This window comes from Triticum urartu, chromosome 3A (assembly GCF_056163025.1).
Source record: "Triticum urartu cultivar PI428250 chromosome 3A, HENAU_Tu73, whole genome shotgun sequence".
In the NCBI taxonomy this organism is placed as follows: domain Eukaryota; kingdom Viridiplantae; phylum Streptophyta; class Magnoliopsida; order Poales; family Poaceae; genus Triticum; species Triticum urartu.
This window is the reverse complement of record NC_141875.1, coordinates 360,706,868-360,778,956: the sequence shown is the minus strand read 5'-3', so window position 1 is coordinate 360,778,956 and position 72,089 is coordinate 360,706,868.

The window sequence follows — 72,089 nt, the reverse complement described above, 5'->3', positions numbered from 1 at the left end:
GCTATTGAACCATTTGATGTTTGGGGTTTTGATTACATGGGACCTTTTCCTTCCTCTAATGGGTATACTCATATTTTGGTTGCTGTTGATTATGTTACTAAGTGGGTAGAAGCTATTCCAACTAGTAATGTTGATCACAACACCTCTATTAAAATGCTGAATGAAGTTATTTTCCCAAGGTTTGGAGTCCCTAGATATTTAATAACTGATGGTGGTTTACACTTTATTCATGGCACTTTCCGTAAAATGCTTGCCAAGTATGATGTTAACCATAGAATTGCATCACCCTATCATCCTCGGTCTAGTGGTCAAGTTGAACTTAGCAATAGAGAAATAAAATTAATTTTACAAAAGACCGTCAATAGGCCCTGGAAGAATTGGTCTAAGAAATAGATGATGCACTTTGGGCTTATAGAACAACATATAAATATCCTATGGGTATGTCTCCTTATAAAATGGTTTATGGAAAAGCTTATCATTTGCCTCTTGAGTTAGAACATAAAACATATTGGGCAATTAAAGAACTCAACTATGATTTCAAACTTGCAGGTGAAAAGAGGTTATTTGATATTAGCTCACTAGATGAATGGAGAACCCAAGCTTATGAAAATGCCAAGTTATTCAAAGAAAAAAAATTAAAAGATGGCACGACAAAAGAATCCAAAAGCGTGAGTTCAAAGTCGGAGAATATGTTCTTTTGTACAACTCTCGTTTCAGATTCTTTGTAGGAAAAATCCTCTCCAAATAGGAAGGACCCTATGTTATCGAGGAGGTTTATCGATCTGGAGCCATCAAAATAAATAATGTTGAAGGTACTAATCCGAAGGTTGTTAATGGGCAATGAATAAAACATTATATCTTAGGTACGCCCATTAATGTTGAAAGCAATGCTATCTAGACTATGACACTGGAAGAACACATAAAAGAAACCTTCCGGGACACTCCAGAATCGTGAAAAAGAGGAGGTACGTGATACAGTAAGTAAACGGACTTTGAAAAATCCGCAAAAATATTTTTTCTCAGTTTTGGAATATTTAAAAAATTAGGAAAATAAGACACTACCAGGAAGGTGGCCCTGGTGGGCACAAGACACCAGGGCGCGTCTGGCCCCAGGTAGGTTGTGCCAAGCTCGGGTACCTTCCAGACTCCCTCTTTCTCCCGTTTGCTTGTTTCCCAAGATAAAATTTTTTATATACCCCCGAACCTATTGACCATCGTATCACGGAGAAATCTTCTGTTTTCTTTCTCACTATTTTCCTGACAGATCTGAAAATATGTCGTCCTGAGACTCGGAGGGTGAGAGCTATGTTGCTGATTATATCGCAAACCCTAAGGTTTACGGGGATGTGGAGCACTATAGCTGGTTCGGAGGAAGAGGAAGACTATGAGCCTAAAAGGGAGGAGGAGATGAGCTCAGACGAGGATGAAGCCCCATTGCCTCAACCTGGGGATATGCACGTTGAATTTAAGAAGTCAAGTATCCCCAACAAAGCAAAGAAGCCTAAGATCCAGTTTATCCCATTTCATCTTTTGCAGGAAAACAAGCAAGATTTATGAAAAAAGGTATTGGAGCTTGAGAAGGAGACTGGTGATTTAAAGGAGGAGAATTCCATCCTCAAGCATAAGCTAAGGAAGAAAGACAAACCCTCCACTTCATCACCACCACCTCCTTCTTCATGACCAAAAGAAAATTGAGTATTAGGTATGGGCACTCCCCTTGGCTTTCGCCAAGATTGAGGGAGGTTCCCCGGTATCGTATCACCTCCACTATCTTTTGACTTTACTTATCTTAGTCCGATCCATAGTTATCTTTTTCTTTAGATGAATAAAAGTTTAGTTTGATCCTTTCTCTTAGAGAGTTTGCTTAGTGATCTATCTTTGTAATCGTGTGCGAGATATATAATAAAGTTTAATTTGACTTTTGCTTTCTTTACTTTCATGTTTCAATAAAAGGAAAGGAAATAAATGAAAAAGATCATATGCTAATCTTATGGTAAGTAATGACACCACATAAGGAAAAGTATAAGTAGAAAAATTTATTGGAGATTGACAAACATAGCATTGTTCAATGATGCAATTCATGAAAAAACTAATAAGGGAAGAGAAGATTCACATGCAAATATACTATCTTGGAAACCTTTTGTGATTGTGAGCCCCCATCAAAATATTATATGCCAAAATTGTTGACGTTGGACAAGGAAGATAACGTAATGATTTATGTTTGTTCATATTCACATAGAAGTTATATTGTCATAAATCCTTCAACATGTGGTGCTTGCCCCCCATCTTTGCTAGCCAAAAATTTCGCACCAAGTAGAAATACTACTTGTGCATCCAAAACCCTTAAACCCAAATCTTATTTTCAAGAGTCCACCATACCTCCCTAAGGATTGAGTAATATCCTTCAAGTAAGTTGTCATCGGTGCAATAAGGCAATAAAAATTGCTTCTAAAGGTGTTAGATCATTTAGTGTAAGAGAAAATTGAGCATTGTACGAACTTGTGATGGCAAAGAATAAAAGCGACAGACTGCATAATAAAGGTTGCTATCAGAAGGGGCAATATAATGTGACGTTCTTTTGCACTAAGGGATTGAGCGTACAAACAAAAAGCGCATGGTAACCTCTGCTTCCCTCTGCGAAGGGCCTTTTTCTTTTACTTTTATGCAAGAGTCAAGGTTCTTCTCTCTATTCCTTTTTATTTTCTCTTTTGGCAAGAATCATGTGGCGAGGAAAGATCTAGGCACATATATCCAGTTGGATATGGATAGCATGAGTTATTATTGTTGACATCACCCTTGAGGTGAATACGTTGGGAGGCGAAACTATAAGCCCCTATCTTTCTATGTGTCCGGTTGAAACATTTTGCTCATGTGTATGCGGTGAGTGTTAGCAATCATAGAAGACTATATGATGGTTGAGTATGTGGACTTGCCTAAAGGCTTCGATACATGACCCTTCCTGAAAAGATGATGAATTGTAGTTGCAAAGTTGACTGAGAACATAGTTTATTGGTTTCCAATAGAGTTTATGCTTTATACTTCGATGTTGTGATGAATTGTTACTTATTCATGAGAAGTCTATGATAAAAGTTTTATGTGAAAGTTTGTTACTGTTATAATAATTTACATGATGCTTCTATATCCGTATTTTGTTTTTATCGACACCTCTCTCTCTAAGCATGTGGACATGTTTTTCGATTTTGGTTTTTGCTTAAGGATAAACGAGGTCTAAGCTTGGGGGAGTTGATACGTCCATTTTGCATCATGTTTACCTACTGTTATTTATAATGTTTTTATGCATAATAATGCTTTTTGGAGTAATTCTAATGCCTTTTTTCTCATAATATGCAAGGTTCACACAAAGAGGGAGAATTCCGGCAACTGGAAATCTGGACCTAAAAAAGCTACGCCAGGCCACCTATTCTGCACAACTCCAAATGAGCTGAAACTTCACGAAGAAATTTTATGGAATAAATAAGAAATATTGGAGCAAATAACTACCGAAGGGGGTCCACCTGGTGAGCACAAGACACCAGGGCACGCCAATTAGTGAGGAAGCTAATGATGATGATCATGTAACTTCAAATCAAGTTACTACCAAACCTCGTAGGTAAACCAAAGTGAGATCCGAATCAGAGTGGTACAGTAATCCTGTTCTGGAAGTCATGTTACTAGACCATGACGAACCTGTGAACTATGAGGAAGCGATGATGAGCCCAGATTCCGTGAAATGGCTTGAGGCCATGAAACTGAGATGGGATCCATGTATGAGAACAAAGTGTGGACTTTGGTTGACTTGCCCGATGATCGGCAAGCCATAGAAAATAAATGGATCTTCAAGAGGAAGACAGACGCTGATAGTAGTGTTACTATCTACAAAGCTAGACTTGTTGAAAAGGGTTTTTTGACAAAGTTCAAGATGTTGACTACGATGAGATTTTCTCACTTGTAGTGATGCTTAAGTCTGTCCGAATCATGTTAGCAAATTGCCACATTTTATGAAATCTGGCAAATGGATGTCAAAACTACATTCCTTAATGGATTTCTTAAAGAAGAGTTGTATATGATGCAACCAGAAGGTTTTGTCGATCCTAAAGGTGCTACCAAAATGTGCAAGCTCCGGCGATCCATCTATGGACTGGTGCAAGCATCTCGGAGTTGGAATATACGCTTTGATGAGTTGATCAAAGCATATAGTTTTACACAGACTTGCGGTGAAGCCTGTATTTACAAGAAAGTGAGTGGGAGCACTACAGCATTTTCTGATAAATATATGTGAATGACATATTGTTTATTGGAAATAATGTAGAATTTTCTGGAAAGCATAAAGGAGTATTTGAAAGGAGTTTTTCAAAGAAAGACCTCGGTGAAGCTGCGTACATATTGAGCATCAAGATCTATAGAGATAGATCAAGACGCTTGATAAGTTTTTTTCAATGAGTACATAGCTTGACAAGATTTTGAAGTAGTTCAAAATGGAACAATCAAAGAAAGAGTTCTTGCCTATGTTACAAGGTGTGAAATTGAGTAAGACTCAAAGCCCGACCACGGCAGAAGATAGAAAGAGAATGAAAGTCATTCCCTATGCCTCAGCCATAGGTTCTATAAAGTATGCCATGCTGTGTACCAAATCTATTGTATACCCTACACTGAGTTTGGCAAGGGAGTATAATAGTGATCTAGGAGTAGATCACTAGACAGCAGTCAAAATTATCCTTAGTGGAATAAGGATTTGTTTCTCGATTATGGAGGTGACAAAAGGTTCGTCGTAAAAGGGTTACTTCGATGCAAGTTTTGACACTGATCCAGATGACTCTAAGTCTCAATCTGGATACATATTGAAAGTGGGAGCTATTAACTAGAGTAGCTCCGTGCAGAGCATTGTAGACATAGAAATTTGCAAAATACTTACGAATCTGAATGTGACAGACCCGTTGACTAAAATTATCTCACAAGCAAAACATGATCACACCTTAGTACTCTTTGGGTGTTAATCACATAGCGATGTGAACTAGATTACTGACTCTAGTAAACCCTTTGGGTGTTGGTCACATATCGATGTGAACTATGGGTGTTAACCACATAAAAATGTGAACTATTGATGTTAAATCACATGGCGATGTGAACTAGATTATTGACTCTAGTGCAAGTGGGAGACTGAAGGAAATATGCCCTAGAGGTAATAATAAAGTTGTTATTTATATTTCCTTATATCATGATAAATGTTTATTATTCATGCTAGAATTGTATTAACCGGAAACTTAGTACATGTGTGAATACATAGACAAACATAGTGTCACTAGTATGCCTCTACTTGACTAGCTCGTTGAATCAAAGATGGTTAAGTTTCCTAGCCATAGACATGAGTTTTCATTTGATTAACGGGATCACATCATTGGAGAATGATGTGATTGACTTGACCCATTCCGTTAGCTTAGCACTTGATCGTTTAGTATTCTGCTATTGCTTTCTTCATGACTTATACATGTTCCTATGACTATGAGATTATGCAACTCCCGTTTACCGGAGGAACACTTTATGTGCTACCAAACGTCACAACGTAACTGGGTGATTATAAAGGTGCTCTACAGGTGTCTCCAAAGGTTCTTGTTGGGTTGGCGTATTTCGAGATTAGGATTTGTCACTCCGATTGTCGGAGAGGTATCTTTGGGCCCACTCGGTAATGCACATCACTATAAGCCTTGCAAGCATTGTAACTAATGAGTTAGTTGCAGGATGATGTATTACGTAACGAGTAAAGAGACTTGCCGGTAACGAGATTGAACTAGGTATTGAGATACCGACGATCGAATCTCGGGCAAGTAACATACCGATGACAAAGGGAACAAACGTATGTTGTTATGCGGTTTGACTGATAAAGATCTTCGTAGAATATGTAGGAGCCAATATGGGCATCTAGGTTCCGCTATTGGTTATTGACCAGAGAAGTGTCTCGGTCATGTCTACATAGTTCTCAAACCCGTAGGGTCCGCACGCTTAACGTTCGTTGACGATATAGTAATATATGAGTTATGTATGTTGGTGACCGAATGTTGTTCGGAGTCACGGATGAGATCACGGACATGACGAGGAGCTCCGGAATGGTCCGGAGGTAAAGATTCATATATTGGATGATATGGTTAGGCCAAGGGGCCAGGCCCACGGGGCTATTAGTCGGTGCAAAAGAAGTTTTGCAGAGGCCAGGGGGCCAAGCGCTGGAGACCCTGGCGTCTGGGCCAGACGCCAAGGATTGTGGCGTTTGGTCCTAGAGTCCAAGTGGGACTCTTGCCTTTCGGGCAAAACCGACTTTGAGGAGGCTTTTGCTCCAAGTTTCGACCCCAGGGCTCAACGTATAAATAGAAGGGCAGGGCTAGCACCAAAGACACGTCAAAAACACCAAGCCGTGTGCCAGCAACCCCGTCCTCTCTAGTTTATCCTCTGTCATAGTTCTTGTAGTGCTTAGGCGAAGCCCTGTGGAGATTGTTCTTCACCAACACCGTCACCACGCCGTCGTGCTGCCAGAACTCATCTACTACTTCGCCCCTCTTGCTGGATCGAGAAGGCATGGACGTCATCGAGCTGAACGTGTTCTGAACGCGGAGGTGCCGTACGTCCGGTACTTGATCGGGACGGATCGTGAAGGTGTACGACTACATCAACCGCGTTTATAAACGCTTCCGCTTACGGTCTACGAGGGTACGTAGACAACACTCTCCCCTCTCATTGCTACGCATCACCATGATCATTGCGTGTGCATAGGAATTTTTTTGAAATTACTACGTTCCCCAACATCATGATCTTCATCACCATGGTATTGGGACAAGTCCTTGACGTTGAAGATGTTAGTGTCGCACATCATATACGCGTTCACATGACCAAGTTGTCTCATGATGGTATCGCCTTGTGAATCCTTCAAAATCAAAGAACATGACAAACACTCGGAAAAACAAATGGGATTAGCAGAATTGCAAAACTTATTCGCGTGGTGAAATAGCCAACAAGTGTTTTCATCATTCTTATCATAATAGAGGACAAGGAGACATGTCATTGTATGTAAGCATAAGATGCGAGAACAACCAAAGAGATGAAGCTCAATCAAACAAGCGTGCTTCACAAGTAAGATGTCCAAGTCTCCAATATCAACAAACATAGCATGGTTGCACTCACTACATGTGAATATGAGAGATTCAACTATTGGAGGCAAGGGATAATGATCAAGATAAATCATGTGTGAGGCATGAATATATATGCTATCAACCCAATGAAATGAGCAATTATGGATCATGGGTGATGTAACCAAGCAAGTGATCGTCGTAAATAAGTCATGCAAGCTAGTAGTGCAAAGATGCAACATACTAGGAGGAATCATGGCAATCATGTCATGTGTGCAAATAGCGATCATATATAATGCACATGACATATCACAAGCATGAAAATATATGAGCAAAGTAGGTTCATTGTATTGGCAAGAAGTCTTATGTTGATAGCATTGGAACATCATGACTCTCCCAACACAATAAGCAATGATAGAATGGAGCATGTATAGAATATGGAAATAGCAACAAGTATCTCCACCAAGCATGCAAATACACATAGAAGTAGTATAATGGTGACTCATGGGTAAATGCAAGCAAGTGTCACAATTGCATGGCAAAGGCATGGAAAGAGGTATAACATGCAAAGTGAACATGATACAATGGGCATAAAGTAACAAGTGATATATAGCCCATAGCCATGTGAGAGCTAAGTAAAAGAGATGCGCGTAGCCCTTGCGCAAAGGGAATGGTGGTAAGTATAATCCACAAGATCCCTAATCGTCATTGCTCTCAAGAGCTCGTTTCGTCAACTCATGGGATTGTGAGGTTGACGAGTTTGCATAAGTACCTACACAAAACAAAAGCAAAGGGAAAATTGTGTGTGCGTGGTATATGTACACATCATCCATTATGATGTGCGCGTGCTTGTGTTGGTTAGCACAAAATATCCAATGCTCAAATAAATGAGATGCATGATATAGAAACATGTGATCCATCATGAAAGGTGTGTGGTTATGTATAGCATAATGGAGACTCAAATTGTGTAATGCATCACTAGTAATATCTAGAGCATTGTTATGAATGGTATTCATATGGTGCACACAAGATATGGAATCATGCGATACACCATAATTTTCATGGAAGGGCATATGAGATGAATTGCCCAAATTTTGCAAAGGTAGCATATCAATATCATCATAAGAGAAACACATACCAATAACCATGATCTCGTCATCTATGCCATAAGTGCAAATGGGATTTATTTTAATGGGGCATGCATAGTTAGTAGGTTGAGATTGGAATGATGCAACATGGGAGATCTCACTCATAGCATATGACAAGTTTAATGGATTGTCAAACGTAATGTGGCCAATAGAATTTTCACATGATATTCTATGATTATAGCATCACAACTAGGTAATTTGACATGCTCAACATCATATTCATCATAAATAGTTGGCATATCAAAACAAGTAGAGGATGTATTATGTGATGGATCCCTATGGTGATCAACATCATGCAAGTAGTCATTTTCAAGATAGTTCACTAGTGGGACAAGTGAAGTACCATCACCAATGTTACCATTCTCATTCCACTCGTGTGGTGTAGGCGAGGTGTCAAAGACCAAATCGTGGTCAATGTCATCATCGTGATGGAACCATGTGGGGGTGCATCATAGTCCACCATGGCCATCGTCTTGTCCAAAGGAAGGACGAAGTTGTCGAGGATCGGCGCGTCATCATATATGGGACCTAGCACCAAATGAGAAGACACAATAGAGTAGAGGTTAAGTTGTTAGAAATCGAAATGGCCTCACATGCCCTATCAACTACCTCACTCTCTCTATGTGGTGCTGGCTCACTCCCTCCCTCAAGGTAGGTGCAATCAATGTCACATATTGTGGATTCACTCAAATCACTCAAGTGGTGGTGGTGGTGGCTCTCCACACATGGGAATTGGGGCAACTCGTCATATATGAGGCTAGTGGTGAAGTCACTCTCACTCTCAATATGGTGGCATATGTCACTCAATTCATCACCATACGCCTCCTCAGTCGAAGGGAAAGTTTCATGCTCAACCATGTCATAGTCGTCGCCATGGATGAACGTCGAAGATGGCACATCATCACTCTCCTCCGAGACCAAAGATAAGGTCTCACGTGTGGTGTCGTGGGTTGACTCAGAGTAAGAGTCCCAATGGGGCACCGTATTCATGTTGTTGAAGAGGTTTGTGCTCATCTCTATGGTCGAAGGGGATGGCCCTTGATCGACCATCTTGTCGTCGTCTTGTATGAGACCCATATCATGTGGCACCTCGTAGCTCTTCTCCATGACCGAAGGGAATTTACCATGCTTGGCCATCCTCCTTGAGGAGCTTTCGAAGATGGAAGTGTCGTGCTCGCTTGTAGGTGGTCTCCTTGGACTTGTTGATGTCAATGTAGGCATACTCGTGGGAAGTAGGCAAAGATGTCGTACGTCCAAAGGCGAAGATGCCTTTATAACACTTGGTGAAGATGCGGAAGTGGTGGTGGTGGCCGTAGCTTCCTCTTGGTGGTGGCGTTGTTGTGCTTGATGTCGATGGCGCTCTTCGTCGTCGTTCGCATTTGCCTTGCGGGCGTCTTGGCGGTCGTCTCGAAGATGACGACGGTGCCGCGTGGTACTTTCATCGGATGGTCGTGTTGAAGATTTGTGACTTGAGCGTCTCTGCCTTGAAGATGATGAAGGGGGAGAAGACTTGAAGTTTTCCCACACATGTCGGATGTCATCCATGTGTGGGCACAACTTGACATTGATGTAGTCCCTTTTCCTTGCTTCGGATTGTCGTATGTTCATGGCGAGTCGCTTGATGCGGTCAAAGACCGAAGATGATGTGCCTTGCCTATCCATCACAAGCAAGTGGTGGTGAGTAGGAAAGCAAGAGATCAATACCAAAGTTACCTTTTCCAAAGATTGAGAATGTATCGAGTATCACTCAATGTAATGCTACAATAGTAGAATTGGTACCAGGTTTGTTTCTCACACCTACACAAGTAAAGCTTATGGAGGAGCTTGGTTAGGATAGGTGGCACACAATTTCAAGCAAATGTTAGTCAAGATTTCGATAATGTTGAGAAGGTTCACAAAATTGCAAGTAAAGCAAGTAGACCAATAGCAAAGAATGACACACGGAAACACACACACACACAAATAGATAATCAGGGTCGTGCAACCAAGGAATGAGCTCAAAATTGCAAGTAAACACTTGGGTTGCAAAACTCTAGATAGACGCTAGCATGATTGCACAATAGGCGGATACGACACTTGTGCACAACCTATGAGATGCAAATGTATCAACTTTCTATCCCAAGCATGCTATATATGTATGATGTTCCGGTGTTTCGCACATGATGATCAAGATGGTAGTATGATATGCAATGTGGCGATGCTATGGCTATTGCTTACAAGATCTTTGTTTTTCTCTTTAGCTTAAAAGCTTGTTCTCTTTTTTTCTTTAGCCACTTTTGCAAAATGCTCGAACCAAGATAGCAATTCTGTATGCGGGAACAATCTTGTGACACAATAGATGATATGATGATACCAAGATGAGGTATGTAAGCAATGGTAGGTTCGCATCGATAATCACTAAAGTGCACAAGTAGCATGGCTCGACAATACTCAAATGTCTAGTCTCGATAGGAAAGTGATGCAAAATGGGTGAGGGGTTAACAAACCGATGGCAAGAAAGAATGTACAAAGATGGGATACCACGATACCAAGATTATATAGAGGTTACCCTTCTTGCTTACGGTTAGGGTGTCAAAAAGGTGAAGGTGGCCGATGTCGAATCCTTGACGAAGTTGAGCGGCGGTGTTGACGACATTGAACCATTCCTAGTTAGCTGAAACACCCTAGGAAAGGGAAAACCGCAAACTCAAAATCTCAAACGGAAAATGTCAAATGGTGATAGCGGAATGCGTTGGTGGTTCCGGAGTTGGCAACACGGAAGTGGTGGTGGTGGTTGATGAAGAAGCAACCATCCCTAAGTAGCCGAAACACCTTAGGTGACTCAAGTCACCACTCAAGCAACCACAAATGCTATTTGGATCAAAATGGGTTAGGTTGCGAAAAGCTCTGGTGGTTTTGCGGATGATATGGTGGAGGGCCTAGTAAAAGATGCCAAAAACATTATGGAGTCAAATGATTTTGGAACCTATAAGGATGGGTGAGGGAGTCCTGGATTAGGGGGTCTCCGGACAGCCGGACTATATCCTTTGGCCGGACTAATGTACTATGAAGATACAAGATTGAAGACTTCGTCCCGTGTCCGGATGGGACTCTACTTGGCGTGGAAGGCAAGCTAGGCAATACGGATATGCATGTCTCCTCCTTTGTAACCGACCTTGTGTAACCCTAGCCCTTTGCGGTGTCTATATAAACCGGAGGGTTTTAGCCCGTAGGACAACATACAATCATACCATAGGCTAGCTTCTAGGGTTTAGCCTCTCTGATCTTGTGGTAGATCTACTCTTGTACTACCCATATCATCAATATTAATCAAGCAGGACGTAGGGTTTTACCTCCATCAAGAGGGCCCGAACCTGGGTAAAACATCGTGTCCCCTGCCTCCTGTTACCATCCGCCTTAGACGCACAGTTCGGGACCCCCTACCCGAGATCCGCCGGTTTTGACACCGACATTGGTGCTTTCATTGAGAGTTCCTTTGTGTCGTCGCCATTAGGCTTGATGGCTCCTACGATCATCGATAGCGATGCAGTCCAGGGTGAGACTTTTCTCCCCGGACATATTTTTGTATTCAGCGGCTTCGCACTGCGGGCCAACTCGCTTGGCCATCTGGAGCAGATCGAAAGTTACGCCCCTGGCCACCAGGTCAGGTTTGGAAGCTTAAACTACACGGCCGATATCCGTAGAGACTTGATCTTCGACGGATTCGAGCCCCTGCCTTGTGCGCCACACGGTCACGATGAGTACGATTTAGCTCTACCATCGGACAGTGTTCAGGAGATCGCACCGGCAGCCGCTCCGACCCTCAATTCGGAGCCAGTTGCGCCGTCCATGGACGGGTGGATGGACCCCGCCACGGAGGCCTTATCTTCAGCGGCGATCGAGCCGAACATCGACCTTACCCTGCACGAGAGCCGTGTTGTCAAACTGCCGGATCCTTCTCCAGCCACGGACTCCGAACCGCCTGCGCCCATTCCTGGTGAATCCAATTGAGCGCCGATCATGGAGTTTACCTCCGTGGATATTTTTCAGCACTCGCCCTTTGGCGACATACTGAACTCATTAAGGTCTCTCTCCTTGTCAGGAGGATCCTGGCCGAACTATGACCGGCAGGATTGGGATGCGGACGACGAAGAAATTCGACGCCCACCCACCACCCACTTAGTAGCCATTGTCGACGACTTAACCGACATGCTTGACTTCGACTCCAAAGACATCGACGGTATGGACGATGATGCAGGAGACCAACAGGAACCACTGCCCACAGGGCACTGGACGCCCACTTCATCACATGACGTATACATGGTGGACACACCAAAAGAAAACAACGACGAGGAACGAAAGGATGCAACGAAGGATTGTCCCATGGAGAAGCAGTCAAAGCGGTGGCGTAAGCGCCGCCCCAAATCCCACCTCGGTAGAAATAACGATCATGTCGACCCAGTGTTAGAGCAGGGTGAACCATCACCGGACCACGACAACACGGAGAATCAAACCGAACAACCCGACTCTGTCAAAGATAATAGTCCGGACGACATCACAGTGGACAGACACATGGAGCAACAGAATGCCCATCAAAGGCTTGTTGCCACTGCGAGGAGTCTAAAAAAGCAGAAGCAAAGGCTCAAGGCTGCACAAGACACACTCCAAATCATATGGAGTAAAGTACTCAACACAGCAGCGAAGTACGGCGGTAATCGCCACACCAAGAGCTACCCAAAGCGGAAGTTGCTACCTGAATTCGATGAGGAGGCCTTAGATCCCCCGCAACCAAAAATTAAAACGGCCATCCGGCCGGATAGATGACCTCACGGCCAACATAGAGCGGCAAACAACGTCGCACATAAGCCAATACGTGATCCACGCGAGGGCTCGCATCAAAAGGATGGCGCAACCAGATCCATCTATGGACCACGCAAGTGCGCTCCAGCATACGATGCAACACAACAAACATCTGGACAATGCGGTACACCCAGATACAGGGGTGCCGCACACCCCTATGTTTCACCGATGAGGTGCTGGACCATGAATTTCCAGAGGGATTCAAACCCGTAAACATAGAGGCATACGACGGAACAACAGACCCTGGGGTCTGGATTGAGGACTACATCCTCCATATCCATATGGCTCGAGGAGATGATCTCCACGCCATTAAGTATTTACCCCTCAAACTCAAAGGGCCAGCTCGGCACTGGCTTAAAAGCCTCCCCAAAAGCTCCATTGGAAGCTGGGAAGAGCTCGAAGATGCTTTTTGGGCAAATTTTCAAGGGACTTATGTCCGACCTTCGGATGCGGACGATTTGAGTCATATAACTCAACAACCCGGAGAGTCAGCCCGAAAGCTTTGGAACAGGTTTCTTACTAAAAAGAACCAAATAGTCGACTGTCCGAACGCCGAAGCCTTGGCAACTTTTAAGCATAGCATCCGCGACGAATGGCTTGCCAGACACCTCGGCCAAGAAAAGCCGAGAACAATGGCAGCATTAACAAGCCTCATGACCCGCTTTTGCGCGGGTGAGGACAGCTGGCTAGCCAGATGCAGCACCAGCGACCCTAGTACATCCGAAGTTAGAGATGGAAATGGGAAATCACGGCGCAGAAACAATAATAAGCGCCGGAATAAAGAAGACAACCCGAAGAGCACGGCAGTAAATGCCGGATTCAGAAGCTCTCGACCAGGTCAGCATAAGCCGCCCTCTAAAGGCGTCAGAGATGAACTGTCCAGCCTAAACAAAATTCTGGACCAAATATGTCAGATCCATAGCACCCCTGGTAAACCCGCTAATCATACCCACAGAGAATGTTGGGTCTTCAAGCAGTCCGGCAAGCTCAACACCGTACACAAGGGGGAGAATACACCAAGCGAAGACGAGGATGAGCCTCTAAAGCAAGACACTGGGGAACAAAAGAAATTTCCACCAGAAATCAAAACAGTAAACGTGTTACACGTGATCAAGGGGAGAAACAAAGCGGCACTCCCAGAGAAATATGCCCAAGGGCCTATCACCGTAGAGTCCTACCACTGGTCGTCTCAACCGATCACTTTCGACCATCGGGATTACTCAGCAAGTATCCGACGTTCAGGATGGGCTGCCTTGGTATTAGACCCAATAATTGACGGATACCATTTCACACGAGTCCTGATGGACGGTGGCATCAGTCTAAACCTGATATATCAGGACACAATCCGCAAAATGGGGATAGACCCAACGCAAATTCACCACAGCAATACTACCTTTAAAGGAGTAACGCCAGGCCCAGGGGCTAATTGCACGGGCTACCTGCTACTTGAGGTTATATTCGGCTTCCCCGATAACTTCCATAGCGAAAATTTAACCTTCCACATTGCTCCGTTCCAAAGTGGCTATCAAGCACTACTTGGACGCGAAGCTTTCGCTCGCTTTAATGCAATACCGCATTACGCTTCCCTCACGCTTAAGATGCCTGGTCCACGTGGCATCATTATAGTGAATGGAAATATTGAGCGATCCTTGCGCGCCGAAGAGATTGCGACTGCCTTGGCAACTGCACACTAAAAACGGCCTCACCAACTAAAGCATTTAATAGGTCGTCAAGACCACGGACATGGTTAGACGAGTACGGCGCAACTATATGTAATTCATACAGGTTTGATGGCCACACCCCTATTAGAAATACAAGGGGCTCAACGTGCGCAGACAAGTGGCAATTTTTACTCATCTTGAATTGTACATGGTTTCTTTAAACCTACCTTTTTGCACGACAACTTTTCACCTAAGTTCCTCTCTTTTATAGATGACCATCGTGCTACACCCGTCCAGGATACGGGACAACGGAGACACAGGCGTAGACATGCAGCAGTGACCCGTTCCAAGGATTCTTTTTAGATTAAGACCCTGCGTAAACCTTTTTTTACTGTCTCTTGTTGATACACATCCCCCGGATTCTCAGTACAATTGAGAAGGATGCTGACGTCTTGGCATGTGGCCACGTCAGAATAATGCACGTACCTGGACACTAGGGGCTTCTTACAAAGGGCACTGTTTAGGCCCCGTTTACACCATAAAAAGACCGAATACCTTATGGAGTGTTCGGCGTCGCGAGTTTGGCCTTATATGCATCAGCTCCGAATCATGTCTTTGGTCAAATGTTGGGTTTGCTCGGCTCCTGTGTTTTGGTGCCTTACGTTCCGCTCTATTGGCTAAGGCAGCACCAGGAGAACTACTGCGATTGTGCCCTGGTTCATCCGGACGAGCACCTCAGTAGAGAAAGCCGAAAACTGACTGTCATGATATAGCGCGAGACTGGTCATCCACTCGATGACCTATCAGAATCTTAGAATTCCTCCGCTTTAACGGAGGGCCGTTTCCCAGCCGGTATGTACACACCCCGAATCCGGGTGAGTGCGGAGCCACCAGGGGCTATATAGTAGCCCCACTGTCAAACTCCTATGGCTAAGTGAAAGTGTTAAAGCATTATAGTCCAGTTGCCTAGTTCTCTGCGCTATCACCTCCTTATTAGGACCAAGACGTTGGATTAAGTTTTAATACGTGCCTTCTGCGAACACCCCCGCATTATATGCGTGGGGGCTGAAGCCGATGACTGCAATCTTTCAGGTTATACACATGTATACATAAACAGCCGCACAGGAGGCATCACAATACTTTTGGGCACAAGTATAAATACAGCCTTGATAAATTCAATAAAACATTGTTTTTACAATGGGAATACATGCCACTCAAACATAATATTCTTCGAGCACTAGGCCTCTATCAAACGAGCACCCTCAAGAACCTCTTCAAAATAGTGCTCGGCAGCCACTCGGCCTATGGCCGAACCCTACGCCGCGACAGTGGTAGCATCCATCTCCGCCCAGTATGCTTTGACACGGGCAAGGGCCATCCGCGAGCCTTCTATGCACGCCGACCTCTTCATCGCATTGATGCGCGACACCGCTCCAAGGAACTGTTGCACTAAGCTGAAATAACTGTTCGACTTCGGTTCTTCCGCCCACAGATGATCTACGACCGACCTCATGGCGAGTCCGGACAATCTATTGAGTTCGGCCCACTCGGCTAGCTGATCAGTCAACCGGAGCGGACGCTCTAGAACGTTAAACTGCGACCAGAACAGCTTGTCCACTTCACGATCAGTTTGATCTCGGAAGTATTCGGCCGCATCGACAGCGCTCGCTGCCAAGTCCATATGTGCATCTGCCGAACTCCACAGCCGATCCAGAGGGGCATACCGCGGATCTCCGAACTTCCTCCGCAGCATAAAGGGCTTCCCAGCCGCAATATCACCGACTTCACGCAGTTCCTCCTTCTCCGCTCTCATGGCAGAGCGGGTGCCTTTGGTCGCCATTGTGGCCTTTTCTAGGTCCATCACCTTCGCCTGGTTTTCTCCTTCAAGAAGCTGGCAGCGGTCGGCAGTGTCTTTCAACTTTACAGTCATCTTGGCCATTTCTTCTTTGGTCTCACTATGCGTGGCCTTCTCGGCTCTTAACTCTTCGGCCGCCTTTAAAGCGGCCGCATTACTAATTCTTGCTTGTTCCTTGGCTCGGGCAAGTTCCGCCTGAAGGGTCTCCACGGTGGCAGCTCCATCTACAGTCACAACATATTAAAGATACTGGCGTAACACTGCTCTTACTATGTGACATTCACCAGAAAATTTCACTTACCCTGTGCCTCGTCAAGCCGCTTGTTAACAAGCTCGATGTCGGCATCTGCCGCATCCAGTTGCCGCTTTAGTTCGGCAAACTCATTAGTCCGGCTAGCCACCGGAGCTTCCACCACCTGCACATAAAGGCGGTTTGATTATTATCTGGGACTATGATCCTCTGTTCGCCGCCGTTCTCGACGACAACCAGAGTCTCAGGGGCTACTATCTACACGGGGCACACCTAAAAATGTGCGGTACTATCAAAAAGAATATCATTTTACGTACTTCAAAGCCCGTCAGTAGACTGATAAAGGCTTCATGCAATCCGCTTTCAGCGGACGAAATTCTTTCCATCACTATACCCATCAACGTACGGTGTTCTTCTGAGATGGCTGCTCGCTCCAACAGCTCCCTTAGTATGTCCGACCGCATACCAGACGGTGCCGGACTCTTTTGTTTGCTCTCTTCAAGAGCCGGACGCTGGTGACTTCGGGTGACTATGGGATTATCTTCTGGCCTCACCGGATCCGGAGAGGCCCTCCGTGACGACACTTCAAGGTCACCCGCTTCTTGAGCGGGGGAGTCCGGGGAGGCGTTTCGCTCTCCATCATCTCCGGAAGAAGATCCCCCGAAGACGAGCTCGGTTGAGAAGGGCTAAGATCCGAACTGCAAGATAAACGCTTCAGTTATTTTCCTTAGAGGTAAGGTAGTATATCTTCACTATTAAAATACTTTTTAATTACTTACAGCTCATTGGAGGGCTGATCCCCGCGCGGACTTTGTGTGGTAAGAGCACCCTCCAAGGCAAGACCCTCTGGTGGAGATTTCTTCTCCTGTTTGGAAGCCTTGGTTTCCGGATCTTCAGAGGCAGTCCTCTTCCTTCCCAGAAGCGAGAGAGGGTTAGATTCTTCCCCTTGGTTATCCTCCTTCATGGAGGCGCTCGTTCCCTCGGTTGGAATTGGTAGCGATGGAGGCCCGCTCTCACCCTCGTTATTCCCCCCTTTATCTTCCTTTGAGGGCTCCGGACAAGGTGCTAGCTCGAGCATCTTTTCCAGTACCGGATTTTTCAAACCCTCAGGAAGGGGGGCCGAACACTGAATCATCTTCGCCTTTGTTAGCCAGTCCTGGTCAAAGAGCAATTTCTCAGAATGACCTCATGATAAATGAAAGATGGTGTGTTCGGCTAGAGGATTACTTACTTGGTCAGCGGTGCGGTTGCTGCTCAGGCCCACATCCTCGGTAGTATCCGGACACTCTGTTTGAGGTCCGAAGAATGACTTGTACATCTCCTCGTGCGTCAGGCCGAGGAAATTCTGAATAGCGCGCGATCCTTCTGGGTTGAATTCCCACAAGCGAAGGGGCCGGCGTTTGCAAGGCTGGACTCGACGAACCAGCATGACTTGCATTACCATAACCAAATTAAAATCTCCCTTGAAGAGATCTTGAATGCAGCTTTGCAGTATGGGCACGTCCTTGGCTGGACCCCAGCTCAGCCCTTTGCTAATCCATGACATCAGTTGTGGTGGGGGGCCCAAGCGGAAAGCAGGGGCAGCCACCCACTTGGCACTTCTGGGAGCTGTGATGTAAAACCACTCCCGTTGCCATAATCCGGACACCTCTGGAAAGGAACCTTTTGGCCACGGAGCTCCTGCAATCTTGCTTATTAATGTGCCTCCGCACGCTGTGTACTGTCCCTCGATTGTCTTCGGCTTCACATCAAAGGTCTTGAGCCACAGGCCGAAGTGAGGGGTAATGTGGAGGAAGGCCTCACACACAACAATAAATGCCGAGATGTGGAGAAAGGAGTCCGGGGCTAGATCGTGGAAGTCTAGCCCATAATAGAACATCAAACCCCTTACGAAGGGATCCAGAGCGAGGTCTAGACCTCGGAGGAAGTGGGAGATGAACACGACGTCTTCGTTGGGTTCAGGAGTAGGGACGACCTGCCCTCGGGCAGGCAGCCGATGTGAAACCTCGGCGGTCAGGTATCTGGCCTCCCTCAACTTCTTGATATCCTCTTCCGTAACGGAGGAGGGAATCCATCGGCCTTGAAGGCTGGATCCGGACATGATTGAAGGTCTGGAGCACCTGACCTGGGCTTTGGGTGTTAGAACTCGAGGCATGGGAAGGATTCGATTGAGCATGGGAGGGGAAAAAGTAAAGGCCTTGTCCCTTTATAAAGAGGGTGAATATCAAGCATCCTCTCCGTGGCCGTTTGGGACTTGCCTATAATCTAGGAGTCCTAGACACGGTTGGGTTACCCACGACCGTATTGATGAGAATCCCGCAATTAGGGGAACATGATCTCTTCTCTGACAAGATGTGTCAAGAAACCGCCTCGCGTTATGTGTAGAGCTGGTTGTAGAAAAACGGTTCGAATAATCACTGAGCCATGGCATAATGTCATGTTGCCAAAACGTGTCAGCAGATTAGATTTGTGGAAATATTATTCTCTCTACGGTGGTATGTGGAACTTATTTTGCAGGGTCGGACACTATCCTTGTATTCAAATTCTTCCGAGATGTATTCGGAGGGGGAACCCGCCTTGCAATGCCGAAGACAATACTGCGCACCGGACTCATCGTCGTTGAAGCCTGGTTTAGGGGCTACTGAGGGAGTCCTGGATTAGGGGGTCTCTGGATAGCCGGACTATATCCTTTGGCCAGACTAATGGACTATGAAGATACAAGATTGAAGACTTCATCCCGTGTCCTGATGGGACTCTACTTGGCGTGGAAGGCAAGCTAGGCAATACGGATATGCATATCTCCTCCTTTGTAACCGACCTTGTGTAACCCTAGCCCTTTTCGGTGTCTATATAAACCGAAGGGTTTTAGCCCGTAGGACAACATACAATCATACCATAGGCTAGCTTCTAGGGTTTAGCCTCTCTGATCTCGTGGTAGATCTACTCTTGTACTACCCATATCATCAATATTAATCAAGCAGGACATAGGGTTTTACCTCCATCAAGAGGGACCGAACCTGGGTAAAACATCGTGTCCCCTGCCTCCTGTTACCATCCGCCTTAGACGCACAGTTCGGGACCCCCTACCCGAGATCCTCCAGTTTTGACACAGACAATGGGGGATGTTAATAGCTACTCAACGAGCTAAAGAACGTCAAAATCGGACTTCGGGAGTGAAAGTTATGAAGAAAATGGTGTTATGTTTGGGCTAAAACACGGGGGTGTGGGCACCCGGGGGTTGAGAGCGCGGGTGCCCAGGGTGGTCAAGGGTGGTGGGCGAAATTTTCCCGGGGGGTGCAGGCACCCTGGGGTTTGGGGTGCGGGTGCCCGGGGGTGGCCGATTTGGGCGAAAAATGTGGGAAATTCAAGATTTTGGTGGATTTCGTGGTGGGAAGTGTGGGGGTGGTTGGGGAAAGGCTAGATCCACTTGCCAAACAACAAATCCATGGACCAAAACAACAAAATCTCACAAGATCTAACAAATTGCAAGAAAATTTTTTGGGGCTATTTTTGTGGGGATTTCCAAATTGGGACAAAAAAGGAATGAAATTAGGCTAGAAAATGGGGGGATGGGACTCCAAGATGTGAATCAACCTTGCTCATGATACCAAGATGTTGTATGGTGAAACCCTAGAGGGGGTATTTTCACTCTTGGAGGGGGGAAAAGTGATGAACGCACAAGAACATAAGGAGATGAAATCACTTAAACAAACCCAAATAACACATCCACTAGAGTAGCATACATGAGATCCACAAGCATACAAGAACAATTCAAGGAAAATAGCATTAGGGTAAAAGTTCTTCCCACTAGGTGAGGTCTTGAAATCCACAAGAGGATCTTCTCCAAGAGGAGGCCTTGATCTCCAAGAGGAGCTTCTCCAAGAGGAGGTCTAGATCTCCAAGAGGAGGAAGATGAGCAAAGCTCTCTCTTTGTCTATCTAATACTTTGCTAACCCTAGAAATGAGCTATATGAAGAGTACTTATATCCTAGGGACGAAATGCGGGAAAAATAGGGGTAAAAGAGTCAATATGCCCATAGTGCACGCATGCACATTCGGTGTAGTTCGGGCACTCGGGATAAAGTGGGCCGGGCACCCAGAGGGAGAGGCGCCAAGGAGGGCCGGGCACCCGATGGTGGAGGGTCCGGGCACCTGGACCGGTCAGGGGGCACGCCCTCGGGCCAGGGGAGGCCAGGCACTCGAACCGGTCAGGGGCCTCACCCAGGCCGTGACTGTAGGGGGCTGGGCACCCGGGGCCATTTGGTGTGGGCACCTGGGGTTCTAGGCACTCGGGGGAGGATGGTGCGGGCACCCGGGGTGTCCAGAGAGCCTCCAGTGCTTCGTGTCTTGGAGCTCTTCCTTCTCCTCCTTCTTGAGGCTCTTGCTGATGTCGCTTGAAGCTACGTCGGTTTTTCCCCAAAGAGGAAGGGATGATGCAGCACAGCGGCAGTAGGTATTTCCCTCAGATATGAAACCAAGGTTATCGAACCAGTAGGAGAACCAAGCAATACAATGTAAACAGCCCCTGCACACAAATAACAACACCTCGCAACCCGACGTGTTAAAGGGGTTGTCAATCCCTTTCAGGTAACGGCGCCAGAAACGGCGTGTGGACGGCAGAAAGTAGTAAATATTGATAGATCGAACGCCAAATAAAATAAATTGCAACAAGATATTTTTTCATTTTTGGTTTAATAGATCTGAAAATAAAAGGCAAATAAAATAGATCACAAAGGCAAATATATGAGAAAGAGACCCAGGGGCCGTAGGTTTCACTAGTGGCTTCTCTCGAGAAAAATAGCAAATGGTGGGTAAACAAATTACTGTTGGGTAATTGATAGAACCTCAAATAATTATGACAATATCCAATCAATGATCATTACATAGGCATCACGTCCAAGAGTAATAGACCGACTCCTGCCTGCATCTACTACTATTTCTCCACACATCGACCGCTATCCAGCATGCATCTAGTGTATTAAGTTCATGGAAAAACGGAGTAATGCAATAAGAACGATGACATGATGTAGACAAGATCTGTTCATCTATATGGTGGTAGATATAGATCTCGTCTTTTTGTCCTTAGTGGCAACCATACATACATGTCGGTTCCCTTTCTGTCACTGGTATCAAGCACCGTAAGATCGAACCCACTACCGGGCACCTCTTCCCATTGCAAGATAAATAGATCAAGTTGGCCAGGAAAAACCCAAATATCGGAGAATAAATACGAGGCTATAAGAGATCACGCATAAAATAGATCAAAGAAACTCAAATACTTTCATGGATATAAAAAGATAGATCCGATCATAAACTCAAAGTTCATCGATCCCAACAAACACACGGCAAAAGAGTTACATCATATGGATCTCCAAGAGACCATTGTATTGAGAATCAAGAGAGAGAGAGATATGAAGCCATGTAGCTACTAATTACGGACCCAAAGGTCTACAAAGAACTACTCACACATCATCGGAGAGGCACCAATGGAAGTGGTGAACCCCTCCGTGATGGTGTCTAGATTGGATCTGGTGGTTCTGCACTCTGCGGCGGCTGGATGAATAGTTCGTCGACTCCCCTAGGGTTATGGAAATATTGGGGTATTTATAGAGCAAAGAGGCGGTCCGGGGCGTAGCCAGGGCCCCGTTGTTTTCCTTCTGGCCCATAAAAAATCTCCGTAAAGTTTCATGGCATTTGGACTCCGTCTGATATTGATTTTCTATGATGTAAAAAACATGGAAAAAACAACAACTGGCACTTGGCACTGTGTCAATAGGTTACTACCCAAAAATGATATAAAATGACTATAAAATGGTTATAAAACATCCAAGATTGATAATATAACAGCATGGGACAATCAAAAATTATAGATACATTGGAGACGTATCAGCATCCCCAAGCTTAACTCCTACTCGTCCTCGAGTAGGGAAGTGGTAAAAATAGAATTTTTGATGTGGAATGCTGCCTAACATGTCATATCATATTTTATTTCTTTATAGCATGGACATTTGGACTTTTATATTGTTCAAAGCAATAGTCTAGTTTTGACATGATAATTTAAATACTCAAGCATATCAACAAGCAACCATGTCTTTCAAAATATCAACGCTAAAATAAGCTATCCCTAGCCCGTCATGCTCAACCATTGATCCATTCATGAAACACACTGGCATATTAGCTACATCCAATACTCAAGTACGATCATATTGCCTCCTAGTTGATGCTTTTGTAAGAGAATATGGAGACTCAAATTCAAAAACAAAAATTGCATAAAGTAAAAGATAGTCCCTTCGCAGAGGGAAGTAGGGATTTGTAGAGGTGCCAGAGCTCAAAGCGAAAAACTTAGAGATAAAAACATTTTGGGAGGTGTATCCATCCCACCAACGAAAACGACTTAGAGTTCCCAATACTTTCCATGCATAGATATATCATAGGCGGTTCCCAAACAGAAAATAAATTGTATTCCTTTTTCCACCATACTTTCACTTTCCATTGCTAACCGTATCCACGGGTGCCCTCCATACCAACACTTTCTAGGAATTTATTATTTGACAACATAAAGTAAATTCATTGTTTTGCATTTCGGGACTAGGCATCCCTAATACCTTTGCCTTACTCTCGTGCAATGACAAGTGAATAAACACTCATCTTGAGAATAACACATCTAGCATGGAAAACATTAGCCACCCCTCACCGCTCCGCGAGAGAAAAAAACACACAAAAGAGAAGTTTATTTTTGAAAATTAGAGATGGCACATGCAAATTTTCTTAGAACGGCAAAAGAATACCGCATATAGGTAGATATAGTGGACTAATGTGGCAAAACTGAGTTAAAGGTTTTTGGATGCACAAGTACTGATCATACTTAGTGCAAAATGAAGGCTAGCAAAAGATTGGGAAGCGACCAACCAAGAAACGAATAATCTCATAAGCGAGCATTAAACATAACTAACACCGAATAATGCACCATAAGTAGGATATAATTTCATTGCATAACTATTGACTTTCGTGCATGCATAGGGAATCACAAACCTTAACACCAATATTCCTACTAAAGCATAATTACTCATCAAGATGACTCACATATCACATCATCATATCTCAAAACTATTACTAAGAATCAAGTTTATTTTTTCCAATGATCTTCATGACATTTTTCTTTCTTTATCCTTCTTGGATATCTATCACTTTGGGACTAATTTTCATGTGTTGCTTTTCATAAGCTCAAACAAATATAAGTGAAGATCATGAGCATAACAAGTTTTCTTTCTCTCAAAATAATTTAAGTGAAGCAAGAGAGAATTTCTTCAAAACTTTACTAACTTTCAAATAAATCTAAGTGAAGCAAGATAGCATTTCTTCAAAAATACTAAATCACACCGTGCTCAAAAAGATATAAGTGAAGCAGTAGAGCAAGTCCTAGCTCATAAAAGATTTAAGTGAAGCATAGAGAGCAATTCTAACAAGTCATGACATAATTTTGGCTCTCTCAAATAGGTGTGTCCAGCAAGGATTGATAACTTAAAACACAAAATAAAACAAGCAAAGACACATATCATACAAGACGCTCCAAGTAAAACACATATCATGTGATGAATAAAAATATAGTCTCAAGTAAAATACCGATAGTTGTTGGAAGAAAGCGGGGATGCCACTCGGGGGCATCCCCAAGCTTAGTTGGTTGCTCATTCTTGGATAATAGCTTGGGATGCCGGGGCATCCCCAAGCTTATGCTCTTACATCCTTCCTTCATCCATCGTAAGATAACCCAAAACTTGAAAACTTCAATCACACAAAACTCAACAAAGCCTTCGTGAGATCCGTTAGTATAAGAATAATAAACTACTACTATAAGTGCTGTATCAAACCAATTCATATTTTTTTGTATTACATATACTGTATTCCAACTTTTTTGTGGCAAAAACTCATCAAATAAAACCATAGAGCCATCAAAATAAGCACACAACACAAAGAAAACAGAATCCATCAAAACAGACCAATCTGTAGCAATCTGACTATTTCAAATACTTCTGTAACTCAAAAAACTCTGAAAAATTAGGAAGACCTGAGAAATTTTTATATTGATCTACTACAATTGAAATGGGTATTTTATTGCTCTCTGGTAAAAAATGAAAATTAGTTTCATGAGCATAAAAGTTTTTGTTTTTTCCAGCAAGATCAAACAATTATTGCCCAAGAAGATCCTAAAGGCTTTACTTGGCAGAAACACTAATTAAAACATAAAAACACAACCATAACAGTGGCATAATTATGCTAACACTCAAAAACAGGAAGCAAAAACAAAAATAAATTTTATTCATTGGGTTGCCTCCCAACAAGCGCTATAGTTTTAGGCCCTTGGCTAGGCATAAAGCAAGGGTCTAAGTTTTGTCATCTTTGGTTTGGGATCCATAAGATTCCCTCATGATTGATTCATAAGGTGGCTTAATTATAGTTCTAGGAAAGTGTTCCATACCCTTCATCAAAGGAAATTGGAACTTAATATTGCCTTCTTTCATATCAATCACGGCACTGATAGTGCGTAAAACGGTCTACCAAGAATAATTGGGCAAGACGGATTGCAATCAATATCAAGAACAATAAAATCTATGGGCACATAATTCCTATTTGCAAGAATAAGAACATCATTAATTCTTCCCATAGGATTTTTAATAGTAAATCCGTCAAGTGCAAATTCAAATAACATTCTTCAAGATTGGTAAGACCAAGCACATTGCATAAAGATTTCGGAATTGTAGAAACACTAGCACCCAAGTCACACAAAGAAAAACACTCATAATTTTTAATCTTGAGTCTGATAGTAGGTCTCACTCATCATACAATTTTCTAGGAATTGAAACTTCTAATTCCAATTTCTTTTCAATAGCTTTCATCATAGCATCAACAATATGTTTAGTAAAAGCTTTGTTTTGTTCATAAGCATGGGGTGAATTTATCATGGATTGCAACAAACAAATAAAATCAATCAAATAGCAACTATCATAATTAAAGTTTTTGTAATCCAAAAGAGTGGGTGTATCACTAGCTAAAGTTTTGACCTCTCCAAACCCACTTTCATCAATTTTTTCAACAAGATTTTCACCCTCCGAAATATTGGGACGCCTTCTACTTAAAGTTGACTCTTCTCTAGTCCATTTTTCATCATTCTTAACTTTACTAAACATGGAATCAATAGAAGAAACACCAATCATTTTAAGATCTTCATCATCTTTGCAAGAATAATCACTAGAAAAAGCTTTTTCTAAAAATTCTCTTTTAGCTCTAAGCATAGAAGTTCTTTTCTTACTTTCATACATAGAAACATAAAGAGATTTAATTGATTCATCTACTTTAGGTACAAAAAAAATTCATCTTGAGATTTTCCACATCATGAGCAATTCTATCAACACTTCTAGACAAATCATCAATCTTATTCAACTTTTCTTCTATGGAAGTGTTGAAAACCTTTTGTGTGTTGATAAATTCTTTAATATTATTCTCAAGATCAGAGGTGTTCCTATTATTACTATAAGATTTATTTCCATAGGAATTACCATAATTATTAGAGGAATTACTAGGAAAAGGCCTAGGATTAAAATTACCTCTATAAGCATTGTTGTTGAAATTATTTCGAGAGATAAATTCACATCTATGGCATCACTATTTTGCTCAATCAAAGTAGAAAAAGGCATATCATTAAGATCAATAGGAGCACTTGTACTAGCAACCAATTTCACAAGAGCATCAACATTTTCACTCAAAGAAGAAATTTCTTCAACAGAATTAACTTTCTTACTAGTTGGAGCCCTTTTGGTATGCCATTGCGAATAATTTTCCATAATATTATCAAGCAATTTGGTGGCCTCACCCAAATTAATTTCCATAAAAGTACCACCGGCGGCAGAATCTAAAAGACTACGAGAAACAAAATTCAACCCCGCATAAAAATTTTGTATGATCATCCAAAGATTTTGAAGGAAATATGCCCTAGAGGCAATAATAAAGTTGTTATTTATATTTCCTTATATCATGATAAATGTTTATTATTCCTGCTAGAATTGTATTAACCGGAAACTTAGTACATGTGTGAATACATAGACAAACAGAGTGTCACTAGTTTGCCTCTACTTGACTATCTCGTTGAATCAATGATGGTTATGTTTCCTAACCATATACATGAGTTGTCATTTGATTAACGGGATCACATCATTAGAGAATGATGTGATTGACTTGACCCATCCGTTAGCTTAGCACGATGATTGTTTAGTTCGTTGCTATTGCTTTCTCCATAACTATACATGTTCCTATGACTATGAGATCATGTAACTCCCGAATACCAGAGGAACACTTTGTGTGCTACCAAACGTCACAACATAACTGGGTGATTATAAAGGTGCTCTATAGGTGTCTCCGATGGTGTTTGTTGAGGTTGCATGGATCAAAATTGGGATTTGTCACTCCGATTGTCGGAGAGGTATCTCTGGGCCCTCTCGGTAATGTACATCACTATAAGCCTTGCAAGCAATGTAGCTAATGAGTTAGTTACGGGATGTTGCATTACGGAACGAGTAAAGAGACTTGCCGATAATGAGATTGAACTAGGTATTGTGATGCCAACGATCGGATCTCGGGCAAGTAACATACTGATGAAAAAGGGAACAATGTATATTGTTATGCGGTTTGACCGATAAAGATCTTCGTAGAATATGTAGGAACCAATATGAGCATCCAGGTTCCGCTATTGGTTATTGATCGGAGACATGTCTTGGTCATGTCTACATAGTTCTCGAACCCATAGGGTCCGCACGCTTAACGTTCGGTGACGATCGGTATTATGAGTTTATGTGTTTTGATGTACCGAAGGTAGTTCGGAGTCCCGGATTTTATCACGGACATGACGCAGAGTCTCGAAAGGGTCGAGACATAAAGATCGATATATTGGACGACTATGTTTGGACATCGGAAGGGTTCCGAGTGAAGTTCGGGCATATACCGAAGTACCGGGGGTTACCGGAACCCCCCCCGGGAGTTTAAGGGGCCTTATGGGCCTTAGTGGAAAGAGAGGAGGGGCTGCTAGGGCAGGCTGCGCGTCCCATCCCCCTCTGGTCCAAATTGGACTAGGAAGGGGGGGGGCGCCCCCCTTTCCTTCTCCCTCTTTCCTCCTTCCTTCTTCTACTCCTACTACATGGAAAGGGGGGAATCCTACTCCCGGTGGGAGTAGGACTCCCCATGGGGCGCGCCATAGGAAGGCCAGCCCTCCCCCTCCTCCACCCCTTTATATACATGGGAGGGGGCACTGAGGGAGTCCTGGATTAGGGGGTCTCCGGACAGCCGGACTATATCCTTTGTCGGACTGTTGGACAATGAAGATATAAGATTGAAGACTTAGTCCCGTGTCCGGATGGGACTCTCCTTGGTGTGGATGGCAAGCTTGGCAGTACGGATATGTAGATCTCCTCCCTTGTAACCGACTTTGTGTAACCCTAGCCCCCTCCGATGTCTATATAAACTGGAGGGTTTAGTCCGTAGGATACATACAATCATACCATAGGCTAGCTTCTAGGGTTTAGCCTCTACAATCTCGTGGTAGATCAACTCTTGTAATACTCATATCATCAAGATCAATCAAGCAGGACGTAGGGTATTACCTCCATCGAGAGGGCCCGAACCTGGGTAAACATCGTGTCCCCTGCCTCCTGTTACCATCCACCTTAGAAGCATAGTTCGGGACCCCCTACCCAAGATCCGTCAGTTTTGACACCGACATTGGTGCTTTCATTGAGAGTTCCACTGTGTCGTCATCATAAGGAGGGATGGCTCGTCTCGTTGTCAAGGAAAACATCACCTCTGGGGGAGCCCTGGCTGTTGGCCAAACTCTCCGACTAGGCGGCTTCGTCATGACGCCTGCTCGGCCGCTACGTCGACGATGACTTCTCGGGTCATCAAAAATAGCCTCCACATCGGCTCGAAATTCACCGAGCAGATGGATCCAATGGAGCTCTCCTCTTTGAACGAGCTCTTGGATCGCATCGCCGCTCTGGGATTCGCTACGGACTATGATCGGATTGGGCTTAAACCCGACCAAAGGGAGATTAACTCTCCGCCGGTCAACCATCAGATAGCGGTGGTGGAGGAACAATGCGGCGATCCTTCCTCTATCCTGAGGACGAACTATGTCCGGATTCCCGAGCTCTCCGAGCCGGATACCCGTCCACGGGAGGACATCGCCCTAACCCTGAACCTAGAATCAGGCCGCATGCCGAACCTGCGGGGCAACATCCCGGAGCCCGAACTTCCAAGATCAGAAACTCCCCCGCCCCTGGGTCAAGGACTGGACTTAAATACACCCACCCACCCAGATATAAACGATCTTTCCCACATTAGGCAAGAGCCCCGAGAGACAGTACATCACTATTGGGCCAGATTCCTCCTTGTAATGAACAAGGTCAAGGACTGTCGCGAGGAAGACACAATTTCGTTCTTCTGCAACAATTGCACGGACAAGGGAATCCTCAACGCCATAAGTCGCCGTGACATTGCACACTTAGCCGACTTGGCGGCCATAGTACGGAAGTACTGTGCGATGGAAAGCGCCTGCAAAACCCAAACAAATTTTTGGGATAATCCGACTCTAACAAAACCCCCAGTCCGAATTAAAAGGGTGCACTCTCATAAGTCACCCGACTCCATTACAAAGAAGCAAAATCCCACAACAGGGCGTGGAACCGTATTGGAGGGATGGCTTAACGGGCCCTGTAAAATTCATAGTATAGCGGATACCATACCAACACACAGCCTTAGAGCATGTTGGGTGCTCCGGCAGGTGGCCAAGAGCGGTGAGGATCTCCTCATTCAAAACACTGCAGAGCACCATCCCGTGGATAACAATACAGTATTGACAGTCTTCGAGACCTTCGCCTCAAATAATAGGCGTAAGCGAGCACTCCATAGCCTTGCTGAAGTCTGCCATGTGGCAGCAATAAATCCATGGAGCGACACGGCTATCACCTTCAATGCCAGTGACGAACCTAAATTCTGAACAGCCCGAGCACCAGCCGCCTTGGTCCTCAGTCCAATTGTGGACGGCTTTTGGCTTACTAAAGTGCTCATGGACGGCGGCAGCGGATTGAACCTCATTTATGAGGAGACTCTTCAAAAAATGGAAATAGACAGAAACCGCATTAAGCAAAGCAGCACAACCTTCCGAGGAATCATCCCCAGTCGGGAGGCACGTTATGCTGGGAAAATCACACTAGATGTGGTATTCGACACTCCGAATAATTACCGGTCCGAAGAAATTACATTCCAAGTGGCCCTATTCAGCAGCGGATACCACACCCTTCTAGGGCGGGAGGCATTCACGATCTTCCAAGCCATACCCCATTACAGGTACATGAAGCTCAAAATGCCCGGGCCCAATACAATCATCACTCTAGCTAGTGATCCGGACATAACACTCCGCGCCGAGAACAAAACAGCCGCACTGGCCCTCGAGGCATTATCCGAAGCCCTTGTGGCAGAGGAATTAACCGCGCTGCGCTCCACAGTGGACAGAGACGACGTGATACTCGACAAAAGATCCAAGTCCACCTCTTTTAAACCAGCAGATGAAATAGTCAAATTCCAAGTCCATCCAATGGATCCCACAAAAACAGCATCCATCGGGGCACAGTTAAACCCCGCTGTAGACGCTGCACTACGGGAGTTCCTGCGCGAGAATTGGGACATATTCTCCTAGCATCCTTCAGACATGCCAGGAATCCCATGCAGGCTGGCCGAGCATAGCCTTAACATTCTAAAAGGATTCAAGCCAGTCAAGCAGACTCTTCGGTGTTTCTCTGAACCTAAGCGACAAGCCATGGGAGAGGAGCTAGCCAAGTTACTGGAGGCTGGATTCATTATAGAAATACAACATCCGGACTGGCTAGCAAACCTGGTAATGGTACCAAAGAAGGACAAATCCTGGCGCCTATGCGTCGACTTCAAAGACCTTAATAAGGCTTGCCCAAAGGATCCCTTCCCCCTCCCTCGCATCGATCAAATCATCGACGCCACCGCAGGACACGACTCATTGTGCTTCCTCGACGCATACTCCGGTTACCACCAAATTGAGATGGCGGAGTCCGATCAAGCCGCAATGGCATTTATCACTCCATACGGCCCCTTCTGTTTTAACACAATGCCCTTGGGGCTCAAAAACGCCGGCGCAACGTATCAACGCATGATTCAAACATGTCTGGAAAAGCAGATCGGCAAAACAGTGGAGGCATACGTAGACGATGTGGTCATTAAAACCAGACACGTCGACTCCTTAATAGACGACTCGAGGCTCACGTTCGACAATCTCCGAACATACGACATTAAGCTCAATTCGGAAAAATATGTTTTCGGCGTACCCGCCGGAAAGCTCCTGGGCTTCATATTCTCCAGTAGAGGAATTGAAGCAAATCCGGCTAAAATCCAAGCTCTGTCGCAGTTGGATATCCCAACTAACCTCAAGCAAATCCAGAAGTTAACTGGATGCGTGGCGGCCTTAAGCCGCATTATCTCCCAATTAGGAGAAAAGACACTCCCCCTTTATCGCCTTCTTCGGCGCACCGAACACTTCGAGTGGACGGATGCAGCCACAGCCGGATTGGAAGAAATAAAAGCCATCCTGGCCACCAACCCAATCTTGGCCACGCCAAACATCGGCGAACCAATGCTGTTATATATAGCGGCAACTCACCAAGTTGTAAGCGCAGTGTTCATCGTCGAACGAGAGACAGACGGACATAAATTCCCACTTCAAAAGCCGGTATATTATGTATCCACTATCCGCACTCCATGCAAATCACGGTACCCACATTATCAAAAGATAGCATACACGATATTCATGGCATCCCAGAAATTACGACACTACTTTCAAGAGTGTTCAATTACGGTGGCCTCAGAAGTACCACTCAACGACATAATAAACAACCGTGATGCCATGGGCCGGATTGCCAAATGGGCTATTGAGCTCCTCCCGTTCGACATCACATATAGACCATGGCGAGCCATTAAGTCGCAAGTACTGGCCGATTTCGTCGCCGAGTGGACAGAAGCCGAACTCCCTAAAGAGTACGGCGCGTACTCCAATTGGATCATGCACTTTGATGGCTCTAAAAGGCTGGCTGGTCTGGGGGCTGGCGTCGTCCTGACGTCCCCCACCAGAGATACAGTCCAATACGTACTCCAAATACTATACACAGACTCCAACAACGCAGCCGAATACGAGGCCCTATTACACGGTCTCCGGATGGCAGTTTCCATGGGCATTCAACGCCTGGAGGCGCGTGGGGACTCGAACCTCGCAATATCTCAAATAAATGGAGATTTTGATGCCAAGGATCCGAAAATGGCGGCATATCGCAACGCCGTCCTCAAAATGTCAGCTCAGTTCGAGGGGCTTGAATTCCACCATGTGGCTCAGGAAAACAATCAGGCGGCGGATATCCTTGCCCGTATCGGCGCTAAGCGCGATCCTGTCCCACCTAACATCTTCTTGGAAAGGCTGTTTAAGCCATCTGTGGTATGGGAAGGGGACACCGGTAACAATAGTCCGGACTCGGCCACAACACCAGATACCGAACATTCTGACACAATCGGAGGCTCTGCCATCGAAATAACACCTTCAGCCCACGTGATAATGGCCGTCATCGCCCCGTGGACAGAACCATTCCTGGCCTACCTAACCAGGCAGGAACTCCCCGAGGACCAAAATGAGGCACGCTGCATAGTGCGGCGATCTAAAGCCTACAAGGTCCACGAGGGAGATCTTTATAAGAAAAGCACTACCGAAGTCATTCAAAGGTGCATCTCCGAAGAGGAAGGGCGGAAGCTTTTGGCAGAAATCCATGCTAGACTCAGCGGCCACCATGCCGCAGCCCGGGCCCTTGTAAGCAAGGCCCTCCGTACAGGTTTCTATTGGCCGACGGCCTGAGAAGATGCACAGTATCTGGTCCAACATTGCGTCGGTTGCCAGCTTTTTGCAAACCAAAGCCATATGCCGCCTATCGCTCTCCAAACAATCCCCATTACTTGGCCCTTTGCGGTCTGGGGGCTTGATATGGCCCAGCTGGATATTGGCGTCCTGGATATTATTTTTCTATTGCCTGACGCGCGTAAGCACGTGCTCGCCAGCATTTAGCTGTCGATCAGCACGTTCCGCATTCTCCGGCACGGCCTCCGGATTCACTCCGGAGTCATCTGCGACACCTATTGTTAGATTTGCATGCATGCCGCATACTATCTGGTACCTGTCATTCTTTGCAATGGAAACAAGTGTTACCAGCGGGGGCCTACTCGGACTCCTTCAACGCGGCAACCGCGGCCCGTAGCTGGGCTTTGCACTCTTCCAGCTCTTCAGACAATTGGGTATTCTTCTCTGTAAGAACCTGCATAAATAATGATCCTTAAATCAGTTGTGTCAACTGTTTCAAGTCTCAGGGGCTACTGATATATATAATCATCAGATTTTCTTACCCATATATCCTTTACATACTGGTCCGTGGCTCTGGCAAGACCATTTTGAGCAGCACGGATGTACGCGTCTCCTGAGTTGAAGGCATCAAATGCCTCTTGGGAGAAACAAGCGTCACGGAGTACGGCCCGGCGATGCCTGTGATTCATGGCGCTCTCCACTTCGAAATTTGTAGCGGACAGTCTATCTGCATCCTCTGTTGGAGAAGCATTCGGCTTTCGCCCCGTGTTAGCTTCCGCCTCTATGTCCAGCCCTGCAGCCCGACTGGTGGAGGCGTGATCGGCAACCTCTCCAGATATAGTCCGGCGAGCGTTTTTTCCTACTAGGAAACATGGACGTCATTATATTTTAAGAAGGACGTCATTATATTTTAAGGAAGACGATAACCACGGAGCGAGGTTCTGTATCATACCTCTGCGTCGGCGTCTCAGTCCTGTCCGCCTTCCTTTTTGGCCTACCTGGCTTCGGTGTCCCTTGTTGGCGAGTCACTGCGGGTTCGGCATGGCGTCCCGAAGGCCTTCCCTGTAAAACACCATATGTGTACGGTAGGTGAAGTGCATAAAAGGGGATCCTTCTCGGAAGTTGGGACTCCGGTTTTTCTTATATGCGATGCAGGGAGTAGCCGAGGATAGTCGGCCATGATGGCCACCATGGCGTCATCGCAGCTCAATTGATAGAATGTCCTGTCTATCAGCTCCACAAATATATCCGGATCCTCTTAGAGTCCGGGATCGAGGGCCCGGTCAGGGTCCTCCGGTTGTGGAGGTGGGTTGTTGACCTCCCTTATAGCTCTTCGCAATTCCTGCCATGAAACAGCAAGGTGAGTATTTACGACTAAGAATGCGGGAAGGTTGGGAGTAAAGAGTGACATCTCACCCAACTTGGAGGGTTGTACATGGAGAATCCACCTCGTGGCTTAATACGGATGAACTCCTCTTCCTCTCCCTTGAACAAATCGAACAGAATTTTTGCTAGAGCAGCAGCTGAGTCCGGTCCCTTACGCCCGTAGCGGGTGGCATCATCTTCCCCGTTAAAGCGCCACATGGGGTGCCCTCGATATTGAAGTGGTTGCAGGCCCCGCATTATACATATTGACATAACCTCAATTATTGTCAATCCTGATTGAGCCAGCGCTTTTATCCGGCCCATCAGGTAAAGGACTTCTCTGTTATCTTCCTCCTGAGGGCTCCGTGGGGGCCAGCTTCGGTGTTTCTTAAAAGGGGCATTGTCGAACTCGGGAAGACCCCTCCGAATAGGATCTGGAAGGGGGATGTCCTCCATGTAAAACCACTCCGAAGGCCAGTCTTCAGACGTCTTCTTCGGGGTACTGGACAGGTATCCGGTCCTGGCGATGCGCCATATTTCGGCTCCGCCCACTTGATATATTGAGCCCTCCTGTGTATGGGGCAGAAGGCAGAATAGCCTCTTCCACAGCTCGAAATGAGCTTCGCAGCCCAGAAACAACTCATAAAGGGCAACATAACCGGAGATGTGTAATATGGAAGCGTGGGTGAAATTATGCAACTGGAGGCCGTAAAACTCCAGGAGCTCGTGGAGGAACGGATGGATTGGAAATCCAAGTCCCCTTAGTAAATAAGGGACAAGGCATACCCGCTCCCCCTTGGAGGGATTGGGGAAGCTCTCCGCTTGCTCCCCGCCATTATAGGTGGCGAGCCCAGCTCGAACGAGGACCATATATGCTGGAGGGAGAAATCCCTGGATCTGTAACTCTACTAATTGGCTATGCAGGACGGAACACTTCTCCCAATCACCGGGCTTAGGGCCGCGGGAGCGGGAGGAGGAGCTGCGATGGCCAGCCATGTTGGAATGGATTTTTCCGCGCGTGCTCTGATGGATACTCGCCATGGGAGGATGGTGTGGTTTGGATCTAAGAATCCCCATCCCTTTAATAGACAGTTTACTTACATGGCTAGGGTGGCGAATGTAAAAATGCCCTGGCTCCTCGCATTCGCTCGACACGTGGAAGATAGCCTTTATTGGGCGTAGAAGCCAAGAAGTGCAACATTTATGGGGAGCCAGACACTACTCAGCAGATATTCAGAATTTGGAGAAGAACCCGCCTTGCAATGCCGAAGACAATCTGCGCGCCGGACTCATCGTCATTGAAGCCTGGTTCGGGGGCTACTAAGGGAGTCCTGGATTAGGGGGTCTCTGGACAGCCGGACTATATCCTTTGCTGGACTGTTGGACAATGAAGATATAAGATTGAAGACTTCGTCCCGTGTCCGGATGGGACTCTCCTTGGCGTGGAAGGCAAGCTTGGCAATATGGATATGTAGATCTCCTCCCTTGTAACCGACTTTGTGTAACCCTATCCCCCTCCGGTGTCTATAAACCGGAGGGTTTAGTCCGTAGTATACATACAATCATACCATAGGCTAGCTTCTAGGGTTTAGCCTCTACGATCTCGTGGTATATCAACTCTTGTAATACTCATATCATCAAGATCAATCAAGCAGGACGTAGGGTATTACCTCCATCGAGAGGGCCCGAACCTGGGTAAACATCGTGTCCCCTGCCTCCTGTTACCATCCACCTTAGACGCACAGTTCGGGACCCCCTACCCGAGATCCGCCGGTTTTGACACCGACAGGCACCCCATAGACACACAAGTTGATCATTGATCTTTAGCCGTGTGCGGTGCCCCCTCCACCATAATCCACCTCGGTAATATCATAGCGGTGCTTAGGCAAAGCCCTGTTCCGATAGCAACATCATCATCGTCATCATGCTGTCGTGATGACAAAGCTCTCCCTCGAAACTCTACTGGATCGTGAGTTCGCGGGACGTCACCGAGCTGAACGTGTGCAGATTGCGGAGGTGCCATATCTTTGGTACTAGATCGGTCGATCGTGAAGACGTACAACTACATCAACCGCGTTGTCATAACGCTTCCACTTACGGTCTACGAGGGTACGTAGACGATACTCTCCCCTCTCGTTGCTATGCATCACCATGATCTTGCGTGTGCGTAGGATTTTTTTTTGAAATTACTACGTTACCCAACAGATTTAACCCATGAGTTGGGCAATTCCTTAGCATCATTTTCATCCTTTCCCAAGATTGTGCAACATGCTATGTTCAAGTTGCTTGAAATTCATGATCTGGGTTCTAAGGGAAATAATTTTTGCGGGCGGAAAATACTTAGTGATAAAAGCATCTTTGCACTTATTCCAAGAATCAATACTATTGCGAGGTAAAGAAGAGAATGAATTTTTTGCAGAATCACGCAAAGAACATGGAAATAATTTCATCTTGACCACATCATTGTCCACATCTTTTTTATTTTGCATATCCCATAATTCCACGAAGGTATTAAGATGGGACGCGACATCCTCATTAGGAGTACCGGAAAAATTGGTCTTTCAAAACAAGATTCCGCAAAGCAGTATTAATATCACAAGTCTCCGCACTAGTGGCGGATAGAGCAAGCGGAGTGCCGATAAAATCATTGTTGTTGGTATTTGAGAAATCACATAACTTGGTGTTCTCTTGAGTCATGATGACCACACAACAAGATTGCACTCAAAAACAGATCTGGCAAGAAAACGATGAACAGAAAAGAGAGGCGAATAAAACAACATTTTTTGTGAAGTGGAGGAGAGGAAAACTAGAGGCAAATGGAAAATAATGTAAATTGCAAGGAGATGAGATTTGTGATTAGGAACCTGGTATATGTTGAAGATACTCCCTGGCAACAGCGCAAGAAATTCCTTTTGATGTCGCTTGAAGCTACGTCGGTTTTTTCCCAAAGAGGAAGGGATGATGCAACATAGTGGCGGTAGGTATTTCCCTCAGATATGAAACCAAGGTTATCGAACCAGTAGGAGAACCAAGCAACACAACGTAAACAGCCCCTGCACACAAATAACAACACCTCGCAACCCGGCGTGTTAAAGGGGTTGTCAATCCCTTTCGGGTAACGGCGCCAGAAATGGCATGTGGACGGCAGAAAGTTGTAAATATTGATAGATCGAACGCCAAATGAAATAAATTGTAGCAAGGTATTTTTGTATTTTTGGTTTAATAGATCTGAAAATAAAAGGCAAATAAAATAGATCGCAAAGGCAAATATATGAGAAAGAGACCAGGGGGCCGTAGGTTTCACTAGTGGCTTCTCTCGAGAAAAATAGCAAACGGTGGGTAAACAAATTACTGTTGGGAAATTGATAGAACCTCAAGTAATTATGACGATATCCAAGCAATGATCATTACATAGGTATCACGTCCAAGATTAGTAGACCGACTCCTGTCTGCATCTACTACTATTTCTCCACACATCGACCGCTATCCAGCATGCATCTAGTATTAAGTTCATGGAAAACGGAGTAATGCGATAAGAACGATGACATGATGTAGACAAGATCCGTTTATCTATATGGCGGTAGATATAGATCTCGCCTTTTTATCCTTAGTGGCAACGATACATACATGTCGGTTCCCTTTCTGTCACTGGGATCAAGCACCTTAAGATCGAACCCACTACCGGGCACCTCTTCCCATTGCAAGATAAATATATCAAGTTGGCCAGACAAATCCCAAATATCGGAGAAGAAATGCGAGGCTATAAGAGACCAGGCATAAAAGAGATCAAAGAAACTCAAATACTTTCATGGATATAAAAAGATAGATGTGATCATAAACTCAAAGTTCATCGATCCCAACAAACACACCACAAAAGAGTTAAATCATATGGATCTCCAAGAGACCATTGTATTGATAATCAAGAGAGAGAGAGAGATGAGGTCATCTAGCTACTAACTATGGAACCGAAGGTCTACAAAGAACTACTCACGCATCATCGGAGAGGCACCAATGAAAGTGGTGAACCCCTCAGTGATGGTGTCTAGATTGGATCTAGTGGTTCTGGACTCTGCGGTGGCTGGATGAATATTTCGTCGACTCCCCTAGGGTTCTGGAAATATTGGGGTATTTAGAGAGCAAAGAGGCGGCCCGGGGAGCACCCAAGGTGGGCATAACCCACCAGGGCATGCCTGGGCCTCCTGGCGCGCCCTTGTGGGTTGTGCCTCCCTCGGGGCACCCCCCAGGCGCAGCCAGGGCCCGTTGTGTTCCTTCTAGCCCATAAAAATTATGAGTAAAGTTTCGTGGCATTTGGACTCCGTTTGCTATTGATTTTCTATGATGTAAAAAACAAGGAAAAAACATCAACTGGCACTTGGGACTATGTCAATAGGTTAGTACCAAAAAAGATATAAAATGACTATAAAATGATAAACATCCAAGATTGATAATATAACAACATGGAACAATCAAAAATTATAGATACGTTGGAGACGTATCACTTGCCTCTTCATGATCTTCTGCTCGATACCTAGTCATGCACAAAGTCTCCGCTTAAGGTAGAAGCCATTTTTCATATGAAATCAAAGGGAGATCGAAGAGGAAAAAGCTAATCTCGGTTTCAATGGTACATGCATGGGTTGTCATTATTGGTCCACTTAGCGCTCGTGGTGGTGATAGAATGCCCATGGCGATGACCGTAGGATGCTCCACATCAGGCTTCTTCTTGACAAATTGTAGCTTGGAGCATAATTATTCACTTGCCAAATTTTGGAAACTTCTGCCGTCGATGATCACCTTGACGGAACGTCCTTTGATGCCCGCTTTGGTGTGAAAGATGTGGTAATGTTGGTCTTGTTGTTGTTGTTGTTGTTGTTGTTGTTGTTGTTGTTGAAGTGTCAAGATCTTGGAGACAACAATAGCAGATCTCGGATCATTGTCGCAAAAGATTTGCGCATCTTCATCTTCATTCACTTGGCGATGCATGGCCACGTGCTCTGGTTCTTCCATTTCTTCACCGCTCATGGAATCTAGGTGCCATCATCATTGATAATCATGGTGCGCTGAGTGGGACACTCAAAAGTCTTGTGGTCTCATCCCTTGCAAGTGAAACATTTGATGGAACTTGTCTTGACGATCTCATCCATTGGAGTTGTAGATGAGGAAGCTCTTGACTTATAGTTGCTTGTAGGAGGATGGCTCAAAGAAGTCATAGGTGGCTTGGAGCTCGACTTATCACCAGTGCTTAGTGAAACTTGAGTCATGGAAGAAGGCGCCATAGTTGTTGAAGCTTGGGCATAGGAGCCGTATGTCTTGGAAGAGTACTTGGAGTACTTGTAGTCCTCTTGCACTTGTCGCTCCGCTTTGGTTGCATGGTGAACTAGCTCAGGGAGGTTGGAGTAAGGTTGAAAGTATGCAATCTTCTTGATTCGGTGGTTGAGGCCGTTCAAGAAGAACGCCATAGTTTGTTCGTCGTCTTCCTTGATGTTGGCTCATATAATTGCAATCTCCATTTCTTGGTAGTAATACTCAACTAACTTTGTGCCTTGCTTGAGTAGTTGCAACTTCTTGAAGAGATCACGGTTGTAGTGGGTAAGCATGAAACGAGCTCCCATGATATTCTTCATTTGGTTCCAAGTTCGGATGGGTGCGTCGCCCTTCTCTAAGTGCCGCTCGATGACTTGCTCCCACCAAATGAGAACATAATCTTGGAACTCAAGTGATGCCATGGCGATATTATTTTACTCCTCATGGTTATGAAGACGGAATATATTGTCGACTTTTAAGGCCCATGAGAGGTAGTCTTTGGGGTCGGTGCTTCCTGAGAACTTAGGCATGTTGAACTTGATCTTGCCATATTGCTCCTCATTATGATGGTTGCGATGGCAATGACACTCTTATCTTGGAGGGGGGTCTTCAACCTCTTGCTCCTCATGCTCCGAGTGATTAGCTTGATGTTGAGAGCGAGGGATTCGTGCACACTTCCTCCTTTCTTGGCGCTCCTCAAGACGTGTGGCTTCATCTTGTCGCTCTTGGTGGAGTCCTTCTTTTTCGTGCACACGTTGATTGCGTTCTTGGATGGCGCGAGTGGCTTCGCAAAGGGCTTGTTGTGCTTCAAGTGCTTGCCCCTCAAGGTGTCACTGTTCTTGCTGTAGTGCGTCGCCGTCTTGCTCTTCTTAGCGTTGGAGTTGTCGAGCTTGCTCTTTGTCCATGGCATCTTGTTCTTGGCAACGATGTCGTTAGCGCTCTTGAAGGCGGTCTTGCAACCCATTTCCATGGAATGGATTTTGTGAAGCTTGATGATCTTGATGGTCGTCTTGAAGATGAGAACGAGCTCATGGTAGGCTTGCATCAAAAGAGGTGTCCGAAGAGTGTCGACTTGACTAGTGCCGTCTTGACAAAGAAGATGTGGAAGAAGCCCGGTTAACCATCATGGTATAGAACTCCTCCATTTGAGAGGATAGCTTGGCATCAAAGTAGTCTCTTGTTATTGCTTTAGATTGTCGCAAGTCGGTGGTGAGTTGTTCGATGCGGTCGCCCAAAGCTTCATTTTCTTGATGTAAAGCTTGTTGAATGCCGAAGAGTTGAACCTTGCTTACGTAGTCATTCGGTGCATCTTGCTCATCGAAGAGTGGGTTGGAATAAGCTTGGCCTATCCGTCATGCTCAAGAAAATGTGAGTGGAAGAATGAGAAGAACTAGACCAAATTTACCTTTTCCAATGTTGAAGATGGATCAATGATCACCCAATATGGTATTATGGAGGTAGCACAATTTGTACCGGATATTGTCAATCTCACACCTACACAAGTAAGGCTTATGGAGTAGCTTGGTGAGGATAAGTGGCACAAAATTGATGAAATTGTTAGCAAGATATCAATAATGTTGAATTTTTTAGAATGATTCACAAAGTTGCAAGTGAAACAAGTAGACCAATAGCAATGAGTGGCACACGGAAACACACACACGGATAGATAAATGGGGTTGTGCAACCAAGGAATGAGCACAAAATGTGGAATACATGGAAAATGCTCGTGTTGCACAATGCTATAGAGATGCTAGCATGATTGCTCCAAGGGCAAGAAGGAAACTTGTGCACAACCTATGAGAGACAAAATGTATCGACTTTCTATCCCAAGTATGCTATGTATGTATGGTTCTCGGTGAACTTGCACACGATGATCCAAGATGATCAAATATGTTATGCAATATGGCATGATGTTATGGCTATTTCTTACAAGTTCTTTGTTTTTCTTCTCCTCGTTTATTAAACGCTTTCTGCTCTTTGGATATTTTTCTTTGGCCACAATGCAAAAAGGTCGAACCAAGATAGCAATTATGTATATGCGGGGACAATTGATGACACAAGAGATGATACTATGATATATGCATGCAATGAAAGCTATGAAGAACGTGTATCACTAAAGTGCACAAGTAGCATGACCCGGCAATACTCAATGGCTAGCTTCGGTAGGCAAGTGATGCAATAGGCTTGAGGTTAACAATGTAATGGCAAGGGAGTATGCAAAGATGTCGATGAAGTTACCATCCTTGCTTATAGTCATGGTGTGAAATGGTGAAGCGGTTGTTGTCGATGTTGGGTCTGTGGCGATGATGAGTGGCGGTGGTGTTGATGTCGGATCTTTCCTTGTTAGTTGAAACACCCTAGGAATCAGAAACCACAACTCAAAATCTCAAGAAAAACTTGTCAAAATTGGTTGTAGTGAAAAGTGTGGTGACTATATGTATTGGGGTGTTTGCGGAAGGCCAATGGTGGTGGACGGTGGCTAGGTATGCGGAAGAGAGTGGTGGAGTTGGCTATTTTTTTTCCAGTTTCGACAGCCGAAGCTAGGTGATCCGGGAGGGGTTCCAGATCGTCTGGGAGTTTGTCAAGATCCTTAGAGAAGGTCAAACATGGAAAAAATTGGCCCATGAACACGAAAAGTTGGGGAGAGAAAAATTTGGGGCGATTTTGAGGGAGATTTCATGGTGGGGAGGGTGTGGGATGGGTGGAAAAGCTAGGTCCACCTGCAACACTTTGAATCCATGGATCAAAATCAACCAAACATCATCAAAACCAACAAATCACAATTTTTTTTGGTATGTCTCTTTTTGTGGGGATTTTTGAAATTGGGCAAAAACAAACAAATTAGGATAGAAAGTGGGGGGGGGGGGATGGGGCTCCAAGATGGGAATCAACCTTGCTCTGATCCAAGATTATGTAGGGTGGAACCCTACTTCATGATCTTTTCACACTTGGAGGTTGGGAAAAGAGCAAATCAAGAGAGAAACACAAGAAGAACACTCAATTGATTAAGATCCAATCACCCATGTGCTAAATCCACATACACAAAAGGGGATACAAGGGTCCAAATCCAATACAAGAGGGTAAAAGAGGAACTACTTCATCCCAATCCTTCGAGGAATTGAGGGACTGATATCCAATAGGTTATTCCCTAGGAGGGGTCTTGAATCCATTAGGGGATCTTCTCACATGTGGTCTTGATCTCCATGGGAGAGGTAGTGCATGAGCAAAACTCAGTCTCTAGATGTGACCTATCACTTTGTTAACCCTAGAACGGAGGTAGCAAATGAGTATATATAGTGTAGGTGAGGGAAGGGATACATGGGCCTCAGCCCGAGTAAGGGATACATGGGCCTTAGCCCGAGTCATGCATGCAGGCAAAGTACGGATGATCTAGGCATTGTGGTCACTCGGATCATCCTGCTGGGTCAAAGTGGTTGTGGCTGGCCCAGCTGTTCGGGACCTGGTCCGGACGTTCGGCTTTGTCCTGACGATCTGGGAGGGGTCCCGGATGATCCTTCTTCCTCAGAGAGTGTGTTCTTGCCCAGGCACATTAGCCGGATCGTCTGGAGGGGGTCCAGATCCTCCGGAAGCTCGTTCGGATCATCTGGACAGGTGCTGCCTTGCGTCGTTTTCTCTCCGTCTTCACATTCTCTTTCTTGCATCGCTAGACCTTGCCCCTTAGCTTCTCCATGGCTGGTTTCTTGGTACCTAAGTATGCAAAGTGTTTCCGCTTGTGGTAGTACTCATGTATCACGTGATTTGAAAGGGAGTTCAGTGAGGAGGGAGTTCACCTTGGTTTCGGTAGCTCTTGCACGATCCCTTGTCATCGGTCCACTTAGTGGCTTGGCTGATGATGACATGTCCATGGGGATGACCGATGGATGCTCTGCATCATCCTGCCATGCCTTATTCTCCTTCCATCGTCATCTCACCCAAAGCTTGAAAACTTCAATCACGCAAAACTTAGCGGAACTCGTGAAATAGGTTAGTATGATAAAGAATAAATCATTCACTTTGGTATTGTCAAGAAAAAATTCCCAATTTTTCTCACATAATGCCTACTATACTCTATCATTTCTACAATTTATATTCACCAATATAAGCCATGGAAACTATAAAACAAGCAAACTATGCAATGAAAACAGAATCTGTCAAAAACAGACCAGTCTGTAAACGACGAATTATTATCCATACTTCTGTAACTCAAAAACTTATGAAAACTTACCATGTGACATAGAACTCATGCATTCTTACCATGTAAAACTTTCAAGATTTTATCATGTCTAACTATTCACGAATAATCAGGACATAATTGAAAACTTTCTGTTTTTAAACAACAACACATAAACTTGTAAGCTGAGCATGGTAAAGGCTATACTCGGCACTTTATTAAAAGAAAAGATACACAAATTATTATACAATAGCTTAATAATGTAAACACACAAAAACAGTAAGGATAAATATTGGTTTGTCTCCCAACAAGCGCTTTCCTTCAAAGCCTTTTAGCTAGGCATGATAATTTTAATGATGCTCACATAAAAGTAAGAATTGGAACACGAAGAGAGCATCATGAAGCATATAGCAATCACATTTAAGCCTAACCCACTTCCTATGCACATGAAATTTATAAGCGAACTCTTTATTGGAGCAAGAATCAACTAGCATAGGAAGGCAAAATAAGTGTAACTTCAAAAATTTCAATAGATAGCTAGAGAGGAAACTTGGTATTATTGAAAAATCTATAATCATATGTTCCTCTCTCATAATAATTTTCAATAGCATCATGAACAAGTTCAAAAATATAACTATCACATACAACATTCTTTTCATGATCCATAAACATAGAAATTTTATTACTCTCCACATAAGCAAATTTATTCTCATTAATAATAGTGGGAGAAAATTCAATGAAATAACTTCCGTATGATACTTGTTTACATAATCAATTTGAGCATTAAAACCATGATGACAAGTTTCATGGCTATCATTATCCTTTATAGCATACATCTCATCACAAAATAATCATCATGATAGTAACTTTGTTTTCATAATCAATTGAGTCATCTTCCAAAATAGTGGAATCATCATTAAATAAAGTCATGGTCTCTCCAAATCCACCTTTATCATTATAATAAGATTCAACACCCTCCAAAATAGTGGGATCACCTAGAGTTGACACTCTTCTAAATCCACTTTCACCATTGTAATCATCATAAATAGGAGGCATGCTGTCATCATACTAAATTTTCTCATGAAACATAAGGGGACTAAATAGACCATCTTCATTAAACATAGCACCCCAATCTTATGGCTTTGCATATCATTAGCATCATCGATATTCACAGAAAACATACTAAGAACATTACAATCATTATTATCGTTCAAGGGACTCACACCAAGCATCGTGCAAATTCTTCTTTTCACACTTCAAAGCAATTACCGGAATCCATATTTTCAAGAAAGACTTCATAAAGATCAAGAATTTGATGCAACTTCACTTCCATTTTTTACTTTTCTTTTATAAACCAAACTAGTGATAAAACAAAAAACTAAAAGATTCAATTGCAAGATCTAAAGATATACCTTCGAGCACTCACCTCCTCGGCAACAGCGAAAGAAATAGCTTGATGTCTACTACACAACTTTATTCTTGTAGACTCTGTTGGGCCTCCAAGCACAGAGTTTTGTAGGACAACAATAAATTTCTGTCAAGTGGATGACCTAAGTGAAAGATCGTGGATGTCGCCTAGAGGGGGGGGGTGAATAGGCGCTTTAAAATAATTACTGTTTAGACTTGAACAAATGCGGAATAAACCTAGCGGTTAATTTGTCAAGCACAAAATCTACAACAACTAGGCTCACCTATGTGCACCAACTTATGCTAAGCAAGATAAACAACTAAGTGATAGCAAGATATATGACAAGAAACAATATGGCTATCATAAAGTAAAATGCATAAGTAAAGGGCTCGGGTAAGAGATAACCAAGGCACGCGGAGACGATGATGTATCCCGAAGTTCATACCCTTGCGGATGCTAATCTCCGTTTGGAGCGGTGTGGAGGCACAATGCTCCCCAAGAAGCCACTAGGGCCACTGTAATCTCCTCACGCCCTCGCACAATGCAAGATGCCATGATTCCACTAAGGGACCCTTGGGGGTGGTCACCGAACCCGTACAAATGGCAACCCTTGGGGGCGGTCACCGAACCCATACACTTTGGCAACCCTTGTGGCGGTCACCGGTACCCTCCAAATTGCTCGGGGCGATCTCCACAACCTAATTGGAGACCCCGACACTTGCCCGAAGCTTTACACCACAATGATTGAGCTCCGAACACCACCAACCGTCTAGGGTGACCAAAGCACCCAAGATGAACAAGCTCAAGGGCACCAAGCACCCAAGAGTAATGAGCTTCTCAACTTGTAACTTGCACGTACCACCGTGAACTCAAACCTATGCACCAAATGCAATGGCAAGGGCACAAGGAGTGCCCAAGTCCCTCACTCTCAAATCCCACCAAAGCAACTAATGCTAGGGAGGAAAATGAGAGTAAGAACAAGAAGGAGAACACCAAGAACTCCAAGATCTAGATCCAAGGGGTTCCCCTCGCATAGAGGAGAAAGTGATTGGTGGAAACGTAGATCTAGATCTCCTCTCTCTTTTCCCTCAAGAACTAGGAAGAATCATTGGAGGGATTGAGAGAAAGCAAGCACGAAGAAGGTCAACAATGGGGGAAGAACACGAGCTCAAAAGATAGAAACCAATGGGGAATAAGACCTTCTTTTATAGGTCCCCATGAATCTGCCCGCTATGTGCAAAAAACTGTAGGACCGGTACAACCAGTGCACGAACTGGTACAACCAGTCAAAGCAGAGGAAAAACCAACATGTAGGGAAAAGCCCTAAGCCGTACAATAGCATAAACCGAACTAACCGGTATAACCGGTCAACAACCGCCCGAGAACCGCTCCAAACAGAAACTACTCCGGTGGTAGAGCGATACATGGCCGGTACAACCTTCATACCAATTCTGGAGCGGTACAACTGCTCCAAACACCGGTTGTACCGATCAACTGATACAACCTCTCTATGGGGCGGTACAACCTCTCTATGTAAAACAGGTAAAATCAAAACAGCCACAACTTCCGCATACGAGCTCCGAATTCGACAAAATCAAGTTTGTTGGAAAGCTAAGGACAAGAGGAAACACAATATTTATAGAAATATCAATAAATAGAAATTGAGAAAATACCCAAAATAAAATGGGGAGAACCCTTTCTCAATTAAGATCGGTAAAAACTCCAACACCGAAAACACAAAATAAGATTCATATGAAATCGGTTTTCGATGAACTCGAGCTTGTCATGAAGATGACCATAAGATCAAAATCTCACAAGGAGAAGAACCAAACAAGAACCAAGAGTGATGATGCAAGGATGCAATGGTTTGAGCTCTCGACGAACGATACGATGAAGCTACTCACTAGAGAGCCCCCCTTGATAGTACGGCAATCAATCCTACAACCCGGTCTCCCAACTAGCACTATGAGACCGGTAAAATAGAAAAACTATCAAGGGAAAACCTTTGCCTTGCACATAGTCCACTTGAGCTAGATGTTGGGGAACGTAGTAATTTCAAAATTTCCCTACGCACATGCAAGATCATGGTGATGCATAGCAACGAGGGGAGAGTGTGATCTACGTACCCTTGTAGACCGACAGCGGAAGCGTTATATCAACGCGGTTGATGTAGTCGTACGTCTTCACGATCCGACCGATCCAAGCACCGAAACTACGGCACCTCCGAGTTTCAGCACACGTTCAGCTCGATGACGATCCCCGGACTCCGATCCAGCAAAGTGTCGGGGAAGAGTTCCGTCAGCACGACGGCGTGGTGACGATCTTGATGTTCAACTGTCGCAGGGCTTCGCCTAAGCACCACTACAATATTATCGAGGATTATGGTGGAAGGGGGCACCGCACACGGCTAAGAAAACGATCACGTGGATCAACTTGTGTGTCTAGGGGTCCCCCCTGCCTCCGTATATAAAGGAGCCAAGGGGGGGGGGTGCGGCCGGCCCTAGTAGGAGGCGCGCAGGAGGAGTCCTACTCCTACCGGGAGTAGGACTCCCCTCCCTTTCCTTGTCCAAGTAGGAGAGGGGGAAGGAAGGGAGAGAGGAGAGGAAGGAAAGGGGGGGCGCCGCCCCTCCCTCCTTGTCCAATTCGGACTAGGGGGAGAGGGGGCGCGCGGCCTGCCCTGGCAGCCCCTCCTCTTCTCCACTTTAGGCCCATGAGGCCCATTAACCCCCCGGGGGGCGGTAACCACCCGGTACTCCAGTTTTATCCGAAACTTCCCCGGAACACTTCCGGTGTCCAAATATAGCCGTCCAATATATCAATCTTTATGTCTCGACCATTTCAAGACTCCTCGTTATGTCCGCGATCATATCCGGGACTCCGAACCAACTTCGGTACATCAAAACTCATAAACGCATAATATAACTATCATCGAAACCTTAAGCGTGCGGACCCTACGGGTTCGAGAACAATGTAGACATGACCGAGACATGTCTCCGGCCAATAACTAATAGCGGAACCTGGATGCTCATATTGGCTCCCACATATTCTACGAAGATCTTTATCGGTCAGACCGCATAACAACATATGTTGTTCCCTTTGTCATCGTTATGTTACTTGCCCGAGATTCGATCGTCAGTATATCAATACCTAGTTCAATCTCGTTACCGGCAAGTCTCTTTACTCGTTCCGTAATACATCATCTCACAACTAACTCATTTAGTTGCATTGCTTGCAAGGCTTAGGTGATGTGCATTACCGAGAGGGCCCAGAGATACCTCTCCGACAATCGGAGTGACAAATCCTAATCTCGAAATACGCCAACCCAACATGTACCTTTGGAGACACCTGTAGAGCTCCTTTATAATCACCCAGTTACGTTGTGACGTTTGGTAGCACACAAAGTGTTCCTCTGGTAAACGGGAGTTGCATAATCTCATAGTCATAGGAACATGTATAAGTCATGAAGAAAGCAATAGCAACATACTAAACGATCGAGTGCTAAGCTAATGGAATGGGTCAAGTCAATCACATCATTCTCCTAATGATGTGATCCCGTTAATCAAATAACAACTCTTTGTCTATGGTTAGGAAACATAACCATCTTTGATTAACGAGCTAGTCAAGTAGAGGCATACTAGTGACACTCTGTTTGTCTATGTATTCACACATGTATTATGTTTCCGGTTAATACAATTCTAGCATGAATAATAAAAATTTATAATGAAATAAGGAAATAAATAATAACTTTATTATTGCCTCTAGGGCATATTTCCTTCAGTCTCCCACTTGCACTAGAGTCAATAATCTAGATTACACAGTAATGATTCTAACACCCATGGAGCTTTGGTGCTGATTATGTTTTGCTCGTGGAAGAGGCTTAGTCAATGGGTCTGCAACATTCAGATCCGTATGTATATTGCAAATCTCTATGTCTCCCACGTGGACTAGATCCCGGATGGAATTGAAGCGTCTCTTGATGTGCTTGGTTCTCTTGTGAAATCTGGATTCCTTTGCCAAGGCAATTGCACCAGTATTGTCACGAAAGATTTTCATTGGACCCGATGCACTAGGTATGACACCTAGATCGGATATGAACTCCTTCATCCAGACTCCTTCATTTGCTGCTTCCGATGCAGCTATGTACTCCGCTTCACATGTAGATCCTGCCACAACGCTTTGTTTAGAACTGCACCAACTGAAAGCTCCACCGTTTAATGTAAATACGTATCCGGTTTGCGATTTAGAATCGTCCGGATCAGTGTCAAAGCTTGCATCAACGTAACCATTTACGATGAGCTCTTTTTCACCTCCATATATGAGAAACATATCCTTAGTCCTTTTCAGGTATTTCAGGATGTTCTGGACCGCTGTCCAGTGATCCACTCCTGGATTACTTTGGTACCTCCCTGCTAGACTTATAGCAAGACACACATCAGGTCTGGTACACAGCATTGCATACATGATAGAGCCTATGGCTGAAGCATAGGGAACATCTTTCATTTTTTCTCTATCTTCTGCATTGGTCGGGCATTGAGTCTTACTCAATTTCACACCTTGTAACACAGGCAAGAATCCTTTCTTTGCTTGATCCATTTTGAACTTTTTCAAAACTTTGTCAAGGTATGTGCTTTGTGAAAGTCCAATTAAGCGTCTTGATCTATCTCTATAGATCTTAATGCCTAATATGTAAGCAGCTTCACCGAGGTCTTTCATTGAAAAACTCTTATTCAAGTATCCCTTTATGCTATCCAGAAATTCTATATCATTTCCGATTAGTAATATGTCATCTATACATAATATCAGAAATGCTACAGAGCTCCCACTCACTTTCTTGTAAATACATGCTTCTCCAAAAGTCTGTACAAAACCAAATGCTTTGATCACACTATCAAAGCATTTATTCCAACTCCGAGAGGCTTGCACCAGTCCAAAATGGATCGCTGGAGCTTGCACACTTTGTTAGCTCCCTTTGGATCGACAAAACCTTCCGGCTGCATCATATACAACTCTTCTTCCAGAAATCCATTCAGGAATGCAGTTTTGACATCTATCTGCCAAATTTCATAATCATAAAATGCGGCAATTGCTAACATGATTCGGACAGACTTAAGCATCGCTACGGTTGAGAAGGTCTCATCGTAGTCAATCCCTTGAACTTGTCAAAAACCTTTTGCGACAAGTCGAGCTTTGTAGACAGTAACATTACCGTCAGCGTCAGTCTTCTTCTTGAAGATCCATTTATTCTCAATTGCTTGCCGATCATTGGGCAAGTCAACCAAAGTCCATACTTTGTTTTCATACATGGATCCCATCTCGGATTTCATGGCTTCGAGCCATTTTGCAGAATCTGGGCTCACCATCGCTTCTTCATAGTTCGTAGGTTCATCACGATCTAGTAGCATGACTTCCAGAACAGGATTACCGTACCACTCTGGTGCGGATCTTACTCTAGTTGATCTACGAGGTTCAGTAGTAACTTGTTCTGAAGTTTCATGATCATTATCATTATCTTCCTCACTAATTGGTGTAGGTGTCGCAGAAACCTGTTTCTGCGATGTACTACTTTCCAATAAGGGAGCAGGTACAGTTACCTCATCAAGTTCTACTTTCCTCCCACTCACTTCTTTCGAGAGAAACTCCTTCTCCAGAAAGGATCCATTCTTAGCGACAAATGTCTTGCCTTCGGATCTGTGATAGAAGGTGTACCCAATAGTCTCTTTTGGATATCCTATGAAGACACATTTCTCCGATTTGGGTTCGAGCTTATCAGGTTGAAGTTTCTTCACATAAGCATCGCAGCCCCAAACTTTTAGAAACGACAACTTTGGTTTCTTGCCAAACCACAGTTCATAAGGCGTCGTCTCAACGGATTTTGATGGTGCCCTATTTAACGTGAATGCGGCTGTGTCTAGAGCATAACCCCAAAACGGTAGCGGTAAATCTGTAAGAGACATCATAGATCGCACCATATCAAGTAAAGTACGATTACGACGTTCGGACACACCATTACGCTGTGGTGTTCCAGGTGGCATGAGTTGCGAAACTATTCCGCATTGTTTCAAATGTAGACCAAACTCGTAACTCAAATATTCTCCTCCACGATCAGATCGTAGAATCTTTATTTTCTTGTTACGATGATTTTCAACTTCACTCTGAAATTCTTTGAACTTTTCAAATGTTTCAGACTTATGTTTCATTAAGTAGATATACCCATATCTGCTTAAATCATCTGTGAAGGTGAGAAAATAACGATATCCGCCACGAGCTTCAACATTCATTAGACCACATACATCTGTATGTATGATTTCCAACAAATCTGTTGCTCTCTCCATAGTACCGGAGAACGGTGTTTTAGTCATCTTGCCCATGAGGCACGGTTCGCAAGTACCAAGTGATTCATAATCAAGTGGTTCCAAAAGTCCATCAGTATGGAGTTTCTTCATGCGTTTTACACCGATATGACCTAAACGACAGTGCCACAAATAAGTTGCACTATCATTATCAACTCTGTATCTTTTGGCTTCAACATTATGAATATGTGTATCACTACTATCGAGATTCATCAAAAATAGACCACTCTTCAAGGGTGCATGACCATAAAATATATTACTCATATAAATAGAACAACCATTATTCTCTGATTTAAATGAATAACCGTCTCGCATCAAACAAGATCCAGATATAATGTTCATGCTCAACGCTGGCACCAAATAACAATTATTTAGCTCTACTAGTAATCCCGATGGTAGATGTAGAGGTAGCGTGCCGACCGCGATCACATCGACTTTGGAACCATTTCCCACGTGCATCGTCACCTCGTCCTTTGCCAGTGTTCGCTTAATCCGTAGTCCCTGTTTCGAGTTGCAAATATTAGCAACAGAACCAGTATCAAATACCCAGGTGCTACTGCGAGCTCTAGTAAGGTACACATCAATAACATGTATATCACATATACCTTTGTTCACCTTGCCATCCTTCTTATCCGCCAAATACTTCGGGCAGCTCCGCTTCCAGTGACCAGTCTGCTTGCAGTAGAAGCACTCAGTTTCAGGCTTAGGTCCAGATTTGGGTTTCTTCTCTTGAGCAGCAACTTGCTTGCTGTTCTTTTTGAAGTTCCCCTTCTTCCCTTTTCCCTTTTTCTTGAAACCAGTGGTCTTGTTGACCATCAACACTTGATGCTCCTTTTTGATTTCTGCCTCCGCAGCTTTTAGCATTGCGAAGAGCTCGGGAATAGTCTTATTCATCCCTTGCATATTATAGTTCATCATGAAGCTCTTGTAGCTAGGTGGCAGTGATTGGAGAATTCTGTCAATGATGCAATCATCTGGGAGATTAACTCCCAATTGAATCAAGTAACTATTATACCGAGACATTTTGAGTATATGCTCACCGACAGAACTGTTCTCCTCCATCTTGCAGCTATAGAACTTATTGGAGACTTCATATCTCTCAATCCGGGCATTTGCTTGAAATATTAACTTCAACTCCTAGAACATCTCATATGCTCCATGACGTTCAAAACGTCGTTGAAGTCCCGATTCTAAGCCGTAAAGCATGGCACACTGAACTATCGAGTAGTCATCAGCTTTGCTCTGCCAGACATTCATAACATCTGGTGTTGCTCCAGTAGCAGGCCTGGCACCCAGCGGTGCTTCCAGGACGTAATTCTTCTGTGCAGCAATGAGGATAATCCTCAAGTTACGGACCCAGTCCATGTAATTGCTACCATCATCTTTCAACTTTGCTTTCTCAAGGAACGCATTAAAAATCAATGGAACAACAACACGGGCCATCTATCTACAATCAAACATAAACAAGCAAGATACTATCAGGTACTAAGTTCATGATAAATTTAAGTTCAATTAATTATATTACTTAAGAACTACCACTTAGAAAGACATCCCTCTAATCTTCTAAGTGATTACGTGATCCAAATCAACTAAACCATAACCGATCATCACGTGAAATGGAGTAGTTTTCAATGGTGAACATCGCTATGTTGATCATATCTACTATATGATTCATGCTCGACCTTTCGGTCTCAGTGTTCCGAGGACATATCTGCATATGCTAGGCTCGTCAAGTTTAACCTGAGTATTCTGCGCGTGCAAAACTAGCTTGCACCCGTTGTAGATGGACGTAGAGCTTATCACACCCGATCATCACATGGTGTCTGGGCATGATGAACTTTGGCAATGGTGCATACTCAGAGAGAACACTTTTATCTTGAAATTTAGTGAGAGATCATCTTATAATGCTACCGTCAATCAAAGCAAGATAAGATGCATAAAAGATAAACATCACATGCAATCAATATAAGTGATATGATATGGCCATCATCTTCTTATACTTGTGATCTCCATCTCCGAAGTACCGTCATGATCACCATCGTCATCGGCGCGACACCTTGATCACCATCATAGCATCGTTGTCGTCTCGCCAATCTTATGCTTCCACGACTACCGCTACCGCTTAGTGATAAAGTAAAGCATTACAGCGCAGTTGCATTGCATACAATAAAGCGACAACCATATGGCTCCTGCCAGTTGCCGATAACTCGGTTACAAAACATGATCATCTCATACAATAAAATTTAGTATCATGTCTTGACCATATCACATCACAACATGCCCTGCAAAAACAAGTTAGACGTCCTCTACTTTGTTGTTGCAAGTTTTACGTGGCTGCTGCGGGCTTAAGCAAGAACCAATCTTACCTACGCATCAAAACCACAACGATAGTTTTTCAAGTTGGTGTTGTTTTAACCTTCGCAAGGACCGGGCGTAGCCACACTCGGTTCAACTAAAGTTGGAGAAACTGACACCCGCTAGCCACCTTTGTGCAAAGCACGTCGGGAGAACCGGTCTTGCGTAAGCATACGCGTAATGTCGGTCCGGGCCGCTTCGTCCAACAATACCGCCGAACCAAAGTATGACATGCTGGTAAGCAGTATGACTTATATCGCCCAAAACTCACTTGTGTTCTACTCGTGCATATAACATCAACACATAAAACCTAGGCTCGGATGCCACTGTTGGGGAACGTAGTAATTTCAAAATTTTCCTACGCACACGCAAGATCATGGTGATGCATAGCAACGAGGGGAGAGTGTGATCTACGTACCCTTGTAGACCGACAACGGAAGCGTTATATCAACGTGGTTGATGTAGTCGTACGTCTTCACGATCCGACCGATCCAAGCATTGAAACTACGGCACCTCCGAGTTTCAGCACATGTTCAGCTCGATGACGATCCCCAGACTCCGATCCAGCAAAGTGTCAGGGAAGAGTTCCGTCAGCACGACGGCGTGGTGACGATCTTGATGTTCAACTGTCGCAGGGCTTCGCCTAAGCACCACTACAATATTATCGAGGATTATGGTGGAAGGGGGCACCGCACACGGCTAAGAAAATGACCACGTGGATCAACTTGTGTGTCTAGGGGTGCCCCCTGCCTCCGTATATAAAGGAGCCAAGGGGGGGGTGCGGCCGGCCCTAGTAGGAGGCAGGAGGCACGCAGGAGGAGTCCTACTCCTACTGGGAGTAGGACTCCCCTCCCTTTCCTTGTCCAAGTAGGAGAGGGGGAAGGAAGGGAGAGAGGAGAGGAAGGAAAGGGGGGGCCCCGCCCCTCCCTCCTTGTCCAATTCGGACTAGGGGGAGAGGGGGCGCGCGGCCTGCCCTCGCAGCTCCTCCTCTTCTCCACTTTAGGCCCATGAGGCCCATTAACCCCCCGGAGGGTTCCGGTAACCCCCCGGTACTCTAGTTTTATCCGAAAGTTCCCCGGAACACTTCTGGTGTCCGAATATAGCCGTCCAATATATCAATCTTTATGTCTCGACCATTTCGAGACTCCTCGTTATGTCCGCGATCATATCCGGGACTCCGAACCAACTTCGGTACATCAAAACTCATAAACTCATAATATAACTGTCATCGAAACCTTAAGCGTGCGGACCCTACGGGTTCGAGAACAATGTAGACATGACCGAGACATGTCTCCGGTCAATAACCAATAGCAGAACCTGGATGCTCATATTGGCTCCCACATATTCTACGAAGATCTTTATCGGTCAGACCGCATAACAACATACGTTGTTCCCTTTGTCATCGGTATGTTACTTGCCCGAGATTCGATCGTCGGTATATCAATACCTAGTTCAATCTCGTTACCAGCAAGTCTCTTTACTCGTTCCGTAATACATCATCTTGCAACTAACCCATTTAGTTGCATTGCTTGCAAGGCTTAGGTGATGTGCATTACCGAGAGGGCCATACGCCAACCCAACATGTACCTTTGGAGACACCTGTAGAGCTCCTTTATAATCACCCAGTTACGTTGTGACGTTTGGTAGCACACAAAGTGTTCCTCCGGTAAACGGGAGTTGCATAATCTCATAGTCATAGGAACATGTATAAGTCATGAAGAAAGCAATAGCAACATACTAAACGATCGAGTGCTAAGCTAATGTAATGGGTCAAGTCAATCACATCATTCTCCTAATGATGTGATCCCGTTAATCAAATAACAACTCTTTGTCTATGGTTAGGAAACATAACCATCTTTGATTAACGAGCTAGTCAAGTAGAGGCATACTAGTGACACTCTGTTTGTCTATGTATTCACACATGTATTATGTTTCCGGTTAATACAATTCTAGCATGAATAATAAACATTTATCATGAAATAAGGAAATAAATAATAACTTTATTATTGCCTCTAGGGCATATTTTCTTCACTAGATGATGATGATCTTGACTTCCTCAAGTTGGACCACCTTTCTTGATTGTGTTGGCTCAATGAAGACTAGTTGATTGCTCCCCCATACTCCACTATGGGTGAGCCACTCTTCGACACATCTTCACAATTCCATTCACACCACAATGGACGGAAAGTTTCAAGCTTGATTGCTCCCCCATACTCCATTATGGGTGAGCCACTCTTCGTGTTGCTCCACTTGAACTTGCACACTGCATACTTGATGACGATCACCACTTGATGTCATCCTCCATGGGTTGTATGAGATCTTCCTCTTGACGCAAGACCATGGAAACATACCTAACCCCACACAGAATTCTCACGTAGACCACGGGTTAGTACACAAAGCGTAATGGGCAATGCTTACCATACCATGGGATCACTTGGTCCCTCTCAGTACAACTTGTGCACTTTGTGTGTTGATCAACTTGAATAACTCTCTGTACTTAGTCTTGATCAACCTTGAATCTTTCCAGCTCTCTTCATTAGGATGATGTCTTGAAGGTAAACTTGAATGTTCACACAATCTTCTTCTTCAAGACATGATTGCAATAAGCTCAACTCTCACATGACCAATCTTTGGATAATTCCTTGAAAAACATTTTGGCCATCTCATAAACTCCTTGAAACCAACACATGGACTTCAAGACAATCCTATGGACAAATCCTTGAAATATAACTCAAGGCAATTGATACATCCATTTTGCATCATGCTTTTATATCGATATTTATTGCATTATGGGCTATTATTGTACATTATGTCACAATACTTATGCCTTTTCTCTCCTATTTTACAAGGTTTACATGAAGAGGGGGAATGTCGGCAGCCGGAATTCTGGGCTGGAAAAGGAGCAAATATTAGAGACCTATTCTGCACATCTCCAAAAGTCCTGAAACTCCACGAGGATTATTTCCAGAATATATAAAAAATATTGGGAGAAAGAATTACCAGAGGGGGCCACCCACCGTCCACGAGGGTGGGGGCGCTCCCTACCCCCTGGGCGTGCCCCCCTGCCTCGTCGGCCCCCTGGTGGCCCTCTGATGCCCATCTTTGGCTATATGGAGTCTTTCGTCGAGGAAAAAAATCATAAGCAAGCTTTCGGGACGAAACTCTGCCGCCACGAGGCGGAACCTTGGCGGAACCAATCTAGGGCTCCAGCGGAGCTGTTCTGCCAAGGAAACTTCCCTGCAGGAGGGGGAAATCATCACCATCATCATCACCAATGATCCTCTCATCGGGAGGGGGTCAATATCCATCAACATCTTCACTAGCACCATCTCATCTCAAACCCTAGTTCATCTCTTGTATCCAATCTTTGTCCCAAAGCCTCAGATTGGTACCTGTGGGTTGCTAGTAGTGTTGATTACTCCTTGTATTTGATGCTAGTTGGTTTACTTGGTGGTAGATCATATGTTCAGATCCATTATGCATATTAATACCCCTCTGATTATGAACATGAATATGATTTGTGAGTAGTTATGTTTGTTCCTGAGAACATGGTAGAAGTCTTGCTATAAAGTAGTGATGTGAATTTGGTATTCGTTCGATATTTTGATGAGATGTATGTTGTCATCCCTCTAGTGGTGTCATGTGAACGTCGACTACATGACACTTCACCATTATTGGGGCCTAGAGGAAGGCATTGGAAGTAATAAGTATATGATGGGTTGCTAGAGTGACAGAAGCTTAAACCCTAGTTTATGCATTGCTTCGTAAGGGGCTGATTTGGATCCATATGTTTCATGCTATGGTTAGTGAGGGAGTCCTGGATTAGGGGGTGTCCGGATAGCCAGATTATACCTTCGGCCGGACTCCTGGACTATGAAGATACAAGATTGGAGACTTCGTCCCGTGTCCGGAAGGGACTTTCCTTGGCGTGGAAGGCAAGCTTGGCGATACAGATATGTGGATCTCCTACCATTGTAACCGACTCTGTGTAACCCTAGCCCTCTCCGGTGTCTATATAAACCGGAGGGTTTTAGTCCGTAGGAACAACAATCATACCATAGGCTAGTTTCTAGGGTTTAGCCTCTCTGATCTCGCGGTAGATCTACTCTTGTACTACCCATATCATCAATATTAATCAAGCAGGACGTAGGGTTTTACCTCCATCAAGAGGGCCTGAACCAGGGTAAAACATTGTGTCCCCTGCCTCCTGTAACCATCCGCCTAGACGCACAGTTCGGGACCCCCTACCCGAGATCCGCCGGTTTTGACACCGACATTGGTGCTTTCATTGAGAGTTCCTCTGTGTCGTCACTTTTAGGCCGGATGGCTTCTCCGATCATCAACAGCGATGCGATCCAGGGTGAGACTTTTCTCCCCGGACAGATCTTCGTATTCGGCGGCTTTGCACTGTGGGCCAATTCGCTTGGTAATCTTGAGCAGATCGAAAGCTACGCCCCTGGCCATCAGGTCAGATTTGGAAGTTTGAACTACACGGCCGACATCCGCGGAGACTTGATCTTCGACAGATTCGAGCCACAGTCGAGCGTGCCGCACTATCACGTTGGGCATGATCTAGCTCTGCCGCCGAACAGTGCCCTGGAGGCCGCACCCGCATCAGCTCCGACCCTTAATTCGGAGCCAACTGCGCCAATTGAGGATGGGTGGTTGGACACCGCCTCGGGGGCTGCAATCTCTACGGCGATCGAGCCGAACACCAGCCCTATTCTCTGTGAAGCCCGTGACTCCAAGGAGCCGGACTCCTCTCCAGACTCCGAGCCCTCCGCGCCCCTACCTATCGAACCCGATTGGGCGCCGATCATGGAGTTCACCGCCGTGGACATCTTTCAGCACTCGCCCTTCGGCGATATTCTGAATTCACTAAAGTCTCTCTCTTTATCAGGAGAGCCCTGGCCGGACTATGGTCAACAAGGTTGGGATGTGGATGATGAAGAAATTCAAAGCCCACCCACCACCCACTTCGTAGCCACTGTCGATAATTTAAACGATGTGCTCGACTTCGACTCCAAAGACATCGACGGTATGGACAACAATGTAGGAGATGAACATGAACCAACGCCTATAAGGCACTGGACAACCACCTCATCTCATGATGTATACATGGTGGACACACCCAAAGGAAGCGACGACGAGGAACACAGGGATGCAACGAGGGATCGTTCACTCGAAAAGCAATCAAAGCACCGACATAAGCGCCGCTCCAAGCCCCGCCTCGACAGAGACAGCAGCCATACAGACCCAGCCATAGAGCAGGACGAGCCGGCGGACGACGAACATGCCTTCGAGCAACCGTCCGAACAGGGCAACTTGGATAAACAAACCGAACACCCCGTCCCTGGCGAAAACAACAGTCCAGACGACCTTACACCGGATAGGCTCATGGAGCAGAAGAACCTCCACAAAAGGCTCGTCGCCACTGCGCGTAGCCTGAAAAAGCAGAAGCGGAAGCTCAAAACTACGGAAGATGCACTCAGCATCATATGGAGCAAAGTACGCAAGACCGCAGACAAATATGGCGGCAGTCGCCGCACAAAAAGCTATCCAGAGCGAAAGCTACTGCCTGAATTTGACGAGGAGGCCTTAGAGCCCCGGCAGTCAAAAAATAGGAAAGCCACCCGGTTGGATAGACGACCGCATGGCCAGCATGGAGCGGCAAGCGGCACCGCACACAAGCCGGCACGCGATCTACCAAAGGATCCGCATCAAAAAGATGGCCCAGCCAGATCTATCTACGGGCCAAGAAAGCAAGCTCTAGTAAGCAATGCAACACAACAAATATCCGAACATCATGGCACACCCAAATACAGGGGTGCCGCACCCCCCTATGTTTCACCGATGAGGTGCTAGACCATGAATTTCCAGCGGGATTCAAGCCCGTAAACATAGAGGCGTACGACGGAACAACAGACCCTGGGGTCTGGATCGAGGATTATATCCTCCACATACACATGGCCAGAGGAGATGACCTCCACGCCATAAAATACTTACCCCTCAAGCTTAAAGGGCCAGCCCGGCATTGGCTCAAAAGCCTTCCCGAAAGCACCATTGGAAGTTGGGAAGAGCTTGAGGATGCTTTCCGGGCAAATTTTCAAGGGACCTATGTCCGCCCTCCGGATGCAGACGATCTTAGTCACATAACTCAACAGCCCGGAGAGTCAGCCTGGAAATTCTGGAACAGATTTCTTACTAAAAAGAATCAGATAGTCGACTGTCTGGATGCCGAAGCCCTAGCAGCTTTTAAGCATAACGTTCGAGACGAATGGCTCGCCAGACACCTTGGCCAAGAAAAGCCAAGAACAATGGCCGCATTAACAAGCCTCATGACCAGCTTTTGCGCAGGAGAGGACAGCTGGTTGGCAAGATGTAGCACCAACGACCCAAGTACATCCGAAGTTAGGGATGGAAACGGAAAACCCCGACGCAGCAAGGACCAGCGCCGGAATAAGGGAAACAGCCCAAAGAGCACGGCGGTCAACGCCGGATTCAAAAGCTCGCGGCAGAATCAGAGAAAGCCGCCCCTCAAGGATAACAGGGACGAGCTATCCAACTTAAACAAAATCTTGGACAAGATATGTCAAATACACATTACTCCCGGGAAGCCTGCGAACCATACCCACAAAGATTGTTGGGTTTTCAAGCAATCCGGCAAACTCAACGCCGAACACAAGGGGCTCGACACACCAAGTGAGGACGACGACGAACCCCACAAGCAGAGCACCAGGAAACAAAAGGATTTCCCACAAGAAGTCAAAACAGTAAACTTACTTCACGTGACGAACAGAATGGCGCCAACAGAGATACGCGCCATACGGCCTATACCAAAGGAGTCTCGCCAATGGTTGTTAAAACCGATCACCTTCGACCATCAGGATTACTCTAGAAGTATCCGGAACGCAGGCTGGACTGCCTTGGTATTAGATCCAATAATCGGCGGACTCCACTTTACAAATGTCCTGATGGACGGCGGCAGTGGTCTAAACCTGTTATACCAGGACACAATCCGCAACATGGGGATAGACCCAACAAAAATTCTCCATAACAAAACCTCCTTTCAAGGGGTAACGCCAGGCCCGGATGCCCGTTGTATTGGTTCTCTCTGGCTAGAAGTTATGTTCGGCTCCCTCAATAACTTCCGTCGCGAACAGCTAACTTTCCACATCGCCCCATTCTCAAGTAGCTATCAAGCACTGCTGGGGCACGAAGCTTTCGCCCGCTTTAACGCAATACCGCATTATGCATATCTTACGCTTAAGATGCCTGGTCCACGAAGCATCATCTCATTAAAGGGAAAACATTGAGTGTTCCTCCCGCGTGGAAGACAGTGCGGCTGCCTTGACAGCCCCACAATAAAGTGGCTTCACCAGCCAAAGCACCTAAACAGGTCGTCAAGACCACGGACACGGCTAGACGAGTCCGGCATAAACATACAATTGATAAAGGCTTAATAGCCGTATACCCCTGTACTAGGGGCTCCGCGCATATAAAACAAGAGAGAATAAAGCTCAGTTTTACCCTTTTTGATTTATACTTTGTTTATTTAGTATAACTCATGTTCGGCACGATCTTTCTTTAACTAAGTTCCTCTCTTTTACAGATGAACACCGTGCTACACCCGTCCAGGATACGACATAATGGAGACACAGGCGCAGACGTGCATCAGGGACCCGTTCCAAGGATTCTTTTCAGATTAAGACCCTGCGTAAACCTTTTTTACTGTCTCTTGTTGATACACATCCCCTGGTTTCTTGGTATAACCAAGGAGAAGGCTGGCGCTTTGGCATGTGGCCACGTCAGAGTTTTGCGTGTACCTGGACACTAGGGGCTTATTACTAAGGGTGTTATCCCGCCCGCCCTCATAAAGACCGAATACCTTAGGGAGTGTTCGGCGTCGCGAGTTTGGCCTTATATGCATCAGCTCCGAATCATGTCTTTGGTCAAATGTTAGGTTTGCCTGGCTCCTGTGTTTTGCTACCTTACGTTCCGCTCTATCGACTAAGGCGGCACCAGGAGAACTACTGCGATTGTGCCCCGGTTCGGCCAGGCGAGCACCTCGGTAGAGAAAGCCAAAAACTGACTGTCATGATATAGCGTGAGACTGGTCAACCACTCGATGACTTACCGGAATCTTTAGGATTCCTCCGCATTAACGAAGGGCCGCTTCCCGGCCAGGCACATACGCGCCCCGAGTTCGGGCGAGCGCAGGCGCCACTAGGGGCTATATAAGTAGCCTCACTGTCAAACTCCTATGGCTAAGTGAAAGTGATAAAGCATCATAGTCCAATTGCCTAGTTCGCTGCGCTATCACCTCCTTTGTAGGACCAAGACATTGGATCAAGTGTGAAAATGCGCCTTCTGCGAACACCCCCGCATCATGTGCGTGGGGGCTGAAGCCGACGACTGCCATCTTTTAGATTATATATACATATATGTTAAACGGCCGCACAGGAGGTATTACAATACTTGCAGGCACAAGTATAAAAAGCTTCTACAATTTATCAAAATATTGTTTTACAATAATATATGCTATTCGAATATAGTATCCTTCGAGCACCGCGTCTCTATTAAACGAGCGCCTTGCAGAACTTCCTGAAAATAGTGCTCGGCAGGTACTCGGCTTCCATCCGAGTCCGGGGATGCAATAGCGGTGGCCTCCATTTCCGCCCAGTATGTCTTGACACGGGCAAGAGCCATCCGCGCACCCTCTATGCACGCTGACCTCTTCATCGCATTGATATGCGGCGCCGCACCAAGGAACTGCTGCACCAAGTTGAAATAACTTTTCGGCTCTGGCCTCTCTGGCCACAGATGACTCATGACATACTTCATGGCGAGTCCGGACAACCTATTTAGCTCGGCCCATTCGGCCAAACGATCAGCTAATGACAATGGACGCTCCGGATTGTGGAACTGCAACCAAAAGAGCTTTTCCACTTCACGATCTTCTTGATCTTGGAAGTGTTCGGCCGCATCTGTGGCACTCGCTGCCAAATCCAGATAGGTGTCCGCCGTACTCCACATCCGGTCTAATGGAGCATGTTTAGGATCACAGAACTTCCTTCGCAGCATAAAGGGCTTTCCAGCCGCGATCTCTCCGGCCTGACGCGGCTCCTCCTTCATAGCTCTCATCGCAGAGCGAGCATCCTTGGCATCGGCAACGGCCTTCTCCAGGTCCGTCTGTTCTGCCTGATCTTCTTTTTCAAGAAGCTTGCAACGGTCAGCAGCGTTCTTCAGCTTCACGGCCATCTCGGCCATTTCCTTCTTGCTTTGGCAGTGAGCAGCCTATTCGGCTTTCAGCTCTTCAATTGCCTTTCCGGCAGCCGCATCACTTTTCCTGGCTTGCTCCTTGGCTCGGGCAAGTCCCGCCCGAAGATTCTCCACGGCAGCAACACCATCTGCATCAAGCGCTTACATTGTAAGATACTGGCATAAAGCTCCTCTTACCAGGTGCCGCTGGAGGAATTACATACCTTGTGCCTCGACAAGCCGCTTGTTGACAAGCGCGATGTCGACATCTGCCACGTCAAGTTGCCGCTTTAGCTCGGCAAATTCATCAGTTCGGCTTGCCACCGGACACTTCGCCACCTACGTATGAAGGCGGCATATTAGACCTGGGATTATGATCCTCTGCATGCCGTCACTTTTGACAACGCACAGAGTCTCAGGGGCTACTATCTACACAGGGCGCATCTTATTTATGCGCAACTGTCCAAAAAGGGTACATTATTTCGCGTACCTCAAAACCTATCAGTAAACTCCTGACGGCCTCGTGCAATCCGCTCTCCGCGGATGAAATCCTCTCAATCACCGTACCCATCAATGCACGGTGCTCCTCTAAGATAGATGCTCGCCCTAGCAGATCCTTCAGCTCCTCCGACCGCGCACCAGAAGGTGCCGGACTCGTCCGATGGCCCTTTTCGAAGGCCGGACGCGGAGGGCTTTGGGGGGCCATATGACTACCTTCCGGCCCTGCTGGATTCGGAGAAACCCTCCGCGATGATACCTCAGGGTCACCCGCCTCGCAAGGCGGTACGGCAGGGGGAGGCGTTCCGCTCTCCATCATCTCCGGAAGAAGATCCCCCGAAGATGAGCTCTGCTGAGAAGGGCTAAGGTCCGAGCTACAAGGTAAATTTTCGATTACTCTTCTCAGATATAACGCAAGGATTTCTCTCATTTCTTAAAAATAAAACTCCTCTCTACTTACGGCTCGGTGGAGGGCTGATCCCCTTGAGGGCATAATTCGGCCGAAGTATCCCCCGGCGCAGGACCCTCTAACGAAGATTTCTTCCCCCGCTTTGAGGCCATGGTCTCCGGGTCGTCAGAGGCGGTCCTCTTCTTCCCCCGAGGAGAGGAATTTTCGATTCCTCCCTTCCGGACAACCTTCTTCGAGGAGGCTGTAGCTTCCTTGTCCCCTCCCTCGCTTTCCTTCGAAGGCACAACCTCCAACATCCTGACTAGCACGGGATCCGGCATGGTCTCGGGGAGGGGGGCCGGACACCTGATTAGCTTTGCTTTCGCTATCCACTCCTGTTTAAAGGACAACTCTTTTAGGGGAAATTTTATGATAAATATACGGATAGCGAGTCCGGGCACAAGACTACTTACTTGAGTATCCGGACGATTGCAGATCAGACCTGCGTCCTCCGTAGAATCCGGACACACTACTTGTGGTCCGAAGAACAATTTGTACATCTCCACGGGCGTCATGCCAAGAAAATGTTGGGGAACTCGTGGTCCCTCCGGGTTGAACTCTCACAGGCGGAGGGGGCGACGTTTGCAGGGCAGAACTCGGAGAATTAACATAACCTGCGTCACCAAGACCGGACTGATCTCTCTTTCTAGGAGATCTCGGATGCAGCCCTGCAACAGGGGCACGTCCTTTGCCGACCCCCAGTCCAGCCCCTTATTGACCCATGATGCCAGTCGTGGCGGGGGACCCGAGCGGAAAGCAGGTAGCGCCACCCACTTGGTGCTCCTGGGAGCTGTGATAAGCTAGACTCCCCTTGAAAAGAGCCCTCGGGCCATGGAGCACCAGCATTCTTGCTTATAAAAGCACCTCCGCACTCCGCGTGCCGTCCCTCGATCATCTTCGGCTCTACTTTGAAGGTCTTGAGCCATAGTCCGAAGTGAGGAGTAATACGGAGGAAGGCTTCACACACGACGATGAATGAGGAAATATGGAGGATGGACTCCGAAGCTAAGTCGTGAAATTCCAGCCCATAATAAAACATGAGCCCCTCACGAAGGGATCTGTCGGGAAGCCTAGCCCCCGAAGGAAGTGAGACATGAACACCACACTCTCACCAGGCTTGGGAGTGGGAATGACCTGCCCTTGAGCAGGCAGCCTATGCTAGATCTCGCCGGTCAAGAACCTGGCCTCTCTCCACTTCAGCACGTCCTCCTCCGTGACGGAGGAGGGCATCCATCGACCTCGAAGGTCGGAACCGGACATTGTCGAAGGTCCGAAGCGCCTGAAATCTGGAGCCTTGGGTGTTGGAACTCGAGGCGAAGGGCGAACTCGTTTGAGATTGAAAGAAAGGAGTAAGGCCTTGGTCTCTTTATAAGAGGTTGAATACCAAGGGCCCTCCCCGTGACCGTTTGGGACTCGCCTTTGATCGAGAGAACATACCAACGAGTACGGTTGGGTTAACCATGCCCGTATTGATGAGAATCCCGGAATAAGGGGACACGATCTCTGCTTTGACAAGACGTGCCAAGGAAACCGCCTCGCTAAACGCGCTGAGGTGGGACAGTAAAACGATTCGAATAAAGACTTGGCCGTGGTGTGATGTCACGCTACGGAATACGTCAGCAGATTAGATTTGTGTAAATATTATTCTCTCTATGGCAATATGTGGAAACTTATTTTGCAGAGCCGGACACTACCTTTGTGTTCAAAATCTTCTATGAAGTACTTGGAGGAGGAACCCGCCTTGCAATGCCGAAGACAATCTGCGCGCCGGACTTATCGTCATTGAAGCCTGGTTCAGGGGCTACCGAGGGAGTCCTGAATTAGGGGGTGTCTGGATAGCCGGACTATACCTTCGGCCGGACTCCTGGACTATGAAGATACAAGATTGAAGACTTCGTCCCGTGTTCGGAAGGGACTTTCCTTGGCGTGGAAGGCAAGCTTGGCGATACGGATATGTGGATCTCCTACCATTGTAACCGACTCTATGTAACCCTATCCCTCTCCGGTGTCTATATAAACTGGAGGGTTTTAGTCCATAGGAACAACAATCATACCATAGGCTAGCTTCTAGGGTTTAGCCTCTCTGATCTCGCGGTAGATCTACTCTTGTACTACCCATATCATCAATATTAATCAAGCAGGACGTAGGGTTTTACCTCCATCAAGAGGGCCCGAACCTGGGTAAAACATTGTGTCCCCTGCCTCCTATTACCATCCGCCTAGACGCATAGTTCGGGACCCCCTACCCGAGATCCGCCGGTTTTGACACCGATAGTTAGGTTTACCTTAATACTTCTGTTGTAGTTGCGAATGCTTGCAATAGGAGTTACTCATAAGTGGGATGCTTGTCCAAGGAAGGACAGTCCCAAGAACCGGTCCACCCACATATCAAATTATCAAAGTACCGAACACGAATCATATGAGCATGATGAAAACTAGCTTGACAATAATTCCCATGTGTCCTCAGGAGCGCTTTCCTTTATATAAGAGTTTGTCCAGGCTTGTCCTTTGCTACAAAAAGGATTGGGTCATCTTGCTGCACCTTATTTACTTTTATTACTTGTTACCCGTTACAAATTACCTTATCACAAAACTATCTGTTACCGATAATTTCAGTGCTTGCAGAGAATACCTTGCTGAAAACCACTTATCATTTCCTTCTGCTCCTCGTTGGGTTCGACACTCTTAATTATCAAAAAGGCTACGATAGATCCCCTACACTTGTGGGTCATCAAGACTATTTTATGGTGTCGTTGCCGGGGAGTGAAGCGGCTTTGGTAGGTGGAATTTGGTAAGGAAAAATTTATATAGTGTGCTTAAATTTACTGTCACTTGTTACTATGGAACATAATCCTTTGAGGGGCTTGTTCGGGGTATCTTCACCCTGACCAGTAGAGCAAAGAGTTGCTCCTCAACCTACTGAACCTACTGAAATTTTTTACTTTGAAATTCCTTCGGGTATGATAGAGAAACTGCTAGCTAATCCTTTCACAGGTGATGGAACATTACATCCCGATTTGCACCTAATCTATGTGGATGAAGTTTGTGGATTATTTAAGCTTGCAGGTATGCCCGAAGATGTTATCAAGAAGAATGTCTTCCCTTTATCTTTGAAGGGAGAGGCATTGACATGGTTTAGGCTATGTGATGATATGGGATCATGGAACTACAACCGATTGAAATTGGAATTTCATCACAAGTTTTATCCTATGCATCTTGTTCATCGTGATCGTAATTATATATATAATTTTTGGCCTCGCGAAGGATAAAGCATCGCTCAAGCTTGGGGGAGGCTTAAGTAAATGTTATATTCATGCCCCAATCATGAGCTCTCAAAAGAAATGATTATTCAAAAAAAATTATGCTCGGCTTTCTCTCAGTAATCGCTCCATGCTCGATACTTCTTGTACTGGATCTTTTATGATGAAGACTATTGAATTCAAATGGGATTTATTGGAAAGAATTAAACACAAATCTGAATATTGGGACCTCGATGAAGGTAAGGAGTCAGGTATAACACCTAAGTTTGATTGTGTTAAAACTTTTATGGATACTGATGCTTTCCGTGAATTTGGCACTAAATATGGACTTGACTCTGAGATAGTAGCTTCTTTCTGTGAATCCTTTGCTACTCATGTTGATCTCCCTAAGGAGAAGTGGTTTTAATATAATCCTCCCATTGAAGTAAAAGTAGTTGCACCTATTAAAGTTGAATAAAATACTATTACTTATAATGATCCTGTTGTTCCTACTGCTTATATTGAGAAACTACCTTTCCCTGTTAGAATAAAGGATCATGCTAAAGCTTCAACTGTGGTCAACAAAAGTAATATTAAGACACCCAAACCCACTGAGATAATTAAAGTTGAACCTAGTGTTGCTATGGTTAAAGATCTCTTGGCCGATAATATTGATGGGCATGTTATTTACTTCTGCAATGAATCTGCTAGAATTTCTAGACCTGATACTAAAAATAAACATAGACCTATTGTAGGCATGCCTGTTATTTCTATTAAAATAGGAGATCATTGCTATCATGGCTTATGTGATATGGGTGCTAGTGCAAGTGCAATACCGCATTCCTTATACAAAGAAATTATGCATGATATTGCACCTGCTGAGATAGAAGAGATTGATGTTACAATTAAGCTTGCCAATAGAGATACTATTTCACCAGTTGGGATTGTTAGAGATGTTGAAGTCTTGTGTGGGAAAGTTAAATACCCTGCTGATTTTCTTGTTCTTGGTCCCCACAAGATGCATTTTGTCCCATTATATTTGGTAGACCCTTCTTGAATACTGTTAATGCTAAGATAGACTACAGTAAAGATATTGTTTCTATTGGTTTGGGGGATATGTCTCATGAGTTTAATTTTGCCAAATTTCATAGATAACCCCATGATAAAGAATTGCCTAGTAAAGATGAAATTATTGATATTGCTTCTATTGCTGTGCCTCCTACTGATCCTTTAGAACAATATTTGCTAGACTATGAAAATGATATGTTTATGAATGAAAGAAGGGAAATAGATGAAGTATTCTTTAAACAAGGACCTATTTTGAAACACAACTTGCCTGTTGAAATCCTAGGGGATCCTCCTCCACCCAAGGGTGACCCCGTGTTTGAGCTTAAACCTTTACCTGATACTCTTAAATATGCTTATCTTGATGAGAAAGAGATATATCCTGTTATTATTAGTGCTAACCTTTCAAAGCATGAAGAAAAGAAATTATTGAAAACTCTGAAGAAGCATCGTGTTGCTATTGGATATACTCTTGATGATCTTAAGGGCATTAGTCCCACTCTATGCCAGCACAAAATAAAACTGGAGAAAGATGCTAAACCGGTTGTTGATCACCAATGATGGTTAAATCCTAAGATGAAAGAAGTGATAAGAAAAGAAATACTAAAGCTTCTGCAGGCAGGTATAATTTATCCCGTTGCTGATAGTCAGTGGGTAAGTCCTGTCCATTGTGTCCCTAAGAAGGGAGGTATTACTGTTGTTCCTAATAATAAAGATGAATTGATCCCACAAAGAATTGTTACAGGTTATAGAATGGTAATTGATTTCCGCAAATTAAATAAAGATACTAAAAAGAATCATTATCCTTTACCTTTTATTGATCAAATGCTAGAAAGATTATCCAAGCATACACATTTTTGCTTTCTAGATGGTTATTCTGGTTTCTCTCAAATACCTGTGTCAAAAGAGGATCAAGAAAAGACAACTTTTACTTGCCCTTTCGGTACCTTTGCTTATAGACGTATGCCTTTTGGTTTATGTAATGCACCTGCTACCTTTCAAAGATGTATGACTGCTATATTCTCTGACTTTTGTGAAAAGATTGTTGAGGTTTTCATGGATGATTTCTCCGTTTACAGAACTTCTTTTGATGATTGCTTAAGCAACCTTGATCGATTTTTACAGATATGTGAAGAAACTAATCTTGTTTTGAATTGGGAGAAGTTCCACTTTATGGTTAATGTAGGTATTTTCTTGGGGCATAAAATTTCTGAAAGAGGTATTGAAGTTGATAAAGCTAAAGTTGATGCTATTGACAAGATGTCGTGTCCCAAGGACATTAAAGCTATAAGAAGTTTCCTTGGTCATGCTAGTTTTTATAGGAGGTTCATTAAGGACTTTTCTAAAATTCCTCGGCCTCTGACTAATCTCTTACAAAAAGATGTTCCTTTTGTTTTTGATGATGATTGTGTAGAAGCATTTGAAATACTTAAGAAAGCCTTGATTTCGGCACCTATTGTTCAGCCTCCTGATTGGAATTTACCATTTGAAATCATGTGTGATGCTAGTGATTATGCTGTAGGGGCTGTTCTAGGACAAAGAGTTGATAAGAAATTAAATGGTATCCAATCTGCTAGTAAAACTCTAGACAGTGCCCAGAGGAATTATGCTACTACTGAAAAAGAATTTTTTAGCAGTTGTATTTGCTTGTGATAAGTTTGGACCTTATATAGTTGATTCTAAAGTAACTGTTCAAACTGATCATGCTGCTATTCTAAAGTAACCTAGACTTATTAGATGGGTTCTCTTGCTACAAGAATTTGATTTGCATATTATTGATAGAAAGGGAGCTAGGAACCCTTTTGCAGACAACATGTCTAGGTTAGAGAATGTTCTTAATGACCCACTACCTATTGATGATAGCTTTCCTGATGGACAATTTGCTGTCATAAATGCTTCTCGTACTGCTCCATGGTATGCTGATTATGCTAATTATATTGTTGCTAAATTTATACCACCTAGTTTCACATACTAGCAAAAGAAAAAGTTCTTCTATGATTTAAGGCATTACTTTTGGGATGACCCACACCTTTATAAAGAAGGAGTAGATGGTGTTATTAGACGTTGTGTACCTGAGCATGAACATGAACAAATCCTACGCAAGTGTCACTCCGAGGCTTATGGAGGACACCATGTTGGAGGCAGAACTGCACATAAGGTATTGCAATCCGGTTTTTATTGGCCTACTCTCTTCAAGGATGCCCGTAAGTTTGTCCTATCCTGTGATGAATGTCAAAGAATTGGTAACATTAGTAGACGTCAGTAAATGCCTATGAATTATTCACTTGTTATTGAAGCACTTGATGTTTAGGGTTTTGATTATATGGGACTGTTTCCTTCCTCTAATGGGTATACACATATTTTAGTTGATGTTGATTATGTTACTAAGTGGGTAGAAGCTATTCCAACTAGTAGTGCTGATCATAACACATCAATTAAGATGCTTAAAGAAGTTAATTTTTTTCGAGGTTTGGAGTCCCTAGATACTTAATGACTGATGGTGGTTCACATTTTATTCATGGTGCTTTTCGTAAAATGCTTGCTAAGTATGATGTTAATCATAGAATTGCATCTCCTTATCACCCACAATCTAGTGGTCAAGTAGAATTGAGTAATAGAGAGCTTAAATTAATTTTGCAAAAGACTATTAATAGATCTAGAAAGAATTGGTCCAAGAAACTTGATGATGCATTATGGGCTTATAGAACTGCATATAAGAATCCTATGGGTATGTCACCGTATAAAATGGTTTATGGTAAAGCATGTCACTTACCTCTTGAACTAGTACATAAGGCATATTGGGCCATTAAAGAGCTCAATTATGATTTCAAACTTGCCGGTGAGAAGAGGCTTTTTGACATTAGCTCACTTGATGAATGGAGAACCCAGGCTTATGAGAATGCCAAACTGTTTAAAGAAAAAGTTAAAAGATGGCATGACAAAAGGATACAAAAACGTAAGTTTAATGTAGGTGACTATGTATTGTTATACAACTCTCGTTTAAGTCTTTTTGCAGGCAAACTTCTCTCTAAATGTGAAGGTCCTTACATTATCGAGGAGGTCTGTCGTTCCGGTGCCATAAAAACCAACAACTTTGAAGGCACAAATCCGAGGGTGGTGAACGGTCAAAGAATCAAACATTATATCTTAGGTAATCCCATATATGTTGAAGCTAATGTTATTGAAACCGTAACCCCGGAGGAATACATAAGGGACACTTTCCAGAATGTTTCAGACTCCGAAAAGGAATAGGTACGTGGTACGGTAAGTAAACCGACTCCAAAATAGTTCTAACGACAATTTTTCTCCGTTTTGGAATATTTAAAAAAATAGGAAAATAAGAAGCAGTCCGGGAAGGACACGAGGCGTCCACGAGGGTGGAGGGCGCGCCCTACCCCCTAGGCACGCCCCCCTGCCTCGTGGGCACCTCGTGTGCTCTCCGGACTCCGTTTTCTTCCACGATACTTCTTTTGTTCGGTAAAAATTCATTATATAATATCCCGAAGGTTTTGACCACCGTATCACACAAATATCTTCTGTCTTTGTTTCGAGCTGTTTTTCTGATAGATCTTGATCGCCATGGCGTCTTCAAGTGCCAGGAGATGGTGGAACGTGGACTCGACTCCAATCATATAATGATCATGGAGTTCACCAACAACCACAAGCTGGATGACAAGAAAATTGGGGAGGCCATCTTCAAGCTTCACGAGAAAATCGATCGCCTCCAAGCCCAGATCTATGACCTGCAAAACCAAAACTATGAGTATGAATTTAGATTCAAGAGGATGAGTTTGGC